Here is a 72,089-nt window from a genome sequence, read left to right as displayed (position 1 = left end):
TTTGGCTCTCTCATTCTACCCACAACACCGTAAAAGCCAAAATGAATGGCTCTTTTTTTTTTTTTGACAAATCCAAGAAAAGAAGGCAAAACATTATGCCAGAAAATATGGGTTTCCCACATAGTGGGACCCACACCTAACAAATCTCCCCTCCAACTATGTGGGAATGCCTCCATGCCGGAGGTCAAACAACATGCTTCAAACTTTCCTCTTGGTAAGGCCTTCACAACATATCAGCACCATTATCATTAGTGTGTATCTTTTCAAGCTCTAATAGCTTAGCTTCAAGAACATCTCGTATCCAATGGTACCTCACATCAATATGCTTAGATCTAGCATGAAAAGTTGAGTTCTTACCAAGATGAATAGCACTGCTATCACAAAGACAGACATACTTCTCCGAGTAAAACCAAGCTCATGCACAAACTTCTTCATCCAAAGCATCTCCTTACACGCTTCGGTTCTTTGCAATGAACTCGATTCGATGGTGGACAATGCAACACACTTTTGCGCCTCGATTGCCATGCCACAGCTCCTCCTCGCATAAATGATTAAGTAACTCAAGTAGATCTCCTCGAGTCAATGTCTCCGGCCATGTCCGAATCAGATACCCAACAAGAACAGGTTTCTCATTGTCAAACAAAGTTTCATGTTGGAAGTGCCACGAAGATATCTCATAATCCACTTCACTGCATTCCAATGCTCTCTGCCTGGATTAGAAAGAAACCGACTAACTGTACCAACGGCATAAGCCAAGTCTGGTCTCATGCAGACCATTGCGTACATCAAACTACCTACGGCTGAAGAGTAAGGAATTTTCTGCATCTCTTCCTTCTCCTTTTCTGTGGAAGGACTATGCTTAACACTCAATCTAAAGTGCATAGCAAAGGGAGTATTCACCGCTTTAGCTTTGTCCATACTAAACCTTTGAAGTACTTTCTCAATGTACCTCTCTTGTGATAACCATAATTTCTTGGCCTTTCTATCACGTGTCAGTCTTATTCCAAGAATTTGCTTTGCTGGCCCCAAATCCTTCATTGCAAAGGATTTACTCAACTCTTGTTTCAACTTATCAATTCTAGAAGTATTTTGACCAACAATAAGCATATCATCAACATAGAGCAAAAGAATAATAAAATCATCACCAGAGAATCTCTTAACAAACACACAATGATCAGAAGTAGTCTTCTTGTATCCTTGCTCCCCCATAACAGACTCAAACTTCTTGTACCATTGCCTTGGAGCTTGCTTCAAACCATACAAGCTCTTCTTCAATCTGCACACATAGTCCTCTTTCCTTTGTGCAACAAAACCCTCTGGCTGCTCCATGTAAAGCTCTTCTTCCAAGTCACCATGAAGAAAAGCAGTTTTCACATCCATTTGTTCAACCTCTAGGTCATAACAAGTCGCCAAACTCAAGATAGTTCGATAGAGGACATCTTCACAACCGGAGAAAATATTTCTTCAAAATCAACCCCCTTTTTCTGAGTATAACCCTTAACGACCAATCTAGCTTTGTATCGTGGAGATGAAGACTTCTCTTCTTGCTTCAACCTGTAAACCCACCGATTCTTTAAAGCTCTTTTGCCCTTAGGCAGTTTCACCAATTCAAAAGTATGGTTCTCATGCAAGGATTGAAGTTCGTCTTTCATCGCTTCAACCCACTGATCTTTGCATTCACTCTCCATAGCCTCTTTATAACATTCAGGTTCTCCCCCGTCAGTCAAAAGAACATATTCATCAGGAGAATACCTGACAGAAGATCGTCGATCTCTGGAAGACCTTCGAAGTGGAACTGCTGGTGGAGCTATAGGTGCTTGTTGTTGATCATTCACAACATCATCCATGGAAGTATCAAAGTCACCTATAGTCTGATGGTCACCACTAACATCACCATGCACATCATCCTAGATAGGATCTGGTGAAGAGTCTAGGGGAACCGGATTCACATCGATCAAGTCACCATTACCTTGTGAATCCACTTTCTCCGTCTTATCAATGTCATCAATGGTCTGATCCTCAATGAAGACAACATCTCTACTTCTTACGAGTTTCTTCTGAACTGGATCATAGAGTCTATAACCAAACTCACCATCTAGACCATAACCAATAAAAATGCATTGTCGAGCCTTGGCATCCAACTTGGATCTTTCATCCTTTGGAACATGAACAAATGCTTTACAACCGAACATACGTAGGTGATCATATGACACGTCTTTACCAAACCAAACTCTATCTGGCACATCACCTTTCAAAGGAACACTAGGAGACAGATTTATCACATGTGTCACTGTATTCAAAGCTTCAGCCCAAAACGATCTTAGTAACTTTGCATTTGACAACAAACATCTGACTCTCTCAATCAATGTTCGGTTCATTCTTTCAGCTAACCCATTTAACTGTGGAGTCTTTGGTGGTGTTCTCTGATGGAGACAATACTTATGAAACGACCCTGTGTACTCGCCACCATTATCAGTACGAATGCACTTCAACTTCTTCCCAGTTTCCCTTTCAACTGATGCTTGAAACTGTTTAAACACCTCAAAGACTTGATTTTTAGACTTCAAAGTGTAAACCCATAGCTTTCTTGAACAATCATCAATGAAAGTCACAAAGTAAAGTGCACCACCATGTGATCTTACTTTTATCGGACCACAAACATCTGAATGGACCAACTCTAGCAACTCTAATTTCCTATGAGGAGGATGGCTTCTAAATGAAACTCTTCTCTGCTTTCCTGCTAGACAATAAGCACAATTCTTCAGTGTAGCATTCTTTAAACCCGAAAGTTGATTCTTCTTCGCTAAACAGCTAAGCCCCTTCTCACTCATGTGACTGAGTCGTTTATGCCACAACTCAATTGAGTTGTCATTCAGTGTCACATTCACCGTCTCTCGAGAAGTCAAAGCTTGCATCAAGTACAAATTTGAACTCTTCTTTCCTCGAGCCACAACCAAGGAGCCTTTAGTCAGCTTCCACTGCCCTTCACTGAAGGTGTTACAGAATCCCTCATCATCAAGCTTTCCTGCAGAAATCAAATTCAAACGGACATCCGGTGCATGTCTGACATCCTTGAGAGTTAACTTTGTTCCATTGTTACTCACCAAGCTAACATCTCCCATACCAATAACCGAAACCAAACCATCATTACCCATCTTCAATACCCCAAAATCACCAGGAGTATAAGATGTGAAGAATTCCTTCATCGACGTGACATGAAGTGATGCACCAAGATCAATCACCCAACTAGTCTCGTCGCATGCTAGGTTGACCAAATTCTCATCACAAATAACTAACAGATCTTCACGAGTATAATGAGCAACACGCCGGATTTTTCATCGTCATTCCGATCGTGTTTATCACCACCACCTTTGTTCTCTTTCTTCCACTTGAAGCAATATTTCTTGATATGACCTTTCTTACCACAATGATGACACTCAAGATTCTTGTATCTCGATCTTGACTTGCTTCGCTTTTATCTCTACCCTTTCCATCTTTGTCTCTGCTTTCTCCCCCCTTCTCGATAACCAACACCTCGGACCGTGATGTAGAACCCCGAGATCTTCTTCTAACCTCTTCATTCAACACACCACTCTTAGCCAAATCCAAAGTAATAATACTGTAGGCGAATTAATGAGTGAGACTCGAAAGGTCTCCCAAGAGTCCGTAGAGTAGCAAGCAACCAAAGTCCTAAAATCTCGTCATCAAATTTGACACCCATACCAAGCAACCGATTCATCACACTCTGAAATTCACTAACATGGTCAGCTATAGACATTCCTTCTTTATATTTCAGCGCCATCATTTTCTTCAGCAAAAACAACTTGTTATTGCCCGACCTCGAACCATACAAGCTTTCAAGCTTCTCCCACAATGTTCGAGCATGTGTCTCCTGATCAATGTGGTTGTAAACATTTTCTTCAACAAATTGCGAATAAAGCCACACGCTTGTTGATGCTCAAATTCCCATTCTTCATCACTTTTGAATCGGGTTTTGAGTAGTAAAGACCGGAAGATGCAAAGCCTTCACAAACAACAAGTCCTTCATTTTATTCCGCCAAAGTTGATAATTTGTGCTACCAACATAATCATCTTGCTCGATTAATTTCCATAATTATCGACACAATAACCAAGCTCGATACCAGTTTGTTGGGAAGAAACCGAACAATCAAACAAAGCGAAAGCACAACCGGTGTTCTTTCTCTCCTTATAACTTCTATCAAAAAATTATGGCAAGCACAATAGCACAAGATATGTTCTCTAGCAACCTTAATCAACCACAAATCAACTAATACAACCACAACAAAATAAATAGAAACACCGATATTTTTACGTGGAAAACCCTCTAAATCAAAGGTAAAACCACGGGACTTTAGAGTCCGATAAAGAGCTCCACTATCATCAAATGTTCGACTACAAGATCACAATATCAAGCCTACAACAAGCATTCAACTCCGACAAGGCTAACAATATGCAATCTTTAGCAAAGAGAGAAAATGAGAGAACATCACCAAAAACGTAGCTGCTGAAAAATGGGTATTTCGACGCTACAAGACTCGGATGAAAAATCCGACCGTAAAAGTCAAGAACACCTTATCGCCTAGTCTGCTGTCCAAAATCAGCTCAATCGAACCACGGATGGACCTTCGATCGAAGAGTTGATCATCCGCACTAAACTTAAAACGAAATTTTCTTCTCTCTTTCTCTCTGCTTTTAATTTGAGAATTTGGCTCTCTCTCATTCTACCCACAACACCCGTAAAAGCCAAAATGAATGGCTCTTTTTTTTTTTTTGACAAATCCAAGAAAAGAAGGCAAAACATTATGCCAGAAAATATGGGTTTCCCACATAGTGGGACCCACACCTAACAAAAGGCGTTAAAGTAAACAAACTTGTCAATGGCGCAGCATTGTTGCCAAGAACCGCGTTTATTATGTTGCAATTAGCATAATATACATTTTACATGATAAGAAATTGAATACATCCAACAGATTCAAAACTAAAAAGCTTAGAATTAGATGTGAACGGCGAAAGCCGACTTGACCACTGGCACTTGATGCAGCATATTTATCATACTCAGCTTTCAAAATTTGCAACTCAACAATTTAAGGCTTTGCACCAATACTTGACCTGTAAAAAATGTGGCTGGTGAACTGGCCTGACCACATAGAGCTAAATGGAGTTGCTTTTGATATAGTATTAATATGTATTACGGGTCGGGTGCTGATGCAGAGCCTTAAATAGCAGAATTGGAAATTTTGAAAGCCGAGTATAAACGTCATAAATGAATAAATTCATAAATAAATTTAGGATATCTTCTATTTGGGTCCTAGATGATGTATTGTCAGTTTAATCAATCATATATATGTGTCTATCTTTTAGGAGTCATTTGCTTTGATACCCAAGAAAATGTATCTCCGCAATTAGACTTAATAGATGTCATATTAGTCTTTCAATCGATTTGCTCATTTTTAACTAGACTAAGGGTTGATGAATGTCGAATCCACAAAAAATAAATTCCTACGCTTAAACTGAAATTAAATTAAATTTATAGTAACAGTAAATAAGGTCAATCTCACAAAAATTAGACTGATTAATTTTACGATTTGTTCTTACTGATATTAGATGAATCTACAAAATTAAAGAAAAGAGGATTAAATCTAATATAAATTAAATAATAGAAATTAAATAAAAACAAAATAAAAACAAGTAAAACAAAATTAAATTTAAATAAAGCAAATATGATTCTCAATTCTCCAAAATATGGGCCCAACTAATTTTATTTTTCTCTAGTTGGGGTTAATTTCATTCTCAATTTTCCAAAATAATAGCAAGAATTGAACCACGGCCTTTGGTATTGTCAGTTAAAACCCATAAGATTAATTTCTCTCGATATTAATATTATTATATATAAGTATTTTTTTATTTATAAGAATATAATTATTCTACTGTTAACTAATAATATAATAACAATAAATATTTTTATGGGTTCTATTTTTGGGGAGCAAAGTCCTGAAATTCTCCATAGCATATCATCTCAGAAGAAGTAGGGATTGACTTTTGGGAAAGCCAAAAGAAAAGATGAATAAGTGGATTCACTAGAAAACGTGGCCACATAATAGTTTGTTTTTGATAATAATTTGTTGTTGTTCTTTTAATATGGAGGTTTTATGTTGCAAATAGACCATAATATTGGTGTTGGAACGGTTGTATACAACCATTATAAAGAATCCATAGTATATATTAAAGGTTAAATAAGTAATTAAATAATACGATAATATAAGTTATAATATAACATAATTAAAAAGCCATGGTTCATAATTTTCTCTTTGAGCAAATATGGAAATAGAAAGGAAAATAAAACGAAGCTAGGTTTCAGTTGTATTCAAGTTTGATTCAGGTATGAGTTTAGCTTAGTTTTTGATAACTTTTACGTTTTTGATATCGTTGCTTCGAATACTATCCGACCCATGCTAGAATTTTTTATTTTGATGAATGTTTTGAGTTATGCCATTGATGAATATTTGTATTTTATGATGTTTGATAATAAATTATGAAAGATATGTTTTGGATTAATATGTTTTGTATTGGAATTTTTGATGAATTTGAGTAATTAGGGCTAAATTGCAAAAATAATAAATTGAAGGACTAAAATGTAAAATAAAAAAAGTGAGGACTTGTTTGGGTATGAGGAGTATTCGGCCTAAGCATAGTTTGAGCAAATTTTGCTTATTTTGTGTTTTATGCAATTAGGACTAATTTGTAAAAATACAAAATATCAGGGGTAAAATGGTAATATTCCAATTTATATGTTGTTGGATTAAATTGAATGAAATTGTATTTGAATGAGATTAATTTGAAAATTGTATAGATCAAGAACAAAAGAAATCGGACTTGGATCGAGGAAAAGCAAAAATAGTCGAATAGTTGATTTACATCGTTCGTCGATATCCAAGGTAAGTCTTTAAGCAATTAAACATCGTTAATTTTGAATGTAACTTAATTTAATATGTTGGTTTGGAATTTATAGGTATATGGTAGATGTCGAAATCGTCCCTTGATTTAAAAATAATTATAATTTAAAAAAAGGAGGGAAATCGACTTTTGAAAAAAAAATGCATGGAGTCGCCACCAATTCTTTTGTTTTGGTGTGATCGGATCACCTAAGAATTTGGTTATTTTAATAAAACATTTGTGATTTACTACAACAACGATTCTGGTCTACGAAAATTTTAGAAAACGGGCTCGGGAGTCTGTTACGTATGAGGAAGGGTTAGCACCCTCACTACGCCCAAAAATTGGTACCAAATCGATTAAATATCGTCCTTATGTCTAAAATTAAAAATATTTTTGAAATGTGGTTCTTTTTTAATAATATTTGAATAACCCGAGTTGGTTTCCAAAAATCTTCCTGTTTCGACGTCCGAAAACTTATAATTCGAGAATTACAAAAGGATGCTCAACTATTTAGTCCAACGAAAAATCGAAGCCCAGCACGATAGGGCTCAATTCTCAAATCGCCAAACATTGAACATCGTCTTCATTTTTAAATATTTTTTTTCTTATAAACATGAGTGAGAATATAAAGGAATGTTCTATCGTTTTGAGCAAACGAGAAATCACAACCCAGCACGATAGGGCATGATTCTCGAATTGTCAAATGTCGAATATTGCCTTCATTTTTTTTAAAAAGTTTTTGGAAGATATGAATGAAATTTTGAAGGGATACTTGATTATTTTGAGCAAACGCGAAATTGCAACCCAACACGTTAGGTCACGATTCTGCGAATTGCTAATTATCAAACCTCGTCTTCATTTTGAAGAATTTTAGAAGACGTGAGTAAAATTTCGAAGCGATATTCGATTATTTTGAGCAAACGCGAAATTGCAACCCAACACGTTAGGGCACGATTCCGTGAATCGCCAAACATCGAATCTCGTCTTCATTTTAAAGAATTTTAGAAGACGTGAGTGAAATTTCGAAGCGATATTCGATTATTTTGAGCAAACACAAAATTGCAACCCAACATGTTGGGGCACGCTTCCGCGAATCGCCAAACATCGAATCTCGTTTTCGTTTTAAAGAATTTTTGAATAAATGATTATAAAGCTAGCTTAAGACATATTAATTCGATTTGAAATAAGACAAAATTAATCATAAGATTCGGGTTTTATAGAAAAACCACATTTCAAAAACAAGATGGAAAACGATGATATGAGATAATAGGCGTGTACGAGATGTGATCAACTAGCGTACAAATAATTAAATCGCTAACCTAAAAGTGTGATCCAATTGCAATAATACATGGAGGATAATTACTACGAAACAATGAATAAATGAATAATACAACGATAACATGCATGGGAAATAAAATGATTAATATTAGACACAAACAAGATGCAAATCAAAGACATGATACAGTATAAAACTATTTTAAAATGAAGACGAATAAATGGACACATAAAATGTAGATTAACTAATTCATATATATGTATAAGGAAAGACTAGAGATGGATATATAATTTTTGAAATAGATATTATAATATGGAAATTTAAGTCAAATTGCATGTAAAATGTTTTAAACACAAATATATTTAAGAGTTAACAAAATATATGATAGTACAACAAAATATATAATACAAAAAAATACATGACAAAACATAAGGCCCAAAATAGATTTATAAAAAATGTACATATAAATTTATAAAAGAATGAGATTAATAATAATACATATATAATTTTAAATTGGTTTAAAAAATATACATATCCTCATATCAAAATATTTAAATAATAGGATATATAGAACACATAAGTAATATGATATATAAAAAGGTATTCAAAATGATAATTTTAAAATTACAAGAGGAAGTTTCTAAAACAATTTTATATATATAAAGAGAACAAAAGAAACATAAAGCAACGAGTATTTTAAATAAAAATCTATTGAGGTAACAAATATGTTAATACATATACATATATATACATATAAATTTAAAAGCAAGTGCATGTAAAATAACGTGGAGATGATAACATGTATAGGACTAAATGACGTATGTTAATCCAACATATTTACTAATATAAGCAAGTATGAAAATAATTTAAGTAGAACACATATGCAAAACATATAAAAAGGCTAAAATATATGGTTAGAATAATACCAAAACATCATATGTATGAAGATAACTTAACTTTATTATAGTATATATGTATATAGAAAATAAAATAAAAATATTAACATAATAAAAGAAACTTTAAAATAATCATGAATAAGCAGTCAAGAATAACAGTTATAAACTAAAAGGGTTTAATCAAAATCAATCCAAAATCAAAAGGATAATTTGAAGACAAAACTAAAAAAAGACTGAAGTGTGAAGTGCACAAAGCGTAGGGACTCGAACTGGAATTAATCCAGGCCTCAAGACGCTGCGCACGAGCGCGGACCTGATTGCAAAATAGCATAAATTAAAGGAAACAATTAAAAAAAGAAAAAAATGGCAGACGGGCTGATTTAAACATGGCGCGAAAGGGGAGGGATTTAAAGCGCAATTAACCCTTTACCGCAGCAAACACGCTGATCCTGAGGGTTAGGAGCCTGGTCAGGTCGGCCTCATTCGCACGGCACTGTTTTGGGCCATTGAAACGGGCTCAAACGGCACCGTTTTGGGTTCTTTATAAAGACCTCTTTTGGCATGTTCAACCGAAACCCTAGCCTCTATTCTTCTTCTCAGCCGAACTCTACCCCTTTTATGCCAACGCCGATCTGCCTTCACATGCAGCAATCGACTGGTTCGAACCTTGAAAGGTCACCTAGCGGCCTCGAAGCCCCCTCAAAACTCCGATTTCGACGGAGCAAAGGAAGGCCGAGGACCCAAAGAACAAGGTAAGTTCACTTCATCTCTTTCCTTTTATTTTCGTAATACGATGATGAGAGATTCGAGTAGAATACCGGAGAAAAAGAAAAAAGAAGACAAAATATAGAAATCAGAAGCAGAAATCACCTTCTCTATTTTTTTAAACGTTCTCTATTATCTTTGTATGCGTATTTTCGTGTAAAAAATTACAGAGATTCGGAGCTTGGCTTTATAGCCGGCCAAAAGAAAAGAAAATAAAAGGAAATAAAAATAAGAAATACAATTTTGTTTGTTTCTGTCTTTGTTGTCTTTTTCAGATTTGCAGTGCACGGGTGGTGTTTGCGTGTGTACGAGGCGTGGGCGTGGCGCCAGGAGGCTGGGGCACGGAGGCATGGAGCTACTGTCCGGTTGTTGTTGCAGCGCAGGAGAAAGGGTGTGATTTAGGGTTTGTCTTGGTTTAATATTCTGGGCCTATTGGGCCTTGTAAATTTGGGTTAAGTTAAAATTAGGTCTTGGGTCATGGTTTAGTTATTGGGTCTTTAATAGGACACTAACTAAATGGACATTTATTTAATTATTGGGCTTTTTACTATTTAGTTTGAGACTAATGGGCCGAGCGAATTTGGCCCACTACAGCTGCCCCTCTTTGCTTATTGTCGTGTAACGAGAATAGAGCAAAGACTATAAAAAGGACTAAATTTGCTGGGTCTGGCTAAGTCTCAAAATCTTGATCCTTATCTTCCCCAAAGGTATTCTGATGTCTTCAGGAGTGTCAAATTGGCTATTCTCAACTTGCTTCTTGAAAACTCGGGAACATCAATTTGTTATTTTTGATCTTCTCTCTGCTAATATAGAGATGTCAAATCTGTCATCTTCGATCTGCTCTCTGTCGACACAGAGATGCCAAATCTGCTATCTTCGATCTGCGCTCTGATAACACAGAGGCGCCAAATCTGCCATCTTTGATCTACTCTCCGCCAATACAGAGATGCCAAATCTGCTATCTTTGATCTGTTCTCCGCCAATACAGAGACGCCAAATCTGCTATCTTTGATCTGCTCTCCGCCAATACAGAGATGGCAAATCTGCTATCTTCGATCTGCTCTCCGCCAATACAGAGATGGCAAATCTGCTATCTTTGATCTGCTCTCCGCCAATATAGAGACGCCAAATCTGCTATCTTTGATCTGCTCTCCGCCAATACAGAGACGCCAAATTTGCTATTTTCGATCTGCTTTCCGCCAATACAGAGACGCCAAATCTGCTACCTTCGATCTGCCCTCTGACAATACAGAGACACTAAATCTGTTATCTTCGATCTGCCCTCTGATAGTACAGAGACGCCAAATCTACTATCTTTGATCTGCTCTCCGCCAATACAGAGATGCCAAATCTGCTATCTTCGATCTGCTCTCCGCCAATATAGAGATGCCAAATCTGCTATCTTTGATCTACTCTCCACCAATACAGAAACGCCAAATCTGCTATCTTCGATCTGCTCCCCACCAATACAGAGACGCCAAATCTGCTATCTTCGATCTGCCCTCTAATAATACAAAGACGCCAAATCTGCTAGATTCGCCAATGTCGCTACATTGTCTTCTAAAGACATGATATGTAGAATGGGTTTCCTGTATCTGTGTATGCCAAATAATTAGGGTGCCATGATCTAAATGAATTCAATGCCCCTAGCTATACGTGGTGTTTATGTCAAGTAACTAGAATGCTATGATCGGAATGAACCAAGTGCTCCTAACTAAATGAATGATTATGAATGTAGAAATGTTATGAGAGTAATTCCTTTTTAAACGCTTAAGGTGTCATTGCTCATAATTCGTCCGGGTTCTATCATTGATGTTCTACCGCGTCTTCTTGCTTAGCCGTTATATCTGACAGAAAATTTGAAGAAATAGTCCTAATTTGGACTACTCTTTTTCTAATGTTTTCCAACTTTGAACCTGGTTAGTCCTGACTAGTGGCCCTGTTTCAGGTCCTTGTACTATTTAGAGACTTTTTATAGTAATATGCATAACATCTTTTGTGTAAATATTATATGTGCAAAAATTGTGATTTCAACAAAAATGCTCGAAAGAGATTATCATAATGGACAAATAGAATTTTATTAAGCAAAATTTGATGTGAATACATAGGATAACGAATCTGATAAGGTGCAAAAAATGAGAAAAAGGTGCCCCAGATATCGCAACACGAGTTTCACTATTCTAATTTCTCAAAGGCTCCTTCGAACCAAATGTGTGTTCAGGGGATCCTGCGCATTTTGTTGATGCTCCAAGGTGTACTGTTCTTCTGTCTTGTTGATTTCGGAAGGAAAAGACTACCATATGCCCCATATTCGAAATTTGAGCTGCCCGTTTTCGGGTTTTCAACTCAAAGCCCCTTTGGTTCCAAAGTGCCCTTTACGGGTTTTCACCTTGGCCTCTCTGTTTATTTTTTTTTCAAGGTTTCAGATCTTAGAGCGCCCTTTGCGGGTTTTCACTCTGGCCTCTCTTTCTTCAAGTAAAATACTTCTTGACCGAATCCGAATTTATAGGATTGGGTAAGTTTCTGCCGTCCATCTCGGCTAGAATTAATGTTCCTCCGGAGAAAGCTTTCTTCACCACGTAAGGCCCTTCCCAATTAGGCATCCATTTCCCCCAAAAATCCTTCTGTATGGGAAGAATCTTTTTCAAAACCAGGTCTCCTTCATGGAATTCTCTAGGGCGAACCTTTTTTTCATAAGCCCGCATCATTCATTTTTGGTACATCTGACCATGATGAATAGTTTTTAACCTCTTTTCCTCAATCAAGTTCAATTGGTCATATCGAGACTGGACCCAATCTGCTTCGTCCAATTTTAGTTCCGACAACACTTGGAGGGATGGAATCTCGACTTTGATCGGCAACACTACTTCCATTCCGTAGACCAAAGAGAAAGGGGTTGCCCCGGTTGAGGTTCTGACTGACGTTCGATAAGCAAATAGGGCAAACGGTAATTTCTCATGCCAATCTTTGTAGGTCTTGGTCATCTTCCCCACAATCTTCTTAATATTTTTATTAGCTACTTCGACTACCCCATTCATCTTTGGGCGATACGGTGACGAGTTGTGATGTCTGATCTTAAATTGACTGCAGACCTCCGCTATCGTACTGTTGTTCAAGTTTAGTGCATTGTCAGATATGATCCTCTCTGACATTCCATATCGACATATGATCTCTTTTTTCAAGAACCTGTTCACTGCTGACTTTGTAACACTAGCATACGAAATGGCTTCTACCCATTTGGTGAAGTAGTCGATAACCACAAAAAAATGAACTGATGCCCATTGGAAGCTTTCGGTGATATTGGTCTAATCACATCCATGCCCTACATAGAGAATGACCATGGGGAAACCATGACATGCAGTGGCGAAGGAGGCACATGAATTTTGTCTCCGTAGATTTGGCATTTATGGCATCTCTTGGCGTAATTGATACAGTCTCCTTCCATGGTGGACCAATAGTACCCGAATCTCATAATTTTTCTGGCCATTGTAAAGCCATTAGCGTGTGTCCCACAAACACCTTCATGGACTTCTTTCAAGATTTACTTAGCCTTTACAGCATCTACACATCTTAGTAGCACTTGATCCTTTCTTCTTTTGTATAGGATATCCCCATCTAAGACATAGTCGATGGCCAATCTTCTTAGCGTTCTTTTGTCATTTTCGCTTGCCTGGTCCGGGTACTTACGATTCTTTACGTATCGCAATATATCGTGATACTAAGGGTGATCATCTTTCTCTTCATCTTCTTCAATATTGTAACAGTGGGCCAAATTTTCATAAATGCTCATCCGGATGGATTTGACATCTTCTTGTTGTTCACCTTGATCATGGAGGCTAAAGTAGCCAAAGCATCAGCCATCTGATTTCCGTCTCGTGGAAGGTAGTGGAAGGTAATGTCATCAAACTCTTTAACCAATTCCAGGACCAGCTTCCAATAATCGATTAACTTGGAGTCTCTGGTCTCCCAATCTCCCTTGAGTTGATAAATCACTAGCGCAGAATCTCCATACACCTTTAGCACTTTCATCTTGCATTCTATGGCTGCACGGACTCCCATGATGCATGCCTCGTATTTCGCCATATTATTCGTACAATCAAAATCCAATTTACTAGTGAATGAATAATGATCTCCATTTGGGGATACTAAGACGGCCCCGATTCCATTGCCCATAGCATTTGACACCCCATCGAAGTTCAATTTCCAAGGAAGTTCTTCCAGAACACCTTCTTCAGTGGTAACAATACACATTAGGTTTTCATTCGAAAAGTCGAAGTTCAGAGGCTCGTAGTCTTCCAAAGCTCTACTGGCCAGAAAATCTGCTATTGCACTTCCTTTTACTACTTTCTGGTTCACATAGACTATGTCGAATTCAGAAAGCAGAATCTTCCATCGGGCCATCCTTCCATTCAAAGCTGTTGACTCCATCATGTACTTTAAAGGGTCCAATTTTGATATGAGCCAAGTGGTGTGATACAACATATACTGCCTCAGCCTTCGGGTCGTCCAAATTAGGGCACAACACAACTTCTCTATCGGTGGGTATCTTGTCTCACATTCTGTGAACTTTTTACTAAGATAGTAAATAGCTTTTTCTTTCCTTCCTGACTCATCATGCTGACCCAGTACGCACCTTATGGAGTTCTCGAATACTGCCAAATACAGTATCAATGGCTTATCAGGGTTAGGTGGCATCAGCACCAGGGCGTTGGATAAGTACTATTTGACCTTGTCGAAAGCCCTTTGCCATTCTTCGTCCCATTCACCTAGGTTATGTTTCTTGAGGAGGCAAAAAATAGGGTCACATTTCTCGGTCAGTTGTGAAATAAACCGAGCAATGTAATTTAATCTTCCTAGAAAACCTCGAACTTCTTTCTAAGTGCGCGGCGGGGATAGCTCTTGTATGGCTTTAACTTTTTCTAGATCGATCTCGATCCCTTTCTCACTAACAACAAATCTGAGCAACTTTTCAAACTTGGCTCCAAAGGTACATTTGGCGGGGTTGAGTTTTAGCTGAAATTTTCTCAATCTCAAGAACAATTTCTTCAGGACTTGTATGTGCTCCTTCTCTGTTCGAGACTTAGCGATCATATCATCGACATAAACCTCGATCTCTTTATGCATCATGTCGTGAAAAAGGGTTACCATGGCTCTTAGATAAGTTGCCCCCGCATTCTTCAGTCCAAATGGCATCACTTTGTAGCAGGATGTGCCCCACATGGTTACAAATGTGGTTTTCTCCACACGGATCCTGAGGGTTAGGAGCCGGGTCGGGTCGGCCTCATTCGCACGGCACCGTTTTGGGCCATTGAAACGGGCTCAAACGGCACCGTTTTGAGTTCTTTATAAAGATCCCTTTTGGCATGTTCAACCGAAACCCTAGCCTCTATTCTTCTTCTCAGCCGAACTCTACCCCTTTAATGCCAGCGCCGATCTGCCTTCGCATGCAGCAATCGACTGGTTCGGACCTTGAAAGGTCACCTAGCGGCCTCGAAGCCCCCTCAAAACTCCGATTTCGACGGAGCAAAGGAAGGCCGAGGACCCAAAGAACAAGGTAAGTTCACTTCATCTCTTTCCTTTTATTTTCGTAATACGATGATGAGAGATTCGAGTAGAATACCGGAGAAAAAGAAAAAAAAAGACAAAATATAGAAATCGGAAGTAGAAATCACCTTCTCTATTTTTTTGAACGTTCTCTATTATCTTTGTATGCGTATTTTCGCATAAAAAAATTACAGAGATTCGGAGCTTGGCTTTATAGCCAGCCAGAAGAAAATAAAATAAAAAGGAAATAAAAATAAGAAATACAATTTTTGTTTGTTTCTGCTGCTGTTGTCTTTTCTATATTTGCAGGTACGGGGTGGTGTTTGCATGTGTACGAGAGCGTGGGTGTGGCGCCAGGAGGCTGGGGCGTACGGAGGCATGGAGCTACTGTCCGGTTGCTATTGCAGTGCAGGAGAAAGGGGGTGATTTAGGGTTTGTCTTGGTTTACTATTCTGGGCCTATTTGGCCTTGTAAATTTGGGTTAAGTTAAAATTGGGTCTTGGGTCATGGTTTAGGACACTAACTAAATGGACATTTATTTAATTATTGGGCTTTTTACTATTTAGTTTGAGACTAATGGGCCGGGCAAATTTGGCCCACTTCAGTAGAGTTAGCCGAAATGTGATTAAGCATAGAAATAACATATTTGAGTTTAATTCGACTGAGTTATAACATTTGAAAGTCCGTATGAATTATATGTAATATCTGGAATTTTTGATATATGAATTGTTTATGAGACAGCTTATCATAATAGTGATATTCGGGCTTTGAGCCTAGCAAGCCTTGTGCCGGTGAATTAAATCGGGCTTAATGCCTAGCAGGCTTATTGCCGGTGTATAAAAATCAGACTTTGAGTCTAGCAGGCCTTGTGCCAGTGTGAGATACAGGCTTAGGCCTAGCAGGCTATACCCTGGTGAACTATTATAAGTCTATTCTTAAAAGACTCTATGCTGATGTGGTAATTGAATACGTTAAGCGAGTTAAATGATCAGGTGTGAGTTAGCTTGTTGTTTACTTGAAATAAGATAAATAAGTAACTTGATATTTGTTATTAATTATGTGGGATACAAATGAATATTATATGTGAATTTGGTATGTGTATTCGGTTTTATGATCAAATGATATGAATATTATGGATTTGGTCTTTGAATATGTGTATACAAGACCATGTATATTCGGCCATATGGATAGTTCGTGTACGTGATGTTATAATACGATTTTTGAGCTTGTGTATATGAGTGTATGTATGTTTGATTATATTAAGACATTTTGGCTTTGAGGGTTAAATAATATTAGGCCAAATTGATTAAGTGAGCATTCGGCCAAGGTAAATTCTGTGTATGAAAATGTGTTATTTATATAGTTTGTAGGTTTGAGGTTAAGCTTGACAATAATAATGAAATTTGGATTAGCTTAAAATGACTTGATTATATCATTAGAACGTTTATTTGCTTATGACTTACTAAGATAGCTTACTTTGTGTTTTCATGTTCATTCTGTTTATAGATTTTGGATTCAAGTTACAAGCTCAGGGATCGTCAGCAAAGTCTATCACACTATCAACCGTCTTCGATATTTTATAAGTTATAATTTGAAATTATGATATGTATAAACTAGTTAATATGTTTGATTTTGAAGTTGTGTATATATATTAAGCCATGCGAAAATGGCTAAGTATAAAGTTTAAGTTTAAGCATATTTCGGTTTTGGTATATATATATATGTGTGTGTGTTAGGTATTTGACATATTTGCTAATGGTTGTGTAATTATGGTTGTGGTTTAAGTCTATTTTGGAAACTTCACGCACGCAATGTTAGATGTATATATGGTATATTTTTGGTATATTGATGATGATATAGTCATGTGAAATGATATTAGTAAATAGGTAATAAGTTTATGTTAAATATGTACGATATGATTTAATATAATAATTTGGGTATGATTCAAATTGATATAATTATATGTGCATAAATTTGTGATGAGTAGAAAGGAATATTTAATTTTAATATATTGCTTGTTAGGTGATATAAATATAAAAGTATGATAAACATGCTGTGCGGATGTTATATATATTTATATATATATCCATGTTATGAAATATTTTGTAGTTAGATGAAACAGACATATGGTACATGTTATTTATCTGAAATGAAAGGACGTATGTTTGCATATTTTAAAGTATGTGCGAATAACTTGTAAAATAATAAGTTATTTTATATTAAAATTATTCTAATGCCTTAAATATATATATATGGTATGTGAAATGACATATATTTGGTTATGAATTTAACATTTGAGTTTCATGATTCTTTGGTTGTATTGACTAAATGTAAAATTTGGAAATAATATGAATTATAGAATTGAAATGTGTTAGTTTGATTTAAAAATTTTTATTTAGATGATTAATACTGAAATGAAGGTTTGTTCTGAGTTGTATTTTATTTTGTAATATTTTATAACCCTAATCCGACGACGGATACAGGTTAGCGGTGTTACATTAAGTTTTTAATATTATACATTCAACAGATTCAGAACAAAAAAGCTTAGAATTAGAGAAGGTGAATGACAAAAGCCGACTCCAAAGCCGACTCCACCACTTGCATTTGATGCAGCATACTTACTCAATTAGCACCTGACTTGTAAAAGATGTGGCCGGTCAACTGGGCTGACCAATTACAGCTAAATGGAGTTGCTTTTGATATACTATTAATATGTATTATGGATCAGGTGCTGATGCAAGCCTTAAATAGCAAAACTGGAAATTTTGACAGCCGAGTATAGTGAGTATGTGCTGCATCAAATGCCAGTGGTGAAGCTGCCTTTAGCCGTTCACCTGCCTTAATTCTAAACTTTTTAGTTTTGAATCCACTGGAGGTATTTAATTTCTTATAATGTTAAACATGTAGTAGAGCTGCCTTTTGAGGTTCATTTATTGTGGAATGATGCTACATAAAAATAATTTTTCTATTACCTATTTTTTTACTGTTCTGTTTCAAGTTTTGAGGGTTTTGTTATATCTTGAAGGCATATAAAAACTTTGAAGAAAGTCTTCTACATCCCTCACAGCTATCACATTTTACTAAATTTTATGGTTGAATTGTTAATGTCATTTATATAGGTATTTTTGTTTAAGATCTATGTTGTTACATTTTATGTAATCATTGAAAAGGGAAGCATACATGTTACAATATGTTCAGTTTAATTTTATACTATTTGGATGCTCGGAATCATAAAGTAGTAATTGAATATTCTAATTGGAATTGCATAAAATAATATACGATTTTCTCATGATAAAATGTCAATTATTAGAGAACAAAAATATTATAGTCTAGCTTTACAAACTTCACAGCAGATAACCCAAACAAACTTCGAATAATAGAAAACCATGAAAACTGAATACATCCAAATATAAACCATCAAAGCACAAGACCACTTGCTTCTTTTCAAGGTGAAAAATCATAGAAGATTGTCCTCAATAAAATATCGACAAGTCTTGATGCAATGTTCAACTAAATAAAATCATGCTCGTCGCTAATATGGATTTATATACAAGATGGTAGCAATAACTAATAACATAATTACATAAGAAACAAAAAATGTCACCTGAAAAATATACGTGTCCATCAAACCACTTTCTTCTTCATCGTATGAGGCATTTGGTGTTGTTGTTGAGGGTGAATTAGGCTCATTGTAATCTTTAGGCAGGGGATGTCCACAGAGAAAAGGATTTGCCATCTAATTGCTTTCATCAAAAGTCATAAATTGAGCTTTTTGAGATGGAATGCTCCCTGACAAATTGTTGTATGACACATTGAAAACTTTCAAGGTATGCAACTCCGTCAATTCGATAGGTATTATTCCACTTAAGTTGTTGTGAGAAAAGTCTAAACTCTCAATTTTATTAAGCCTTGAGAATGTTGATGGTATATGTCCTGTCAAAATGTTTTGCGACAAGTTTAATGAATGAATTTGACTCAAATTTCAAATCTCATGGGGGATTTCACATATTAATCTATTACATGATAAATCAATTCTATGCATATAATTAAGAATGTTTCCCTTGTATATGTAAGAGGCTTTTTTTTTTGTAAAATCCACCTTTTCTTCTATTTGATTCTCATGAGGCAATGGTACAAGGATTTCATCAAGTCCTCTAAAAGTGCTCCATTTAAATATGGTCAGTTCACTATAATCAGCTATCTTCAAGAATAATAAACAAAATACCGAATATGTTGTTGAAGATTTTTCATCATTTGGCTCAAAAGTTAAATTACTCAAACAAAAAGGTACTCGGCCCGAAAGATTTGACCTTGAGGAGTACATGCAAAACTGAAAGAGTACCAATCCAATTCAGAATTTCACCGGTCAACTGATTTTCACTAATGTCTAAAGTCACCAAAAAGGAGTAGTTAAAGAATGCATTTCCCAAGGTGCCACTTAATCTATTTCTATTCAAATGTAGATGTTTAATAGATTGTGCACCGGAGCAAGATGATATTGGGCCAGAAAAATTGTTTTGGAAAGGGTCCAAAATTTTGAGGACATCTAGATTGCATAAATCCATTGCAATGGAACCCTCAAGTTGATTGTTATATACAGCCAATGCCCTCAAATCTAATAGATTCGATATCCAACTTAAGAGCTCGTCAGATAAGATGTTATCATTTGTGATAACCTTTCGTGCCGATTTCAAGAATAAAAAAGAGATATCATCCTTCTCATTGACTTCTACTGTTCATATTTTTTTAGTAGTCCATTCCAAATCTTAATGTTCAAAATGATGGGTGTCAAAATCCCTCGCCGACTGTGTTTAGTTTTCCAAGGCTTTTTAGGTACTAAATTCAATATTTTTAATAACTAGGTAAAACTAAAATTTCATTAAAGCAATTAAACCTAACTCAAGAATATTAACAAGAACGAGTTTAAAACCCTTAACCTCGTTTGTCGGTACTCTTACGATTCCCGAAGACCATTGTTAGTGTTGCGCGGAAGCGTGTGAAAGAGTAAAAATATTGTACTGAAAAATCACACTAAGTTCAATTCCCAGGAAAGAGAGGTAGATCACGAAGATCATTTAAATACCAAGTCTTTCCTAGCCAGAATATCCCTCTATCGTAATTTAATAGCACAATAAATCACTACAATCACATTCACAAAATATGCAAAATAAATAATAAAGAACACCAGAATTTTAACGAGGTTCAGCAAATTTTTCCTACGTCCTCAAGCACTACCAAATATATTTCACTCCAAAAATTACAAGTGAAATTTACAAATAGGGAGAGAGAATAATGCCTTAAGTAGAGAATGGCAATTATGGGATGAAGAAAGTAAGAAATGGTTAAGCCTATTTATAGTTGAGGTTCAAGGATCAACTTGCAATGTCCCTATACAATTAGGGACCAAAATTGCAATTATCCCATGCCAGCTTTTAACCCAACTTGCCAACCAATCTTACTTTCTACTTTCGGTGCCCACCCTTTTTGACTTTTCAAACAATGGGTGGGTTCCAATAATCTCCACCTTGAAGATTTGATTAGGATAATCTTATCTTCACACAATTCTTTCTGCCTTTGACAACAATACTTGATAGTGCCTTCTTCAACTGTTAAACTTGCAGGATATTAATCAAGTTCAAACAATGTTCAAACTTGGTTACTGTTACCACCTTGGTCATCATATCTGCGGGATTATCTGCAGTCTTGATTTTCTGAAGACAAATTTTCCCCTCATCAATAATTTCCCGCACAAAGTGGAAACGTACGTCAATATGCTTTGTACGTGCATGATAAACTTGATTCTTTGCTAAATGAATAGCACTCTGACTATCACAATACACGTTAATATGCTCCTGGACCAATCCCAAGGTTTTAGTCATACCTTGTAACCAAATAGCCTCCTTTACAGCCTCTGTTACAGCCATGTACTCGGCTTCTATGGTTGACAACGCAACTGTAGACTGCAGTGTAGACTTCCAACTTATTGGTCCTCCAGCAAGTGTAAACACATAACCGGTGGTTGATCTTCGCTTGTCCAAATCACCGGCATAGTCAGAATCAACGTACCCAATAACACCTTTACCAAGTGTATTATCCTGCTTGAACAGTAATCCAACATCCACGGTCTTCGAATATACCATAGAATCCATTTCACGACTTGCCAATGTCCTTTTCGAGATTATGCATATACCGCTCACTATACTAACGCTCGTGAAATGTCGGGTCTTGTACATACCATTACATACATCAAGCTACCCATGCATTAGAATACGGAACTTGTAACATGTATTCTCATTCCGTATTCGTCGAAGGAGATAGTTGTGCGGAAAGCTTGAAATGAGAAATAACGGGTACTTACAGTGTTTTGTCCGCTTCGTTCATGCCAAACCGCTGTAGTACCTTCTTCAAATCGCTTCGAGACAAGCTAACTCTATCATGAGCTCTATCTCTCCATATTTCCATACCGAGAATCTTTTAGCTTCTCCTAGATCTTTCATCTCAAACTCGAGATTGAGTTGAGTCTTCAATCTTTCAATCTCAACTCTGCTCTTAGATGCTATTAGCATATCATCAACATATAAGAGCAAGTATATGAAAGTTCCATCTTGTAGCTTCTGAAAATACACACAATGATCAAATTTGCTTCTTGTGTACCTTTGCCCTTTCATGAACTGATCAAATTGCTTGTACCACTGCCTCGGAGATTGCTTCAATCCATAAAGTGACTTTGTCAGTTTGCAAACCCAATTTTCTTTTCCAGCAACCTTGAATCCATCTGGCTGAGTCATATAGATTTCCTCTTCCAAATCACCGTGTAAAAACGCAGTCTTCACATCAAGCTGAACTAGTTCAAGATCATATTGCGCAACCAAGGCTAGCAAAATCCGAATAGACGAATGCTTCACAACTGGAGAAAACACTTTATTATAGTCTATTCCTTCTTTCTGAGCGTAACCCTTTGCTACCAATCTAGCCTTGTATCGAATTTCATTTTTACCAGGAAATCCTTCCTTCTTTGCATATACCCATTTGCATCCAATTGCCTTCTTTCCCTTAGGTAGTGTCACCAACTCCCAGGTCCTATTTTTATGAAGAGACTGCATTTCTTCATTCATTGCTTGCTTCCACTTTACACCATCAGGGTTACTTATTGCTTCTGTATAAGTGGAAGGAATATCATCATCTGCAATCGGAAGTGCATAGGCCACTATATCATCAAAGCGAGCAGGCTTACGAATCTCTCTTCTTGGCCTTCTATATGCAATTGAATCTTGTTGCTGTAGAGGTTCTTGAGTAGGAACCTCTTCATCATTTGTCCCTCTAATATTAGTTGGATCATCGTTAACCTTTTCAAGCTCCACCTGCTGCAAAGTACTACTGGTTTTCTCATCCTTTTGTGAATCCTTGTACTTTAACATGGTTGATTCATCAAAAGTCACATCTCATCGAAAACAATCTTCCTTGTATCGGGACACCGAGACGATATCCTTTTACTCCATCAGTTATACCCAAGAATAATGCTTTCTTTGCTCTTAGGTCTAACTTAGATTCTTTTACATGATAATATGCAGTGGAACCAAATACATATAAAGAATCATAATCAGTAGCAGATTTACCAGTCCACATCTCCATAGGAGTTTTTCCATTTATTGCAGCTGATGGCAAACGGTTAATTAGATGGCACGCATATGTAACTGCCTCAGCCCAAAATTCCTTGCCCAATCCAACATTAGACAACATACATCGAACTTTCTCCAAGATAGTTCGATTCATGCTCTGCCACCCCATTCTCATTGTGGTGTATCCCGAACAGTGAAGTGTCACACAATGCCCTCATCTTGGCATACTTGTAGAAATGGATCGTTTTTGTACTCAGTACCATTATCTGATCGAAGTCGTTTGACCTTTCGACCAGTCTGAGTCTCTACCATCTTCTTCCATTTCAGAAATGCATCTAAAACTTCACTTTTTCTTTTCATTAGATACACCCATACTTTTCTTGAATAATCATCAACAAAAGTAACAAAATAGTGCATACCTCCTAAAGAAGCCACTTTGGTAGGTCCCCACACATCACCGTGAATGTAGTCTAGAATTCCTTTCAGATTGTGAATTGTGGACCAAATTTTACCCTCTTACGCTTGCCCGAACACAATGTTCACAGTAATTCCATTTTGCAAGAATTTGCACCTTTCAACAAGCCTTGCTTCGCCAATGTCCGCAAAGCTTTTTCACCAAGATGTCCCAATCGTGATATGCCATAATCTAGTAGCTTCGAATCTACATCTTTTGTAGAAACTGTTGATGTTGATCCAATAACTGTACTTCCATTTAAAAAGTACAAGTTATTTCTTCTTGTGCCTTTTATCACCGTCAATTGCCCAGCTACTACTTTTAGTAATCCATCTCTCAAAGTGATTGTGAGCCTTTAGATTCTAGGGCCCCTAATGAGATGAGATTTTTCTTCAGGCTAGGTACGTAGCGAACATCTGTCAAGACTTGGATTGAGCCATCGTGATTCTTCAATTGGACTGTACCTACTCCCATTGTCTTACAAGCACTATCATTGCCCATAAGAATAATTCCACCTTCTAGCTCTTTAAGACTAGAAAACCAGTCCTTATTAGGACACATATGGTAAGTACATCCTGAATTCAAAATCCACTCATCCGTTTGACATGCCATTGCCATGCCAACCAAGCTAAAGTCTGACTCCTCATCATGCTCCACTACACATGCATTAGAAATAGCCTTGCCCTTTTGTAGCTTAGGACAATTCTTTTTCCAATGCCCTTTTTCACGGCAAAAGGCACATTCAACTTTGGCGGGTCTCCGTTTGGACTTTCCCCTTCTACCAGATTTGCTGCTGTGTGAACGACCTCTTACTGTTAAGACTTCTGCAGTTGTATCTCTGTGATATCTTTTATCTTTCTTTCGAGTCTCAGATCTATACAACGCACTACAGACTGCATTAAATGTGATCGTGTCCTTCCCATGAAGCAATGTGGTGGTAAGATGATCATATTCATCAGGAAGGGAATTCAACAACAATAATGCCTTTTCTTCATCTTCAAATTTCTCATCCAAATTTAGCAAGTCTGCTAAAATTTTATTGAATGAGTTTACATGGTCATTCATCGACATACCGGGTGCATACATGAATCGATAAAGTTTCTTTTTCATATAAAGCCTATTTTCAAGACTTTTCGTTAGAAACTTTTCTTCCAGTGTATCCCATAGCTTCTTCGCTGATGTCTCCCTCATGACAGAGTACTTCTGCTCTTTGGCCAAACATAGGCAGATTGTACCACACGCCTGTCTATTGATCTTGGCCCACTCCTTGTCATCCATCTTGTCAGGTTTTTCTTCAAGGGCTATATCTAGCTCTTGCTGACATAAGACATTCAGGATCTCACATTGCCACATACCAAAATTATTGGTACCGTCAAATTTCTCTACTTCAAATTTTGCATTTGTCACGAGAGTCCTTGCGATGACGATCTTTCCGCCATTTTCTCCTCAATCCCAACTCATCAGATACGTGAACAAGATCAGATATCGTAAATAGTACCGTATACGTAAATAGTATCGTATACATGAATAGTGCCGTAAATGGTCGTATTCCCTAAGTACGAATCTGGCTCTGATACCAATTGTTGCGATGAAGCGTGTGAAAGAGTAAAAATATTGTACTGAAGAATCACACTAAGTTCAATTCCCAGGAAAGAGAGGTAGATCACGAAGATCATTTAAATACCAAGTCTTTCCTAGCCAGAATATCCCTCTATCGTAATTTAATAGCACAATAAATCACTACAATCACATTCACAAAATATGCAAAATAAATAATAAAGAACACCAGAATTTTAACGAGGTTCAGCAAATTTTGCCTACGTCCTCAAGCACTACCAAATATATTTCACTCTAAAAATTACAAGTGAAATTTACAAATAGGGAGAGAGAATAATGCCTTAAGTAGAGAATGACAATTATGGGATGAAGAAAGTAAGAAATGGTTAGGCCTATTTATAGTTGAGGTTCAAGGATCAACTTGCAATGTCCCTATACAATTAGGGACCAAAATTGCAATTATCCCATGCCAACTTTTAACCCCACTTGCCAACCAATCTTACTTTCTACTTTAGATGCCCACCCTTTTTGACTTTTCAAACAATGGGTGGGTTCCAATAGTTAGGAATGTGGAACACCTTGATCCCTGCAAAACAAACAGAATAAAAAACGAGGAAAAAACGAAGCAAAGAAGAGAAAAGAAAGTGCAGCAACTTGAGAGAAAAATAGGTTAAGGATAGTTTTTGAGAGAGTTTAAGTGGCTAAATAAGATGTTTTAGGGCATCGGTGAGGTTAAATATGTTTTATACTTAATTATTTTTAGGGTTTAAAATAGGTGGATTTTAAGGGTCGCATCACGGGGTTGGGTATTTTGCTACAGAACCTGACTCAATGTCGCGATAACAAATATCAATGTCGCGAGATTCCACTTCGAAGACCAGTGTCGCGACACCACCCCTGAAAATTTATAATTTTGGTTAAAAATCTGGTACGAAATTTTTTTGCGAAATTTAAATTTTTTGGGTTATCAGAACATCATACTCTCGATTTTTACAGGCTCACGTTAATTAATTAAACCTAAATACTCAACATAGTTTAACTCTTATGTTACTATCTTAAAATTTTTTTATTTACTCCAAATTTGATATGAATGATCTACATGAATGAAATATAAAATTTGTGTTAGTAGTTTATAATGTTGGTAGTAATAATATTATAGAAATGTCTAATATTTTATAATTATTGATCAAATAGTTGTGTCGTAAAGACATAACACTTGTACGTAAAATTATCATACAAAGACATAACTTTATATAAAATTACTTATAAAACAACACAATCTTATAAAAAGGTATCTTATTAAAAGATACATCTACATGAAAGGATATCTCATAAAAATAGTTTTCTACTACACATTTTACTATTTTATTTTAAGTTTTGAGGGCTTTGTTATAACTTGAAGGCATGTAAAAACTTTAAGGAAAGTCTTCTACACACCTCAAAGCTATCACATTTTACTAAATTTTTTTCTTGTTTCAATCTTTACTATTTATGTTTCCAACAATTTGACGGTTGAATTGTAAATATCATTTATGTAAGATTTTTCTTTAAAATCTATGATTGTAATGGGCCAAATCCGCCCGGGCCCAACAACCAGAAAACAATAATAAAACCAAATAAAACATAAAGTCCAATTTTAAAACAGTCCCTTAAAAGCTCAGTCCAGTTACAAAACCCAGTGATATCAACCCAATAAGGCCCAAAAAAACCTAAAACCTAGCCCAAAGTTACACGGCCCGACAACCCCAAAAACGTTAGGCACTCAGAACCCTAGGGTTTCTCTTTGGCGCCATGAGAGCCACCAAATGACCCTTCGTCCTCACCGCCAACAAGAAGATCAGACGACCACCGAGCTCCGTACATCCGTACTGTGCACAAATGCGAAAAAGACAGCACAACAAAGAGAAAGACAATAGCAAAGAAAATTGTTGTATTTTTCCTTTTATTTTCGGCTATAAAGCTATAAAGATTTTCAATTGTAAGGGGTGACGAAAAATATACAAAAAAAGAAAGAAATACAAAAACAGAGATTTTAAAAACCGAAGTTTGAAGGTGGTTCCTCGATTCGTATCTTCTTCTTTTGATTTTCAGTTTCATTTTCTTTTTTGTGCTTTGGTAGATAAAAAAACTAGTGATAAAAAAGGGGGGGTTTACCTGTGCGCCTGGAGCCTTAGGCCTTGTGTCACGGCGGAGGTGGAGGCGTCGAACGCCGATGAAGCCCCAAGTCATCAAGACCGAGGCGTGGAGAGCAGCGTCTTTCCCTCTCCCCCCTTCTCCCCTTCTCCCCTTTTCTTTTTTTCTTTCTTTATGCAGTGGGGAAATGATTTTTTTTAAAAAATTTATCTTTTATAGGCCTTGACGAACGGCGTCGTTTAGGGTCTGTTTCAATAGCCTTAAAACAGCATCGTTTAGACGTAGACCCATGTGACCCGACCCGCAAGCATTAGGATCCGCGCGTTTCTGCTAAAAAGGGAATTTGCGCGCTCGGTCCTTCCCATTTACACCGTCATTTGATTAAGTCTCATTTATATTTATATGTTTTTAAATTTGCCCATGTAATTTGCGTTTTGTTTCAAATAAATCCGCGTTTAAACACTACGCTTTAGGATTTGGGACATTTTCATTTTTAATCCTCGTTTATTTGAGCGTGTTTTATTCCAGTTCTAAATTCTATTTTAATAATCCGATTTATTTATAAATTGTCCCTCGATATTTTTTTATTCCAATTAGGTTCCTTAATTCCTATTTTTGTATTTTTATGAATTATTCACCATACATTTTTTGACATATTATCTTAGTATATTACTTAGAATAATTTTGTTGATTTCACGGTTTTAGCTTCATCTCTTTTTGTATATTTTCGTTTTGTTTTGTTATATAATTTATTTATTTTAAAAATTCTCTTTTATGAGCATTCTTTGCTTTGAACATTATATTATTATTTTTGTATGTATTATTTATATTTAGCTATTTGTATTTTATATATATTATTTATTCATATAGATATATATATTGTTTTGTATATTGTTTATATTGTTTTGTTATAAATTTGTTTTTACACTTATATATACATAAATGTTTCCTATTTTATCAGTTTTGAATTGTTGTACATTTTGTTTTTTATATGCATTGTTGATTTTCTATTGTTTTATGTATTTTTCTTTAAATCTATTTATGATTGTATATTTCCTTTTAAACCAATTATATATATATATATATATACATATATATATATATATATATATTTAAAATCTATTATGTATATAATTCATATCTCAAGAACATATCCTATTATATATATATATATATATATATATATTTAGAACCTTTCATATTTTTACATATTATTTAAATTATCTTTTACTATAGGTATATATTTAAGTTCTAGCCATTTTTTCCATATTAATTTAAAATTTGTCGTATCCTTTACTTTTAAATTGTTTTATTATTGACCTAAGGCTTTCATACATTATTTATTTTAAATATATGTTATATCTTATTACACATATGTATATATGTTTTCTGTTAAATCTATTCATGTATATAATGTACTCCTTTTGAGATCCTATTTCATTTTTTTTATCTTTTAAACATTCATCTAGTACTATATATATATATTTGTTTATTTCAAACACTTCCAAATATTTTTTTATATATATAGTAAATTATTCGTATTATTTGTATACTATCTATCTAGATTGACATATTGATATATATATTATTTTGTATATTACTTATTTCTTTATTTATGTAATGTTCATTTTAAAATTAATCTATATATTACTATGTTACATTGATTTTATGTGGTTCCTATTTTGTGATTTATTTTAAGATCAAATTATTTTAAATATTTCGTTTTAGATTCTACTTTTCATTCGTAAGTGTTTTAACATTATTTTCACACTTATATATATATATATATATATATATATATACATCCAAATATCTTACATATCATTCGTTTTAAATTGTTGTATATTGATTGATTCTTAGAACTACTCTCTCACATCAATTGTTTTAAATTTATTCATTACTATTTAGGTTCTATTTATTTACTTTTTTTATACCTTGCCTTATGTTTATTTTCTATTATAGATTATAAACACATTGTTGATATCCCTTAAAATTTGTTAGCATAAATGTTAGAATAGTGTATGACTATTTGTTTTGTTGGTCGCATTGTAAATTCATTACTTTTGTATTGCTCATATCTGATTGTTTATGCCTTGCAACCTCATGATCCGTGAATGCTTTGGCAATATGTTTTGACAAGATAATATGTCGTTATTATCATGCATATTTTTACTATGAGTGGCTATTTAAATGTTTTGTGTAACGCCCCAATTTTCGGGAATTCTGTGAATGTTGACAAAATTTCATGCTTTGATTTTGTCATTTGTGAGTGAAATTATGAAATAGGACCTATGTGAAAATGTTTGAAAATGCTATAGGCTAAATTGAAGTGGCCAAATAAATAGGAGTGCAAAATAGGAGGATTTGCATGATAAACCTCCCATTTTACATGAAGTGGCCAACCATCATGTTGTTGTAGACAAAATGTACACTTGATATCCATAATTTATGGTACAAATTGATACAAATTGATAATAGGTTAGGTAAATGTTCCATGATAATGGGTTAGGTAAATGTTTCATGATAATAGGTTAGGTAAATGTTCCATGATAATGGGTTAGGTAAATGTTTCATGATAATGGGTTAGGTAAATGTTTCATGATAAGAATATCATGTCTTTTGTATTAAAGAATTAAATGGATGAAATATGAAGTTTTATTAAAAGAAAAGGGGTGAAAAGAACAAAGTTTTGTCCATCTTTGTTCATCATAGCTGAAAGTTAGAGAAGAGAAAGGAGAGGAGAAAGCTCTTGAGTATTCGGTCATTAGGAGGAGGAAGATTGAAGGTAAGTTCTTGGTACCTTGCTTCTATTTTGAGGTTCATGAGTTCTTCTTGATTCTACCTTAACTCTTGAAGTATATTTTGATTTTTAGTTGTGTTGTGAGCATTTAGTCATGAATTAAAATGAAGGAAATGGTTGTTGTTTCATGTTCTTTTGATGAAAAATGGAAGATAGGTGAAGTTGAGCCAAACAAATGAACATGCATGTGCCTTAGATGCTAAAGGGAAAAATCGACTAACATGTTGTGCTTTAAAATGATGAAATGGAGATTATACTTAAGTAAAATCATAGATATGTGATGATTGATTGGTGATATACATGTTTAAATAACATGCATGCAAGTTAGGTGCGAAAGAGTGATTTGGTAATAAATCTGCTTGGGACAGCAGCAGTAACGTGACTTTGGAAAATCACCATAAATTGTGGGAGATGAATTAGAAGCTGAATAAATTATGTAATTAAAGCTTATTGAGTCTAGTTCTAATGAAATAAACAAGAACATATTTTTAATTCTGTACAATGAGAAATTTGATTCGTAATGAAGAGTGGTCAGATTAGTCAAATAGTGAAACATGGGAAACTTTGAGAAAAATCTGGTATTGATTGGATAAACTAAAAAATTCTGAAAATTTTATGGATAGAAGATATATGAGTCTATTTTCAGGGAAAATTAACGGAACTTGATTTGGAGTTTCGTAGCTCCAGTTATAAATGATTTAGTGACTGTTGCTCAGGAAGACAGCTTGCAGTGAAATTATGATTATGTGGTAAACATTGACAAAAATTTGTTAATGGGTTGCTTATTGATTTCTTATAAGCTTACTATGATCTGTAGGTGTGGTTGGCCGAATATTGTAAGGGATTAATACGTAGTTCGTATTTGAATAGTTAGATTAACGTGTTAGTAATCCAATTGTAGGCGGTTCGTGTGTGGATCTCGTCAGCATATCGTCGCAAACAGGTGTGTAACTAACACCCTCTTTCTTAGTCTAGATCGGCAAAAGCGAAAAGTCGAAATACCTAAAATCGGTATTTTGTAGATTTGAGTGTGCGAATGCTCGTGAGGTAAATCGATTAATGTTTTTGGTAAGCTGCAATGTTTGGACTGCAAAGTGCATGATTTCTATGCCCTCGATATTTTTGGGCTTAATGGGCCAAAATTGGAATGATGGGCCAACGGGCCCAATTCGGTAAGAACCCTCGGTACGTGATTCTGTTAGTACGTGAAAAGTAGGAATATGCATGAAAAACCCTAAAATAGATAAATTACTGAAATACCTTTAAAAGTGGAAAATTTACGCTTTACCCTAGTAGATAAATTACCAAATACCCCTAGGGTTAAATTGACCTAAATGCATGTTTGATCGTTGTTATTTATGCATGCCATGTTGTTATTATCTCGATGCATGGACTGGGATATTGACGGAGGAAGTACTGAAAGTGGCTTGTCCACGATCTTTGGAGGCTTTGCCTCAATTTATCGATAATCGAGCAAAGAAGGTCAGAATCGTGGAGTGTTAATTTGGGTGGGTTGAGCTATTCCCACATGGAGTGTATGGCTGGTACGGGTGGAGTGTAGTGGTTGGTGGGTTGAGTAGTCTCCCCAAATGGGCTTGCATATGTTTCTTGATGTTGCATGTATTTTGAAATGGGCCTATGGGCCATATCATTATCTAAATAAAGGGCTAAGGCCCGCTTTATTGTAATCTGAAAAGGGCTTTGGCCCAAGATCACCGTTACCCAAATGGGCTTGCATATGTTATTGATGTTGCATGTATTTTGAAATGGGCCTATGGGCCATCTTGTTATCTGAATAAGGGCTAAGGCCCGGTTTATTGTAATCTGAAAAGGGCTCGCCCAAGACCACTCATTACTGAATGGGCTTAGGCCCAATGGGCTTGAGTGACTTGGACTTTGAATGGGTTTTCCTTACACACCGAGTTTCCCTAAACTCACCCCTTTTATTTTCATCCACGCAGAAATCCCCAACCATAGTGGGCTTGAGTCGTGAGGGAATCGGAGTGGCCACCCGCTCGAAAGTTTGATTTTCTTCGTGAACTGGACATCCTTTTAATTACGTTTGAGGTTTTGGGCTTTTAAATGTAATAAGGCCGCTTATTTATTTTTGATGGTTTTAATATGTATTACTAAGATAGGTATTACTTATTTTAACTGTTGAAACTGGATAGCTTTAGGCGCGTTTTCAAAAACAACAGTTGATTTCAAAATAACACGACAACAAGCAAAGCTTCCGCAATGAAAGTATTTTCCAAAATTAATCACTTTTCCTAAAATGACTTAATCAAATCGGTTTCCTAGAAATATCCATGACGTTAAGGTGTGGCAATGGCGATGCATGTCTAGGATTGGATCCGAAGGAGCTTGGTACTTAGCAATCCGATGGACTCACCACCTCTTTTCCGGTTTCCTACCGGTGCACGCCTTCCATTCACTTTAACCCTTAATGAATTAATCTTTTGAACATTAAGTACGATTTTCTGGACTTAGAATGGATTTTTTTTTAACGTTTTTGATGTGGCATGCCGGATCCGGCCATAACTTCTGGGCCGGGTTTAGGGTGCTACATTTTGGCTCAATCAATTACATTTTAATCAACAATTCTTTCTATTTTAAAACTACAATGAAAGGGACTCCCCAAACCAAAGGCAATGCTTGATGTTTGGAAATTCGAGGAATCGTGTCCTATCGTGCCGGGTTTCAATTTCCCGTTTGTTTAAAATAATCAAATATTCCTTTAGAATTTCACTCATGTCTTCAAAATGCTAAGACAAGGCAATATTCAACGCTTGGAAATTTGGGGAATCGTGCCCAATCGTGCTGGGTTTCGATTTCCGGTTTGCTCAAAATAGTTGGATATTCCTTTAGAATTTCATTCATATTTTCTAAATGCTAGAGCGAGGCAATATTCAATGTTTGAAAATTCGATGAAACGTGCCCTACCGTGCTGGGTGTCGGTTTTTTTCGTTGGACTAAATAATTGGGCATCCTTTTGTGATTTTCAACCTATAAACTTTTGGAACTCGAAACTTATCGTGTTTTCGAGGGTATAAAGGACCGTGTCCAATTGTGTTGGATGTGATGCTGTATCCCTCTGAAACAAGAAAATTTTGACGACCAACTCGGGCTATTCAAATGTTTGTAAAAGGGATCACATTTCAAAAACATTTTTAAGTCTTAGACATAAGGACAACATTCAATCGATTTGGTACCAATTTTGGGCGTAATGAGGGTGCTGATCCTTCCTCCTGCGTAACCGACTCTCGAATCTATTTTCTCAAAATTTCATAGGCCAGAATCGTTGTTTTAGTAAACCGAAATGTTTTATTAAAATTCTTGGTGATCCAATCACACCTAAACAAAAAAGATTTGTGGCGACTCCATTTCCTCTTTTAGAGTCAATTCCCTTTTTTTTAAAATTCGAAAAAAAAATTGTTTCGACAATGATGTTCCATTTTATGTAATCATTTAAAAATAAGTAGCATGCCACAATATGTTAAATTTAACTTTATACTATTTAGATGTTGGAAATTATAAAGCAGTAATTGAATATTCTAATTGGAATTGTATAAAATTATATATGATTTTCTCATAATAAAATTAAAGGACAGAAATATTACAGTCTAGCTTTAGAAAGTACAAAGCACATAACCCAAACAAACTTCGAATAACAGAAAAGCATGAAAACTGAATACATACAAATGTAAACCATCAAAGCATAAGGCTACTTGCTTCTTTTGAAGGATGGAAAATCATAGAAGATTGTCCTCAATAAAATATCGACAAGTCTTGATGTAGTGTTCAACAAAATAAAACCATGCTCGTCGCCAATATGGATTTATATACAGGATTGCAACAATAACCAATAACACAATTATATAAGAAACAAAAAAGGTCACCTGGAAAACATACTCGTCCATCAAACCACTTTCTTCTTCATCGTTTGAGGCATTTGGTGCTGTTGTCGAAGGTGAATTAGGCTCATTGCAATCTTTAGGCAGTGGAGGTCCGCAGAGAAAAGGATTTGCCATGTAACTGCTTTCATCAAAGGTCGCAAATTGAGATTTCTGAGATGGAATACTCCCTGACAAGTTGTTGTATGACACATTGAAAACTTCCAAGGTATACAACTCCAACAATTCAATAGGGATTATTCCACTTAGGTTGTTGTGGGAAAGGTCCAAACTCTCAATTTTATTAAGCCTTGAGAACGTTGATGGTATATTTCCAGCCAAATTGTTGTGTGACAAGTTTAATGAACGAATTTCACTCAAATTTCCAATCTCAATGGGGATTTCACCTGTTAACCTGTTACATGATAAATCAATTCCAGACATATACTTAAGAATGTTTCCCTTGTATATGTAAGAAGCTCTCTTTGTCGTATAATCAACCTTTTCATCAATTGGATTCTCAATAAACAAAGGTACAAAGACTTCATCAAGTCCTCCAAAAGTGCTCATTTCAAATTCGGTCTGTTCTCTATAATCACCTCTTATGAATTCAGAAGTAATTGCCAAATACGCTCTTGTTGAAGATTTTTCATCATTTGGCTCAAGAGTTAAATTACTCAAACAAAAAGGTATTGGACCTGAAAGATTGTTTTGAGAAAGAACAATGATGCTTAATGAAGACAATTTGCATAACTCAATAGGAATTTCTCCAGTAAAAAAATTGGCCTTGAGATGGAGGACACGCAAAGCTGAAAGAGAACCAACCCAATTTGGAATTTCACCAGTCAACTGGTTTTCACTAACGTCTAAAGTCACCAAAGAGGAGCAGTTAAAGAATGCATTTCCCAAGGTGCCACTTAATCTATTTCTATTCAAATGGAGATGTTTGATAGATTGTGCACCAGAGCAAAATGGTATTGGGCCAGAAAAATTATTTTGGGAAAGCTCCAAAACTTTGAGGCCATCTATATGGCAAAAATCCCTCGGAATGGAACCCTCAAGTTGATTGTTCGATAAACTCAATGCCACCAATTTTGATAGATTCGACATCCATCTTGGGAGCTCACCAGACAAGCTGTTATTACTTAAATCCATAACCATAAGGGGAGATAGACGAACAATTGTGATATCAATACTAGGTAACCTCCCATCAAAGTTGTTGCCATCTAAATATAAAAAATTTAATTTCTGTAAGCTAAAGATAGTTGGGCTTATCTTCCCACTTAAACGATTATTTGATAGTCCAAGAAACACTAATTCGTCACATTTAGCCAACTTTTCTGGTATTCCTTCAGATAACTGATTATGTGATAGATCTAAATAAAAATCAAAGTCCAAACTGCCCAAACAAGGAGGAATATTACCTTCAAGGATATTGTTAGATAAGTTTAATCCCAATAGTTGTGGGAAAATTGAACAAATGCTTGTCGGAATTTGACCCTGTATTTTATTTTCAGATAAATCAACAACAGACATGTATGAATTTGGACGTGAATGAAACTGGAGATCACGGTTGATAAAAGAATTCCCCTTCATTAAAAATGCTTCCGTTCTTGTATTGTTCTCTAACAACCACAAAGGAGCCTTTCCTCCAAAATTGTTATATGAAAGATCAATAACTCTCAGGTCATATTGGTAATAGAGGAAGTTGGGAACTTCATTGTGGAGTTCTTTTGTTGTACAATTTGACAAATGGAAAACTCGTATTTGGAACTTTGGGACCCAAGTAGGAATGGTAGGCTCTTTGACTAACTTATTTTGATTGCTGGAGAGGATTTTGAGATGTGAGTGGTTGGCAAATGACATGAAAAAATATGGAACTTCAAATAGGTTCCGTGAAAGAGAAACGAATCTAAGCAATGTGAGATTGGCTAGAGCAATTGAGGCACCATTTCCAATGAATTGATTACCAGAAATATCCAAATGGTAAAGAGAAGATAAGTTAGCCAAACATGAAGGAAGTTCTCCCTCGAGTGCATTTTCGCTAATATCCAACGCCTTCCGTAAGTCACACCATCCTGTAAAACAAATTCAATAATAAAAAAAATAGTTACTTTTCAAAATTAGTTAAATAATATGGACTCGTCTCCAAAATCAATGATAAGAAATCATTTAGTCTCACTTAAATAATTAAATCAAAGCTAATTTACCTTGGGTAGGTAGTGTTCTGGTCAGCCCACAGTCATGCAAAGACAAGGCTTTGAGAGAATTCAATACACCAATGCTTTGAAGAATGTTGTTGTTGAGATGGGAACCATCCAACATTAATTCTTCTAAATTGATCAAACCATCTAATTCTATAAAGATTTGCAAATAGAAAGTAGTTAATTAATGCAATAACTAAAGAAAGTAGCTTGATCTGTTTAATAATCATTTAATGTAATTATACCTTCAATAATATTTATTGATCCTTTAATCAAGTTATTCCCTACATTCAAAGACTTCAGATTGGAAAGTCCTCTAAGCCGTGCCAATAAGGTATTATTGAACAAATTGTAACTCAAATCAAGCTTTTCTAAATTGATCAACTTAAGTTGTCTCTCACCATCTAGTAAACATTTAGATAAGTAAATTTGTTATCAAGAGAATATTAAAATTGTATGTATATGTACCAAGTTTGATAGAGTAATATATATCAACACATACCATTAAAATATTGAAGGCTCTCAATTTCATTATAACTCATATCCAACTTCTTCAGATTTGTCAGATTGTTCAACACTGTTCAAATCAGTTCAATACTTGTTTTGTCAGTCCACTTAAATAATCATCACAAAAATATAGTTATTGAATTTCAAGTTGCGACCTGTTAATTTGATATTCATTTTCCCTAAAAAATAATTTAGATATAAATCATCATTGTAAAAAAAAAATTAACCATTTATTTTTATTTAAAAAAACCATGCACATATAGAAGAAATAAATACATAAATATTTTTAATTCATTTCCCAAAATATCAATCCTATATGATATGATCACTATAAATTCTTTTAGCGATAAATACTAAAAAACTTTTTTATTGGTTTATGAAATTTATTGTACATACCTCCAATATCTATTGATCCTTGCAGTAGGTTTCCTCCAATATTCAAGGACTTTATACTTAGCCCCTTGATATATGTCAGATCATTGTTCTTCAATCTATTCCCACCCAAGTCAAGCTCTTCCAAATTCATCTCTGCAGAAAATTTGTTATATTGTTTCATGGAAAATTTGTTTTATATAACTTCAAACAAAAATATATTGGTTTAAATATGGATTTCAATTTATACCTTGTAAATGCTGGAGACTTTCGATTGAATTGTTCCTTAAATCCAATATCTTCAAGTTTGGTAGACTCTTCACTTCTATTCGAGAGCAATGAAATATGTATATAAATAAATAAAAATTTAATTATTCCCCGAAATACAACAACTCCTAATGTTTATTTATTAAATGGTTTTAACTAAAAGGATAATGTTATTTTTTATTAATTAACTATTATTCTATTCATTTTATTATCATCTATTTTTATATTCGGAATAATAAGTAAAATATTTGCAAGACATATTAAAATAAATATATGGCCCAAAATAAGCTACCGAAATAGGTTGACTCAAAACCAATTAAAATATTTGAGAGATGAAAGCTGACTTGATAAAATACCGTCATGGAAATCATTGAAAGATAATTTAAGGATTTCCAAATTGCTGAAGGCAGATGATAAAGGTACTGCAACAAAGATTTGTTTGGTCATTAGTGCCTTAATTTATAAAATCAAAACAAGCAAATTATAAAATATTGAATGAACATAATTCACGACAGAGATTAATTGATCATAGAAATGAGAAGTAACAGACCTTTGTTATCAATAAAATCCTTTATTCCATTAAGGGATAAATCAAGACTCTTCAATTCTTCAAAAGGGAAAAATAAAGAGACATCGAGATACCAAGATGAATCTCCCTGGCGCCATTTGGGAGGAAGAGTGAGTACTTTCACTCGTCCACTGATATTGTGGCATTCAATATAATCCCAATGACAACAATTCGAATCTTTCTCGGTTATCCAATCACTAACATCGAAAACTGAATGGAGTTGTAAGAGAGCAACTCTCTCCTGCTCCTAGCACCCCTGGGTCTGAGGCCACCCTTGTATGAAAAACAGTGATGTAATGAGCAATATCCATAACAATTTAAGATTCATCATCTCAATACGATCTCAGCTGCTACCTTGGAGCATTTGGATAAACCAAAACCTTAAGCTTTATACACAACTATGATTCTCAATTTTCCAAAATATGGGCCCAACTAATTTATTATAAAGACAATTATTTACTTTTGGGGAAACAAAAAGAAAAGATGAACAAGTGGATTGACTATAAACAGAGTCAACAACTTGTGATTTTCTCCGCAAGTTGGAAGAAAATTCACAATGGAAAATTGCCGAACCACAGTAATCATCAATTTCTCAGAAGCAGTAGGGATAATCACTACTGTCTATTTTGATTTTTCTCCAACATTAATGTTTTATTAATTTATAAAGACACTGATTTACTTTTGGAAAAGCGAAAAGAAAAGATGAATAAGTGGATTGACTAAAAACCGTGGCTTCCTAGTTGGTAGCAACACCGTCAAGAAATTAATTCCTCGGCAACTTCGAAGAAAATTCACGATTGAAATATTCAGAATCACGGTAATCATCATTTTCCTTTTGAAAGATTGGATTTTGTTAGTGTTTTGAAAAAGACTTCCACATTGAAATCCATGTAAAACATTCAAAAATGTGATTTCGTCCTAAAAGGATTAATGTGGGGATTATAAATGGAATCTGGATGTTAAAACTGACATCAACCCTTCATCCTGATGGCTTTGTAAAACTTGCGGCCGGCAGGGTTCCCAACCCCATAAAATGGGAAATTTTGATTTTTGGTCCTTTACAATTTATAAAAATTTTAAATTAATATAGGTAAATTTACACTTTGACCCCTTAAAATGATAAATTTTGATTTAGTCTTTTAAAAATATAAACATACAAACTATTAAAATGAAAAATTACATTTTAACTATCATAAAAATACACAAATTTTAGTTTCGCCCCTATTAATGAAGTAAAAAGTATTAGGGAGCTCAACATTCATAAGCCTTGTAATACCGCTTCAAAATAATAAATTTTCAATGCACATATTTTAAGAATTAATTTATAATAAAATTTTCCGAATTGCACATCAGTATCTTCCTTTTCTTTTCCTTTTAATGATATACCAAAGTGAAAGGCTCTTAATTAAGTAGAACAAACTTGTCAATGGAACAGCTTTGTTGCCAAGAACCATGTTTATTATGTTGCAATTAACATGATAAGAAATTGAATACATCCAATAGATTCAAAACTAAAAAGCTTAGAATTTAGAGAAGGTGAACAGCGAAAGTCGGCTCCACCGCTGGCATTTGATGCAGCATACTTATCATACTCACCTTTCAAAATTTGCAATTCAACAATTTAAAGCTTTACATCAGCACCTGACCTGTAAAAAATGTGGCTGGTGAACTGGCCTCACCACTTAGAGCTAAATGGAGTTTCTTTTGATATGCTATTAATATGTATTACATGGCAGGTGCTGATGCAGAGCCTTAAGTAGCAGAACCGGAAATTTTGAAAGCTAAGTGAGTATATGCTGCATCAAATGCCAGCGGTGGAGTTGCCTTTAGCTGTTCAGCTGCTTTAATTTTAAGCTTTTTAGTTTTGAATCTGTTGGGCGCATATAATTTCTTATAATGTTGATCATGTTGTAGAGTTGTCTTTAATGTTCATTTGTAATGGAATGATGCTACACACCCGCAGAAATTGTATATCCAATTTGTAAGTTTTCAGTTTCTTCTTTATTTAAACTCGAAGTTTCTTTATTTAAACTCAAGTTTTCACTTATATCAAAGTATACAAGTCACACATACATAGTTCATCATTCACTCAAGATTAAGGTAAGTCACACTATGAACATTACAAATCACAAAGTGAATAAATCTATAAATGAATTTAATATCTATTCCACTTAAATCTTGTCCGATATATTTTTTTGTCCAGTCAGTCACATATATGTCTCTATTTTCTTGGAGTCATTCACTTCGATACTCGAGAAAGTGTATCTCTCCAATTAGACTTGATAGATGATATATTAGACTTTTAATCGATTTGCTCATTTTCAATTAGACTAAGGGCGGATAGGTGTCGAGTCCATCAAAAATAAATTCCTATACCTAAATCGAAATTAAATTAATTTGCAATATAGTGAGCAGAGTCGATCTCACAAAGATTAGACTCATTAATTTTATGATTTCTTATGACTAAGATTAGACGAATCTACAAAATTAAAGAACCCGATTAAATCTACTATAAAATAAATAATAAAAATAAGTAAAAGAAAATTAAATCTAAATAAAAAAAACAAATGAAAACTCTAGCCTTAAGCGCAATTTTGATTCCGACTTCAAACTGATTTCAAATAATGAATTTTCTCCTCCAATCGATAAGTCAACTATAGAGATAGAAAAACAACCTCAGATTTCCTAATTCTTCTGTAGTTGTAAATTAACTATGAAAACAACCCAACAGCTAACACTTACAAAGTAAAAAAACTTTTCTTAATTTGAAACTAAAACAATGTTGTGAAACAACTGAGTTTATCTCCTAAACCATAGAATTAACTAATACCAAATTGAAAAATATTAAGTGTGAATTCAAAATCTCACAATTTAAACATCAATCCATTATCGACTAAAAATTAAATCAAAACTAACTACTCATAAATTGAAGGATAAAAATTTAAAATAACACAAAAAAATTTATTTAAAAAAAAAAAAGGGGGACAATGGTTTTGGGTGGATCTAAAAACGTCTCCCTTTATTATATAAATAGACTAACAAACACTGAAATAAAATATATGAATTTTTAGTTGCCCTTTAAAATAATTATTAAAATAGTCTTAAAATTTTAGGAATCTTGTGCTTCACTCTAGTTCTCATGCAAAATCTTCCTTGTAGCTCACAACTGTGACTTGTTTTCTGCACAATAAACAATATCATACCTATATAGAAAATTTCCAATAAAATGTCAAAATCAATACAACTCATCCAAAATTAATTAAAATAAATAGAATCAATTAAGCCCATTATTAAGGTGCGATTAGGTTATCTAGGAATATAAGTTGTCTTTTCGTATTACGATTCGATCACGTAATACCGTTTAGTATTAATTAAAAACGTTAGATAATCAATGATCCAATATTTTATTTCATTTTGTTTTGCATGCAAAAAGATCGTAGAGAACAATATAGAAAGATATTAATGAAATTGATGAATATTTTTATTAAACTAATTTGTTTGAAAAATACCAATACATATGGATAAAAATACTACATTAAAGGCACTAGGTCCCAACAATATCCCACTTGCCCTAGTGAAGTAAATGTGTCATATTTCGTATTCTCATGCTCTCTATATGTTTCTCAAAACTCCTAGCCACCACAGTCCTGGTAAAGAATTCGTAAGGTTATCCTCTGATGTGACTTTGACTACATCCAGTATTTCATCTTCTACTACCTCCTTTCTGATGTGATACTTTCTATCTTGTGTGTTGTCCTCTTGTGGTTTTAGCTATTGCAACACTATTGTCACAATACAATATGATAGTTTTTTCCTTACTAAGAACAACTTCGAGATCTATAAGGAACTTCCAAAGCCATATTACTTCTTTTGTTGTCTCAGAAGTAGTTACATATTCAGCCTCCATAGTGGAATTAGTAGTGCAATTGTGTTTGGCACTTCTCCACACTATTGACCCGCTGTCTAGGACAAAGACACAGTCCAACGTTGCTTTTCTTGAATCCTGACACTTTTGAAAGTCAAAATCTGTATAACCGATAGAAGTATGGTCTCTTCTTCGTAAATACTTGAATATATGTTTTGCTGCTTGCTAGTGTCTTGGACCAACTAATTTATTATACAGACAATTATTTACTTTTGGAAAACCAAAAAGAAAAGATGAATAAATGGATTGACTAAAAACAGCGTCAACAACTTGTGATTATTCTCGGCAAGTTGGAAGAAAATTCACAATGGCATGGAAAATTTCCGAAGCACAGTAATCGTCAATTTCTCAAAAGCAGTAGGGATAATCACTATTGTCTATTTTGATTTTTCTCCAACATTAATGTTTTATTAATTTATAAAGACACTGATTTACTTTTGGAAAAACGAAAAGAAAAGATGAATAAGTGGATTGACTAAAAACCGTGGCTTCCTAGTTGGTAGCAACACCGTCAAGATTGAAATATTCAGAGTCACAGTAATCATCATTTTCCTCTTGAAAGATTGGATTTTTTTAGAGTTTTGAAAAAGACATCCACATTGAAATCCATGTAAAAACATTAAAAAAAATGTGATTTCGTCCTAAAAGGACTAATGTGGGGATTTATAAATGGAATCTGGATGTTAAAACAGACATCAACCCTTGATCCTGATGGCTTTGTAAAACTTGCGGCCGGTAGGGTTCCCAACCCCATAAAATGGGAAATTTTGATTTTTGGCCCTTTACAATCTGTAAAATTTTAAATTAATATAGATAAAATTGTACTTGACCCATTTAAAATGAAAATTTTTTATTTAGTCTTTTAAAAATATAAACATACAGACAATTAAAAAGAAAAAATACATTCTAACTATCATAAAAAAAAATACAAATTTTAGTTTCGCCCCTGTATAGCCCAATTTTGGCCCAAGTCAAAACGAAGCCCAACAAACTCAATCTAAACCCAACCCAATTAACCTAAACCCAATTAAGCCCAAACCTAAAACACAAACCCTAGCCCACAACAGACAAAATATTTCAGCAAAAAATAAACCCTAAGCCTTCAGGCGCCACACCTAGGTCAGCATGCCTACCTCCGCGCGCCTCTACCACCGTTGCCCACACGGCACCGCCTGGCACACCTCTGACACCTGCAAAATATATTGTAATATATTAGGCTATAAAAGCCTCGAAAATCAATGTATTCAAGGGGATTTTTGAATACAAAAAGAAACCATTGTATTAAACACAAAAAGGAATAAGAAGAGGAAATCAGTTTCAAAAGGTGATTAAATTTTCTTTTTTATTTTTTTCAAGAGTAAAAGCAAAAAAAAAAGGAGAAAAACTTACCCATTTCTTCGTACATCACCACCATCGGGATCCCTCTCCGTTTGTGAAAGCCACAAAGTCCCATTAGAGTTTCAGATTGGGTTTCGTTTAAGAGAAATACGAGGGGTCAGAGATCGAAAAAGGGGGTGATAACTATGGTTTCCTTTTCTTTTTTCTTTTTTTTTTATAATTTCGTCTCTCAATTCAAAACCTAGAGAGAAAAAGAAGAAAAAAAAGGTTTTTTTTTTCTAGAACTCTGGCCACTGGAGGTGACAGTCACGGTCGCCGATGATCGATGGCCACGGTGGTTGGTTGTCGACTGAGGGAGGGATAGCTTCAAAGAGAATAAAGAGTTTTTTTTAAGTTCTTTTTAAAAAAATTTTGGTATTTATAAAGGGTATGAAACGACGCCATTTTGGGGCAGGTCTCAAAGACCCAAAACGACGTCGTTTTGACGACCCGTGGTGCGACCCAACCCAAACCGCGTGGGATCCTCGCGTTTTAACCTGGGGGGTCTATTTGCGTGGTCAGTCCTTCCACCTTTCACCCATTTTCAATCTAATCCTGTTTTCTTATTTTTAATTCTACCCCACAATTTTACGCGGTCTTATTTCAGGCCTTGTTTAAATGTTGCGCATATGCGCAAAGGGGCCTATTGCCTAATTGGTCCCTGGGTTTGTTCGCGCATCTGATTTTAGTCTCTATTCCAACTTTATTGTTTAATTTATCACGATTTATACTCAAGTTTTGTTTAACCTTCAATTTAATCCCTTTTATGGCACTCACTTACTATTAGTTAAAGACTTTAAACTTCATTTTAATCTCAGTTTACCCTTTTTAACTTTGTTTAAGTTTCAATTAAACCATTTTATTTTAATCCATTTATTTATTTATTTATTTATTTACTTGCTTATATGTTCATTATTCCTTTATTTTATTTGTTTGTTCATTTACTAACTTATATATATTTTTCATTTGTATTTTATTCTAATTCTTGTGTCCATTTATTTATTGCTTTTCCATTTCTTTTTACTTCCTTATTAATTATTTATTTTACTTATACATTTACTATTGCTACTGTTTTATTATTCATCATTATTATCTCATTATTATTTCACTTATTTATTTGTTATCTTTTATATATTCTTTTAAAATTGGATTATTTAGGTTCCACTACATATATTATTCTCATTATTCTCATTATCATTATTATTACTATCATTATAATTTAGTCATCTATTTATTTATACACATTCCTTATATACTTTTAAAAATCAAATTATTTAGGTTTTCACTTATAGTATTATTATTGTCATTTCTACTATCATATGGTTATTATTATTATTATTATTATCATCGTCATATTATTATTTTCTACATATGTTTTATTACAAATTGTGCCTTAAATTTTATTTTAATTTAATTCTTTACTTCCAATATTTTTAAACCGTTTTCATTATATTTATTTATTTATTACTTTGTTATTATGGTCCTCTATTATTTGTTTATTTCATCTTTACTTATTCATATCTATATGTATTATTATCGTAATTTTTTGTTAATACTACTATGACTATTATAGCCTATTAGTACTATCATAACATTCATTTGTTTATCATATACTCGACTCGTATATTTGTTTTATATTATTGCATTATTATTACCCCACGCGCCATGTTTAATTATAATCGATTATCTTTGTATTATATTTCAAATAAGCCCATGTCGTTTAAAACTTAAATTTAATAATTATTTAAAAATGAAAGTTTTTCAAAATAAGGTAATATTTCGTATTTTGAAAAATTCGAGAAATCGTGCCGTAACTTATTGGGTTTTGATTTTTCTCGTTTAATCTAAATAATCGAATATCCTTTTAAATGAAATGCATGAGCTTTGAGAATCAAAATGCAAGCTTATTTTTCGGGAGTTTAAACTATCGTGTCCTAACGTGCTGGATGTGACATTTTATTACTTCAGGATAAAAAGGTCTTTAGCATCCGCTTCGATTTATTCAATTATTTTTGTAAAATTAACGTTAATAAAAAAGGTCGTATTTTAAATCCATTCCCGATTTTCAGCTTTCGACATTAAGACGCTAACTAATCAATTCGGTACCAATTTTGGGCGTATCGAGGGTGATTTTTGTACATAACCGACTTCCGAACTCATTTTTTGATTTTTGTAGACCAAAAATTATCGTTTTAGTAAATTTAAAATTTTATTAAAATGATTAATTTGAGGTGATCCGATCACCACTAATAAAGATTAGTGGCGACTCCTTTCAATTTTCGCTTTCAAACAAAGTCGACCCCGTTGTTGTCAAAAAAATGGTTTCTACAGCTCCTATTAATGGAGTAAAAAGTATAAGGGAGCTCAACATTCATAAGTCTTGTAATACCGCTTCAAAATAATAAATTTTCAATGCACATATTTTAAGAATTAATTTATAATAAAATTTTCTGTTTTGCAGATCAGAATCTTCTTTTTCTTTTCCTTATAATGATACAACAAAGTGAAAGGCTCTTAATTAAGTAGAACAAACTTGTCAATGGAACAGCTTTGTTGCCAAGAACCATGTTTATTATGTTGCAATTAACATGATAACAAATCGAATACATATCCAATAGATTCAAAACTAAAAAGCTTAGAATTAGAGAAGGTGAACAGCGAAAGTCGACTCCACCACTGGCATTTGATGCAGCATACTTATCATACTCATCTTTCAAAATTTGCAATTCAACAATTTAAAGTTTTACATCAGCACCTGATCACCTGTAAAAAATGTGGCTGGTGAACTGGCCTCACCGCTTAGAGCTAAATGGAGTTGCATGGCAGGTGCTGATGTAGAGCCTTAAATGGCAGAACTGGATATTTTGACAGCTAAGTATAATGAGTATATACTGCATCAAATGCCAGCGGTAGAGTTGCCTTTAGCTGTTCATCTGCTTTAATTTTAAGCTTTTTAGTTTTGAATCTGCTGGACGTATTTAACTTCTTATAATGTTGAACATGCTGTAGAGTTGCCTTTAATTTTCATTTGTTATGGAATGATGCTCCATACTGTAGAAATCATATATTTAATTTATCATCTTTAATACCACCTTAATGACACTCAACGAGGTCTCGATATCTTATTTTCTAAAACTACTTGAACTTAATAACTTATTTGTACAACAAAAATCACTATATCAAAAACCTTTTTAAAAACACAACTAACTCGTAAATATTAATTATAATATTTACAAATTTATTTGTCGGATTTGGTAGCCCCAAAACTACTGTTTCTGACACCATTGAAAAACGGACTGTTACAGAGGTCTGTAAAGAAAAGGATTTGTCATGTAACTACTTTCATCATAGGTCGCAAATTGAGCTTTCAAAGATGGAATACTTTCTAACAAGTTGTTGTATGAAACATTGAAAACTTCCAAGGTATACAACTCCGTCAATTCAATAGGGACTATTCCACCTAGGTTGTTGTAAGAAAGGTCCAAACTCTTAATTTTGTTAAGCCTTGAGAATAATTTTGTTAAGCCTTGAGAATGTTGATGTATGTTTCCAGCCAAATTGTTGTGCGACAAGTTTAATGAACGGATTTCACTCAAATTTCCAATCTCATGGGAGATTTCACCTGTTAACATATTACATGATAAATCAATTCCGAGCATATACGTAAGAATGTTTCCCTTATATATGTAAGATACTCTCTTTGTCCTATAATCCACCTTTTCTTCCATTTGATTCTTAATAGGCAAAGATACATTGATTTCATCAAGTCCTCTGAAAGTACTCCTTTCAAATTCGGTTGATTCACTATAATCAGCTATCTCCAAGAACAATATGATAAGTCCCAACTCCCATCTTGTTGAAGATAATTCATCATTTGGCTCAAGAGTTAAATTACTCCAACAAGAAGATATTAGACCCGAATGATTGTTTTGAGAAAGAATAATGATGCTTAATGAATGCAATTTGTATAACTCAATTGGAATTTCTCCAATAAAAAAATTGGCCTTGAGAAGGAGAACAACAAAGCCGAAAGAGTACCAACCCAATTTGGAATTTAACCAGTCAACTGGTTTTCACTAATGTCTAAAGTAACCAAAGAGGACTAACTTATTTTGATCGCCGGAGAGGACTTTGAGATGTGAGTGATTGGCAAATGACATGAAAAAAAGATGGAACTTCAAATAGGTTTCATGAAAGAGAAACGAGTCTAAGCAATGTGAGATTGGCTAAAACACTGGAGGCACCATTTCCAATGAATTGATTACCAGAATGTCCAAATGATAAAGAGATGATAAGTTAGCCAAACATGAAGGAAGTTTTCCCTCAAGTGCATTTTCACTAAGAACCAACACCTCAAGCTTCATGTAAAACAAATTCATGCTAATTATTCCAATTTTCGAGCTCATTTTCTAGGATAATAAAAAACAATTACTTTGCAACATCAGCTAAAAATAAGGACTCATCTCCAAAATCAATGATAAGAAATCATTTAGTTTCATTTAAGTAATTAAATCATAGTTAATTTACTGTGGATAGGTAGAGTTCTGGTCAGCCCACAGTCATTCAAAGACAAAGCTCTTAGAAAATTCAATACCCCAATGCTTTGAAGAGTGTTGGTGCTGAGATGTGAACCATCCAACACTAATTCCTCTAGATTGATCAAAACATCTTGTGCTGTAAAGATTTGCATTGAAAGTAGTTAAATAATGCAGTAACTCAAGAAAGTAGTATGACTTGTTTAAGAATCATTATATATATGAAGTTAATTAATGCAATTATACCTTCAATAATATTTATTGATCCTTTAATTAGGTTATTCCTTACACTCAACTTCAGTTTGAAAAGCCCACCGAGTTGTGCGAATAAGATACTATTGAAGAAATTGTAACTCAAATCAAGCTTTTCTAAATTCATCAACTTAAGTTGTCCCTCATCATCTACAAAGTATTTAGATAAGTAAATTTATTACAAAAAGAATATTAAAATTATTTGTATGTATATGTACCAAGTATGATAGAGTAAAATATACCAACACATATCATGAGAATATTGAAGGCTCTCAATTTTATTGTCTCTCATATTCAACTTCTTCAGATTTGTTACATTATTCAATACCCGTTTTGTTCTAATTAAATAATTACCACAAAAATATAGCTTTTGAATTTCAAGTTAGGGCCCATTAGCCTAATGTTCATTTTCCTAAAAATAATATAAGTTTGAATCATATATTGTAAAAAAATTATCTTTAATTTTTAGAAAGAAAACCAAGAAATAAATACATAAATATTTTTTCATTCGTTTCTCAAAATATCAATGTTATACAGTATGATCATACTATAAATTATTTTGGTAGTTAAAAATTTACATTACGAGTACCACCAATATTGATTGATCCTTGCAGTAGGTTTCTCCAATATTCAAGGACTTTACAGTTAGCCCCTTAATATATGTCAGATCATTGTTCTTCAACTTGTTCCCACTCAAGTCAAGCTCTTCCAAATTCATCCCTGTAAAAATTTGGTGATATTGTTTCACGGAAAATTTGTTTTATATAACTTCTAACAAAAGTATTGGTTAACATATACTATATATAGGTCCCTGTACTCTTCATAAATTTGAAATTTAGTTTTTATATTTTAATTTCAAGAATTTTAGTCCTTTTATTTTTAGATTTTAAAATTTAAGTCCAATTATTAACACAATTTTTTGTTAAATTTATTGGTGTTACATTTAAAAAACACTTGATAATAATGTAACTAAAAAATTGATTATAATAAACTTAAATTTAAAAAATATTTAATCATCTTAACAATTATACCTAAATTCTACAATCTAAAATAGATTAGTTGATTGAAATGTGGATTTCAATTTATACCTTGTAAATACCGGAGACTTTTCGTCCTATTGTTGCTTAAACCCAAGACCTTCAAGTTTGGCAGACTCTTCACTTCCATCAAGAGCGGTGAAATATATATTTAAATAAATAAATATTCAATTATTCCCCTAAAATACAATAACTCCAAATGTTTATTTATTAATGATTTCAAATAAAAGGATAATTTTAATTTTTATTGATTAATTATTGTTTTATTCATTTTTGTTAACATTTTTTTGTACTAATAATTAAAATATCTTCAAGACATATTAAAATAAAATAAAAAAGTCCAAATTTTTGAAACCCAAAATAAGCTACCAGAAATAAATCTACTCAAAACCAATTAAAATATTTGAGGGATGAAACCTCACTTGATAAAATACTATCATGGAAATCATTATAAGATAATTTAAGGATTTCCAAATTGCTGAAGGTAGATGATAGAGGTACTGCAAGAATTTTTTTTTTCTATCCTTAGAGCCTTAATTTATAATATCAATTGATCATAGAGATGAAAAGCAACAAATCCGTTATTCCATTGTAGGATAAATCAAGATTCTTCAATTCTTCAAAAGGAAGAAATAAAGAGACATCCAAATACAATGAATCTCCCCAATACCATGGATGTTTGAAAGAAAAAGAGAGTCCTTTCACTCGTCTAGTGGTATTATGGCATTCAATGTATTTCCAGTGACAACAATTAGAACCTTTCTCGATTATCCAGTCGCTAACATTGGAAAAATAATTGAGTTGTAAGAGAGCAACTCTCCCCTGCTCCCAGCACCCGTAGGTCTGACGCCACCCTTGTATGAAAAACAGTGGTGCAGTTAGCAATATCCATAATAGTTTAAGATCCATCATCTCAATACGATCAAATCCACTCAGCTGCTACCTTCCAGCATTTGGATGAACCAAAACCTGAAGCTTTATACACAAATGTGATTCTCAATCTTCCCAATGTGAAAACCTTTGTATGTGCGAACACCTAAATGTGCGAATCCTATGTGTAAACCCTTAGTGAATATGTGCAACCCTATAACAAGTGGATTAACTAAAAACAGCGTCAAGAACTTTTTCTCTCGGCAAGTTGGAAGCAAATTCACAATGGAAATTTTCCGAAGCACAGTAATCATCAATTTCCTTTTTTAGTAATTATAAAGACACTTATTTACTTTTGGAAAAGAGCAATAAATTCTCAGTGTACATATTTTAAGAATTAATTTATAATAAAATTTTTGTTTTGCACATCAGTATCTTCTTTTTCTTTTCCTTTTAATGATATAGCAAAGTGAAAGGCTCTTACTTAAGTAGAACAAACTTGTCAATGGAACAGCATCAAGTGCAGCATACTTATCATATTCACCTTCCAAAATTTGCAATTCAACAATTTAAGGCTTTGCACCAGCACCTGACCTGTAAAAAATGTGGCCGGTGACCTGTCCTGACCACTTTGAGCTAAATGGAGTTGCTTTTGATATAGTACTAGTATGTATTACATGGCAGGTGCTGATACAGAGCCTTAAATAGCAGAACTGAAATTTTTGAAAGTTGAGTATAGTGAGTATATGCTGCATCAAATGCTAGTGGTGGAGTTGCCTTTAGCCGTTTACCTGCTTTAATTTTAAGCTTTTTAGTTTTAAATCTGCTGGACGTATTTAATTTCTTATAATGTTCAACATGTTGTACATTTTTCATTAGCCATTCAAACTGTTATGGATGATTCTACGTACAGAAGTTATATATTTAATTTACTAACTTTCAATTTTTTATTTATTTAAAATAAGAATTTATACTAAACTATACGAATCACACATACATAATCCATCATCCACTCAGAATTAAGACATGTCACGTTATAAACATCATCACTGAATAAATTCATAAAAAATTTTAGGATCTATTCTACTTAGATCTTGTCCTATATATTTTTAGTCTAGTTAATCACATATATATCTTTTCTTTCTTGGAGTCACCCACTACGATACTCGAGAAAATGAATCCTCCCAATTTTTAGTGTCTTTTTTATGTATATTTTTAGTGTTTTTTTATGTATTTTTTTTAAAATTTATATAAAAAAATTAATATAGGCAGACTAGACTCGAATTTTAACATTTTATCCAAATCAAATTTGGGCATAATTTCAGGCCAATTTTTCTAGCCTAGCGATGGACATCTCTACACACAACCCATATATATTATCAGTACATACAAAACATATTGAATCCGTGTGGATGGCTTCAAAGTTCCCTTCCTTTGTTATAGAATTCCCAAAAACTTCTCATTTGAACTTCTCTCCTCCTTGTAGACAAAACCTACAACCAATCAAAACGGAATATATATATATATATAATATATGTATGTATGTCAAGTTCATTTCAACATTGTAGCATTACCCCCCTCGCACTCAACTTAAACATTAGTAGGATATGATCAAAATGGAGAAACATAAACCTACTGCCGACCAATTCGCATTTTCTTCCGATCACGGTCCTCGTACTGCGATTCCGCTTGTTTCTTACGATCATTGGCATCAGCACTCGGACACTTACAACGTAAGTTGGCAGGACAAGGTCGTTAGCATTAGGTTTCATTCCTAGGCTTGGTTAATGGGTCATTATAGCATTTCATAGCTTCACCATGTCCTAACACTAGGTTTTACCATTTTTAATGAGATGAGCTGAAATGACTTACCACAACATTAACAGGATGTTCAGAAGGGCTTACTAGATCTACAATCAGTAGTTGTTCAATGGCTTTGAACCCGAGCAACGATTTGCTCAGCTTCTTTCCGGTGTGGAAAAGTCAACCTAGAAGAGTAAGTGACTCGACCAACACTAACAGTGGCTTTGAACCTCGAAGCATGCGCAAACCCTTCGTTGAAGCTATGGTAAACAGGGAGACCGACCCCGCATCTCTCAGAATATTCTTGCTAACGATACTTATGCAAATGCTCTGTTAATCCTAAACAAAACAAAGAAAAAATCAAATGATATTAACATCCCGCATCGATTACTAGTAATTAAACACGAACTGTTTACAAACAAATTCTTCTCTTTTTTCTATTATCACATTACAAGTGTTCAGAACATTGGTGGGAATTCCCATGCAAGTAGTGGGAAACTCCTTCGTATCTAAGGGCTGAGAAGATGACACCTGTTTATAGGCAAAATTGTCATTTAAATGATTTCTTTGTTAAGAAGTTCATAGATACTCCGGCCGCAGTCAACGGTGTCGAAATATTAAAAAATACCCTCGTTTTACCTCTCTGAACCTCCTAATAACATGCACCATATTAGATTCTAGAAAATCTTAATAATGATGTGCAGATTTAGGTTTCAAACAGAGATTTTCTATCACTATTCCGATGTTTTTAACGACTTTCAACCACCAAGATCCCGTTCCCTTGCTTGTTCCGGCATGTTGACACCAGTACGAGGGACTTTCCGGTGAGTCTGTGGCTTTAAATACAACAAAGAAGGTATGATAAGACCAAGAGGATTAAACTGATATTTAAGAACAAAATTTTCTGATATAATTATATATTTATTAATTCATTTGTTTTTGCTTCGGTTTCTTTTGAATATTAAGCTACATTCATACTGCATGCAGCAGCGAAACTAGGAGGTCGGGCAGCCTCCTAAAATGAAATTTTTTAATACCACTTCTAAAATTTTTAAAATTTTAAATTACTAAAATCATGAGCTCTTAAAATTTTATATTAAAAATGTGAAATTATATTTTTTATTATAAAACTTTTGAAATCTTACGAGGTTAACATTGTAAATATCATATTATGAAATTTGAATTACGATTTTTATTATTATTATTCTCAAATAATATATATATATATATATAAACAAATTATTTGATACAAAAGAAATTTATATGTGTGAGGTTATCTTTCTAGAAACTACTTGAAATTCCTTTGAAAACCATCTTTCTCTTCGTCGATCACCACCGCCTTAACGAAACCCCGATCATGTCAACTGTTAGACCGAAGCTTGAGATTCCTGTAGGGTTTCGATTTCTTCCCACCAAAGAAGAAATCATTTGTGATTACCTTCAACCATTCATCAAGGGCGATCCCATACCTTCTGGTGTGATGGAGGAGTTGGATATTTATGGCGCAAATCGCGAGCCTTGGAATATTTTCGACCAAGATTCGGCAGAGTCTCTCTGGGTTATCACGAAGTTGAAGAAAAAGAGCAAGTCAAGAATCGAAAGAACCGCGGGAGATGGATGTTGGCTCCAACAATATATCAAAGAAGTGAAGAACTCGGACGGCGGCGAAGTCATAGGTTATGATAAATACTTCAAGTACAGCCGCAAGAAAAGCCAGAAATCAAATGGTCAATGGATCATGCATGAGTTCTCCTTGAAAGACCAAGAAGCTCTTGGTTTGAGTGATTTCGTTATCTGTGAGATTAAGGATGCTGCTGTTGTGAGCCCGGATTACGAAGAATGTGAAGGAGAAATCAACAAGAACAAGAAACGTAAGTTGATGGAGGTGCCGTCGACTTCAACAAATGATTTTGCTTTCGTGCCCATGGGGAATCAGGCATTTGAGTATATGGCTCCAGAAGCAGGAGGCTTGTCACCGTTACCACCCTTCACTGCATGCTTAAACCAACAACCAAACCCTTGGACGTCGGCAGGTGTTGGTGGCAATCTTGGAGTGCCTTATTATAATTCTCACCATCTGGTACCTGCCTAAACCTTGCTCTATTTTCATTTTATGTTTTTACATGTTTATGATTTAGCTTATATATTCATAACCTTGTTCATGCATGCTTATATATATACATTATATATTTGATTCTCAAACCAAACAATTGGCATTGATTTGCATATTTAGGAAGAAGCTCGTGAGGATGTCAACGCCAATCTTTACCTTACATTGCAAGAACTGGACAACTTCTTGAACTCCGATTAGAGTTGATGTAAATGTCTTCAATGTAACTCCACACCACATGAATTTTAGTGATGGCATTTTCCCGTGGTTTTTTTTCCCTTCTATATTCAGAAGGGTTTTCCACGTAAATTTGGTGTCTCCTCTTTGCATGCCTTTATTTACTTTAATATATTAATACACTAATTTAAAATATATTTTAAAACTAAAACTGATTTAAATATTTTATAACAAATAATATTTTATTTTTATCAAACATGATTTTTTTCTAAACTTAAAAACCCAATCTATCTGGTTTTAATTACCACAACTTACCATAAGTAGAAAATTTTAATTATCAATATTATATTAGTTTATATTTCCTTTGTGTATTATTAAATTGTTACTTTTTTAAAATATATACCTAAAAATATGACAGAATAATAATAATAATATATTAACTTAATCAAACAATTATCAAAATAACCCCATTTATCACAAACTTTAAAATTCTCATTAAAATTATTTTAAATTTTTTCTTTAAATTTACATTTTGAGTCATGGTAAAGTGACTACTTCAGTAATAAAATGATAACATAAGTGATTAAAACATAACATTTCAAACATAAGTAACTAAAATGTAATATGAGGCAAACAAAATTAACTATTTTTATAATTTATTTATTTTATTTTATTTTACTTATTTTCCTTCTTATTCGTTAAAAACTCTAATCATTGTACTCAATAGCCACTGACGTTGTCATTTGTGATGACCTTTTTTGCCAATTTCGAGACCAAAAAAAAGATATCATCCATCTAATTGACTTTTGTTGTTCCAAATCTTCTAAAACAATGACCAAATTTTCAAAATACTCTTTCTAGAATTGTTTTTTTTTTAAATATCATTGGTACCACCTGACACAACACCACCACCTAAATATATATATTTAAAAATTTAACGGGTGTAATTAGATTGATGTTAGGACTTAAATTATTGGTTGTACCGTAAGAAAGATAATGATTATAAACTTAAATCGAAGCCAAACTATGTAAACAATCTCGATGTTCATCTTTACAATTTTTACACTTTTATTTTTGTGATTAAAACTATGACCATAGTTCCAATTACTATTTTAACCATAATTTCTGTTAACAAACCAATCATCCCTCATTTCTACAATATTTAATAATAATAATAACAATAACACATTTTGCATAAGAAAGTAAGCAAGTGAATTTTAATTTTGTTGGATGGGGATTAATGCCTTAAACATATGTCCTTAGGCCACATTTTGTTTGGATAATGTAATATTTAGGGTTGTTTGATAAATTAAAATTTATGTCTGTAATATTAAATTTTATTGCTAAATCTTATAAGTAACTAAAATGTAATATGAGGCAAACAAAATTAACTATTTTGTAATTTATTTATTTTATTTTATTTTACTTATTTTCCTTCGTATTCGTTAAAAACTCTAACCATTGTACTCAATATCCACTGACGTTGTAACACCCCTTAACCCCAAACCGTCACCAGAAGAGGGTTATGGAGCATTACCGAAGTTTACAGAATAATTACACACAATTCCATTATTTTCTTATGTTTATGTCAAAGCTGTCTTCTTGAGCAGCAGTCACCAAAATATTTATAACTGGAGCTACGAAACTTCAAATTAAGTTCCATTAATTTTCCTTAAAACTAGACTCATATATCTTTCTACCATAAAATTTTCAGAATTTTTAATATAGCCAATTAGTACAGTTTATTCCTCAAAGTTACCCCTGATCTGCTATTTGACAACTTCGACCCTTTTTTACTAAAATTTAATTATCTCATAGCATAGGACTCGGATGATGTTCCCGTTTATTTCTCTTGAAAATAGACTCATTAAAGATTCTAAGCATATAAATTATAGCTCATAATTATTTTTATACAATTTTTAATGATTTTCCCAATTCAGAATAGGAAATTCCAAAATCAATCTGACATTGTCTCACAAAAATTCAAATTCACACCAAATTAGTCAAATCCTATTTTATACCATAACCAAACCTAAATTTATTTATTTCATCATTACATTTACAATTTCAAAATGACACACACATAAGACATCCTAGGTACATGCCATTACCCATAATTAACACAATTTACCTCATTGAATTCGGGATCGGCCTAGGATGCTGATTCAACGTTCTATCTTTACTTTACCTGCGCACGGAAACAAACCGTACGCTGAGTATGGTATACTCAGTGGTATTTCTATAATCCAAACACTTGATAATATAACAATTAAACTTAAAATCACAATAACAAATATAACTATTCATTTATTTATTTTATAGATAAGTTTCATTTACTTACCATAAAAATTCTATACAAGCCATATAACAAACACAACAACATATTTGCTCAATTCTTTTCATTTGCTTACCGTATAAATTCTTTACAATATATTTACAATTCATTTGTATTCACACTTTACTTCTTAACAATATACCATTTTAATTCATTCTAACATCAATCATCATCCATTTTAACTTCACTCATTTCATGAACCTTTTGGTTCATGTTTTCAATCTCATATCTCAATTTCAATTCTCAATTCAATTTCTCATTTCATTCCAATAGCTCAATCAATCAAATTCACTCGATTTATTTTTTCACTTATTTACCGCTATTAACAAGACTCGGACTCTGATAGATACCAGAATATCCAACCCAAACACACCAGAATATCCAATCCAAACACACCCGGAATATTATAAATCCTCCATAACACACCAGTATATCATATCCTCCCAAACACACCAATAAGGCATTAAATGCCTCTTCGGATAAACCGAAGTATATAATAACAGAAACATCTTCTCGGCCGAACTACAAATCTCCCCATCACATCACAAATCCAATGGCATGCCATTTGTATCCAATCTGGTCCGATACTGTTAATAGGGTATTTGATTCACTTTCTCAATTTAATAAGTCTTTCATCAATATACCATTCTAATAATCACATATATTCATATCAATTCCCTCATATTTCCAATCAATATAATTTTTTTTAATATAACATTCATTCAATATTCAAATTTTTACATAAATCATATATATATATATATATATTATATTTCAATCAATATAAATTCAATCAAAATGATTTCAATCAATATAAATTTGATAAATTCATCACATACCAAAATCAATCCATTTCAATTGTAAAATATCATAATTCTAACACTAAATATAAATATAACAAATAATGACTGAGTTCGGATTATAGAAATACAAACCGTATTTTCTCGAGCTAACTCCCGTTGTCTTTGCCATTTTTCCTTGCTTAGCCGAGATTTCCCGAGACAACATTAGCTATGGGAATTAAAACAATTCATATTCGTTAATTCTCTACTAATTTATATCTAATTAATAAATTTTGATTCAATTTCTACTTTAATTTCAATTTAATCTTAACTAAATTCACTTACTTTTTCTATCTCAATTCATACTTCATTTCTATTCAAATTTTGTCCAAACTCATACTTAACTATTAAATTTTCAGCATATTTTCCTAATTTCGAAAATTTCATCAATTTAGTCCCTTCAACATAAAACTTATGAATTACTTTACAATTCAATCCTTATTTCATTTCTAACTTGAATTCCTATCAATCTAAACCCTAATTCATTTTTTTATTCAACATGAACAATATTTAGAATTCTAATAACTTTCAAAATATTAATTTAATTTCATCAAAACTTTGTTCTAAAGCTTTTAAAACATCAAAATTAAGTAAAAAGGGCTAAATTAACTTACCTATTAAACTTCCAAACCTTCAAACCCCAATTCTCCTTTTTTCTTTTCTTTCTCCTTTCTTTCTTTCCTTCCCCTGCTTTTCGTTTGCCTATTCTGTTTCTTTTTTTGTTTCCTTTCTCTTTTTCTTTATTTATTTACTATATATATATATATAATATAATAAAAAATATCTATATTTAAAAATCTATTTAATAACAAATATTTATTTAACACTTGTATGCATTTTTATTATTACACATGTCACAAATTTTACCATACATTTGTCATAATTTAATATATTTATTACATAAAAATCTCGTAATATAATTATTTAATTAATAAATATCTCATTTAATATTAAATACTAATATTACAATTTTACACACTTATATTTCACATTTGTACCAATAAATTCATTACAATTGTCATTATTTAATTTATTTATCAAACAAAATCTCATTATTTAATTATTTAATTAATAAATATCTTTTATTCTAAAATTAAGTAAATAAACAATTATATTCCAAGTGTTCAAATACATATATTACACTTGTACAATTTTATCATCACACATTTGTCTTTATTTCAATTTATTTCATAATATAATAACTTAATATCAATTAAATAATAATAACCATAATAACAAATTAATTAATTAATATAAGAAAATCCTAGACTCTTCCATCTTTTGCCGCCTAAACTCATACATTAGGCATAATTTTCTATTTGGTCCCTTTTATTTTTTTTAATCTACAATTCAACTTTCATCCTTTATTCAATTTAGTCATTTTTCTTAATTACTCTTAATTAAGCTAAATTCACTTAATTAAAACTCTAATTAACTGTAACGCCCCAATTTTTGGGAATTCTGTGAATGTTGGCATAGGTTTAATTATGTTTGTGGGCCTCTAGAAGGCCCAAGCTTAAGATAGAACCCGGTAATTTTAGTTAATTTTTGTTCCATAAGAAAAGGGAGTGAAATTATGAAATAGGACTTATGTGAAAATGTTTGAAAATGCTATAGGCTAAATTGAGGTGGCCAAATAAATAGGAGTGCAAAATAGGAGGATTTGCATGACAAACCTCCCATTTTACATGAAGTGGCTAGCCATCATGTTGTTGTAGACAATATGAGTACTTGATATCCATAATTTATGGTACAAATTGATACAAATTGATAATAGGTTAGGTAAATGTTTCATAATAATAGGTTAGGTAAATGTTTCATAATAATAGGTTAGGTAAGTGTTCCATGATAATAGGTTAGGTAAATGTTCCATGATAATAGGTTAGGTAAATGTTTCATGATAAGAATTTCATGTCTTTTGTATTAAAGAATTAAATGGATGAAATATGAAGTTTTATTAAAAGAAAAGGGTGAAAAGAACAAAGTTTTGTCCATCTTTGTTCATCATAGCTGAAAGTTAGAGAAGAGAAAGAGAGGAGAAAGCTCTTGAGTATTTGGTCATTAGGAGGAGGAAAATTGAAGGTAAGTTCTTGGTACCTTGCTTCTATCTTGAGGTTCATGAGTTCTTCTTGATTCTACCTTAACTCTTGAAGTATATTTTGATTTTTAGTTGTGTTGTGAGCATTTGGTCATGAATTAAAATGAAGGAAATGGTTGTTGTTTCATGTTCTTTTGATGAAAAATGGAAGATATGTGAAGTTGAGCCAAACAAATAAGCATGCATGTGCCTTAGATGCTAAAGGAAAATCGGCTAACATGTTGTGCTTTAAAATGATGAAATGGAGATTATGCTTAAGTAAAAATCATAGATATGTGATGATTGATTGGTGATATACATGTTTAAATAACATGCATGCAAGATAGGTGTATGAAAGAGTGATTTGGTAATAAATCTGCTTGGGACAGCAGCAGTAACGTGACTTTGGAAAATCACCATAAATTGTGGGAGATGAATTAGAAGCTTAATAAATTATGTAATTAAAGCTTAATGAGTCTAGTTTCAAATGGAATAAACGAGAACATATTTTGAATTCTGTACAATGAGAAATTTGATTCGTAATGAAGTGTGGTCAGATTAGTCAAACAGTGAAACATGGGAAACTTTGAGAAAAATCTGGTATTGATTGGCTAAACCAAAAATTCTGAAAATTTTATGGATAGAAAATATATGAGTCTATTTTCAAGGAAAATTAACGGAACTTGATTTGGAGTTTCGTAGCTCCAGTTATAAATAATTTAGTGACTGTTGCTCAGGAAGACAGCTTGCAGCGAAATTATGATTATATGGTAAACATTGACAAAAATTTGTTAATGAGTTGCTTATTGATTTCTTATAAGCTTACTATGATCTGTAGGTGTGGTTGGCCGAATATTGTAAGGGGTTAATACGTAGTTTGTATTTGAATAGTTAGATTAACGTGTTAGTAATCCAATTGTAGGCGGTTCGTGTGTGGATCTCGTCAGCATATCGTCGCAAACAGGTGTGTAACTAACACCCTCTTTCTTAGTCTAGATCGGCAAAAGTCGAAAATCGAAATGCCGAAAACCGTATTTTGTAGATTTGCGAGTGAAAAGTAATGCTCGTGAGGTAAATCGATTAATGTTTTTGGTAAGCTGCAATGTTTGGACCGCAAAGTGCATGATTTCGTGCCCTCGATATTTTCTCGCTTAATGGGCCAAAATTGGAATGATGGGCCAACGGGCCCAATTCGTAAGAACCCTCGATGACGTGATTCTCGTTAGTACGTGAAAGGTAGGAATATGCATGAAAACCCTAAAATAGATAAATTACTGAAATACCTTTAAAAGTGGAAAATTTATAGTTTTACCCTAGGAGATAAATTACCAAATACCTCTAGGTTAAATTGATCTAAATGCATGTTTGATCGTTGTTATTTATCGCATGCCATGTTGTTATTATCGATGCATGGGATGGGATATTGACGGAGGAAGTACTGAAAGTGGCTTGTCCACGTCTTGGAGGCTTTGCCTCAATTTATTGATAATCGAGCTGACAAAGGCTGCAATCTGTGGAGTGTTAAATGGGTGGGTTGAGCTATTCCCACATGGAGTGTATGGGTGGTACGGGTGGAGTGTAGTGGTTGGTGGGTTGAGTAGTCTCCCAAATGGGTTTGCATATGTTTCTTGATGTTGCATGTATTTTGAAATGGGCCTATGGGCCATATCATTATCTGAATAAGGGCTAAGGCCCGTTTATTATAATTTGAAAAGGGCTCGCCCAAGACCATTATTACCCAAATGGGCTTGCATATGTTATTGATGTTGCATGTATTTTGAAATGGGCCTATGGGCCATCTGTTATTTGAATAAGGGCTAAGGCCCGTTTATTGTAATCGAAAGGGCTCGCCCAGATACCATCATTACTGAATGGGCTTAGGCCCAATGGGCTTGAGTGACTTGGACTTTGAATGGGTTTTCCTTACACCGAGTTTCCCCAAACTCACCCCTTTTATTTTCATCCACGCAGAAATCCCCAACCATAGTGGGCTTGGAGTCGTGAGGGAATTGAGTGGCCACCCGCTCGAAAGTTTGATTTTCTTCCGTGAACTGGACATCCTTTTATTTACGTTTCAAGTTTTGGGCTTTTAATTGTAATAAGGCCGCTTAATTATTTTTATGGTTTTAATATGTATTACTAAGATAAGTAATACTTATATTTAACTATTGAAATTAGATAGCTTTAGGGCGCGTTTTCAAAAACAACAATTGATTTCAAAATAACACGACAACAAGCAAAACTTCCGCAATGAAAGTATTTTCCAAAATTAATCACTTTTCCTAAAAATCGGTTTCCTAGAAATATCCATGACGTTAAGGTGTGGCAATGGCGGTATGCATGTCTAGGATTGGATCCGAATGGAGCTTGGTACTTAAGCGATCGATGGACTCACCACCTCTTTTCCGGTTTCCTACGGTGCATGACTTCCATTCACTTTAACCCATAATGAAATTATCTTTTGAACATCAAGTACGATTTTCTAGACTTAGAATGGAAATTTTTTTACGTTTTGATGTGGCATGCGGATCCGCCATAACTTCTCGGCGGGTTTGAGGTGCTACATTTAGTGGTATCGAGCCTAGGTTGCAACAACTCTACGTGGATCGGTCTAAAAGGGTTTTCAAAACTTTATGCCAAAAAAACTGACTTTTGAAAATAAATTTTCATTTAAAGGAGATAATCTCGAACTTATTTTTTACACAAATATTTGGAAAATGGATTTCAAAAAGTTTAAATCTTTTGAGTTTATCTGAAAACTGATGAGGTGGCACACTGAATCCTCGGCACCAAGGCTGTAAGTACTATTCTGTTTTATATACTGAACTGTACTGTAGTTAGTACTAAACCTTAGAGATAGTACTATAGATAATATAGCATAAAGGCTACGAAACTGAGACTGTAGGGTAAACTAAGCCCTAGGAAACTGAGATAGTAGCTAAACTGTGGTTACGCGAAAACAACTTTGAAACCTTATCTGTTCATAAGATATTCTATAATAAACAGTGGAAACAGTAAACTAACTGCATAAAATTGTAATCAGATAAATCGATATGAGTACGAGAGCTACTCGGGGAAGAGGCCGTGGTCGAGGCCGTGGTCGAGGCCGAGGTAGTACTCAAGCCGGATCTTCGTCTTCGAACACATACCATTGAGTAGCACGACCACCACCGGTGGATGAGAATGGGCCGTATGATCGGGCCGCGGGGATAGCGCTCGTCCCGAGCCATGTTAAGAGTTTTGGAAAGGTGGTGGAGCTAATATCGGCCCATGAATAGGGGTCCATTTTCGAGCGACTCCGCCAACGGAGCGGAAGTTTTAGGGGTGTATCCGAGTAGCCCCAAATGTGGTAATCATTGGTGGAAGCCACGGAGCTAATTATGGATGACTTGGACCGCTCAAGAGAGCAAAAGTTAAAAGGAGCGATATCCTTACTACGGGATGAGGCGTGTCGGTGGTGGATCATCGTGAGAGAGGGTACCCAGTGAGAGGGTAACACAGGAGTTATTTAGCGATCCTTCAAGGCGAAGTATGTCGGAGCTAGCTATGTGGATGCGTGAAGGAAGGAATTCTGAACGACCTGTGGTGGTAAGACCGTTCTTGAATATGAGGCGAGTTTCGCGATTGATCCCAGTATGCTAATGGTATTGTCTCTACCGAATCTGGCGCAGATGTTCGCTTTGAGGATGGCCTCGGGGATGAGCTAAGGGTGCTCATAGCTCCGCAAAGAGAGCGCGATTTTGCTGACCGATAGAAAAGGCTAAGATAGCCAAGAGGTGAAGCAAGTTGAACGAGAGAACCGTGACAGGATCGAAATCGATTCGGAGAGATCTTGGACCAACTGGTGCCGCAAACCGGAATGTTAAGAGAGCTAGGATGGAAGAACCGATTCGGCGGTTCCGGTGAATCTTGTTAGACCACAAGCTTGTGGAGATTGTGGTAGAATGCATTTGGGGAATGTTGGAAACGTTCGGGCTTGTCTTCGTTGTGGATCAAAGGAACATAAGATCGGGATTGTCCTAAGAGGCCACTCGAGCTCAAGTGGTTGAACAAAGGGTCATGCAACCCGTGCAAGCAATGCATGAGGTGGACCGTCGCCGTTGAGAGGTCATGGCCGAGGTCGCGGTGGCAATGGCCATGGACGTGGGGCACCGGCAAGGGTACTATTAACACCGAGGCTCGTCACCGACTTTGGTATATCTTGCTCGTCGCCATGAGGAGGGTGACCTTTGACGTCATAAGCGATACGTTTTTTATTTTTTGCATGCCGTATACTATCTTGGTGGATGTTGGATCTACTCATTCCTATGTTGCATGTGCCATATCTGGGTCATTGGGTGTGCACTCTGAGGAGATTGTGAGTGGGGTATCTGTACTAAGTCCTTTGGGTCACTCGGTTAGGGTAGACAAACTGTATAGGGATGTACCCTTAGAAACTCAAGGTAAGATTTTCCCTGGAGATCTGATGGAGTTACCATTCGGAGAGTTTGATCTCATTTTGGGAATGGACTGGCTTGTTAAGCATAACGCGACTCTGGATTGTGCCGCTAAACGAATGGTGTTAAGGACTACAAAGGATGAGGAGGTTATGGTGATAGGTGAGCGAAGGGATTATTTGTCCAATGTGGTGTCGGCATTAAGAGCCGAAAAGTGGATTCGGAAAGGTTGTGAGGTTTATTTGGCATTTGTAAGTCAGTCAGAAGAGGAGGGACTGACAGTGGATAAGGTTAGGACCGTAAAGGAGTTCCAAGATGTTTTTCCGGAGGAGCTTCCAGGATTACCTCCGAACCGAGAAGTTGAGTTCGGAATAGATTTGTTGCCTGGAACGGCGTCTGTATCCATCGCACCGTATAGAATGGCACCGAAGGAGTTAGTGGAGTTAAAGGCTCAAATTCAAGAGTTGTTGGATAGGGGCTTCATTAGGCCAAGCGTATCTCCATGGGGAGCACCAGTGCTATTTGTGAAGAAAAAGGATGGGACAATGCGCATGTGCATCGATTACCGCCAGTTGAACAAACTGACGATAAAGAACAAATACCCTCTGCCAAGGATTGATGATTTATTTGACCAACTTAGAAGAGCTTCGGTATTTTCCAAGATTGACCTTCGATCTGGATACCATCAGTTAAGGGTAAAGGAAGTGGATATTCATAAGACAGCATTCAGGACTCGATATGGTCATTACGAGTTTCTGGTTATGCCGTTTGGGTTGACGAACGCACCTGCCACTTTCATGGATCTAATGAATCGAGTGTTCCAACCTTACTTGGACCGATTCGTGGTAGTTTTCATCGATGATATTCGGTATACTCGAAACCGAGGAGAAACATGAGGAGCATCTACGATTGTCTTGCAAGTCTTGAGAGAGAAGGAACTGTATGCAAAGTTTAGTAAGTGTGAATTTTGGTTGCAAGAAGTGGCTTTTCTAGGTCATGTGGTTTCTGTTGAAGGAATTAGAGTGGATCCTCGAAAAATTGAGGCGATTCGGGATGGAAGCAACCAAAATCGATGATCGAAAATTCGGAGTTTTCGGGTTTGGCAAAGCTATTACCGAAGGTTTGTAGAAGGATTTTCTCGATTCTTTGCACCATTGATTAAATCTGTTAAGGAAAGGGGTAGCATTTATCTGGACCGAGAGTCGACAAAAAGCTTTTGACCATTTGAAAAGGTATTGATCAAGCACCGGTGTTGATTCAACCGAGTCTGGAAGGACTTCACTGTGTACTGCGATCGTCACATGTGGGGTTAGGATGTGTACTAATGCAAGAGGGTAAGGTGGTCGCTATGCTTCCGACCGCCTTAAGTCTCATGAAGCGAACTACCTACGCACGACTTAGAGCTAGCGGTGATCTTTGCGTTGAAAATCTGGAGACATTACTTATATGGAGAAAAGTGTATCATATACACGGACCATAAGAGCCTAAAGTATCTGTTAACTCGAAGGAGTTAAACCTTAGGCAACGAAGATGGGTAGAGTTGCTTAAGGATTACGATATTCGATTGAGTACCACCAGTAAGGCTAACGTGGTGGTCGATGCGTTGAGTCGAAGGGTTGTTTCGATTTGAGAGCCTTGTTTGCACGTTTGAGTCTGTTTGATGATGGAAGTCTCATTAGCGTAATTGCAAGTGAGGCCTATTTGGACCTGAACAAATTAAAGAAAAACAGTTGAAGGATAACTCGTTGATTCTTGGTTTGACAAGTTGAGAAGGGTAAGAATGAGGATTTTGGACCTAATATCAAGGAGTTTTATGCTTCCGAGGAAGAATTTGTGTTCAAGGACTCGACTTGAGAAAGTCAATATTGAAGGAAGCTCATGGAGGACTTTGTGCCATGCATCCCGGAGGGAATAAGTTGTATCACGACTTGCGAGAACTGTCTTGGTGGCACTGGCTTAAACGAAGTAACGGAGTTCGTGGGGAAATGTCTGACATGCCAGCAAGTGAAAGCTGAACATAAATTTCCTTCTGGATTACTGCAACCGGTGAAAATTCCATTGTGGAAGTGGGAGAGAGTCACTATGGACTTTGTGAGTGGGCTACCTTTGACACCCACCAAGAAAGATTCTGTGTGGGTACTGGTGGATAGGTTAACAAAATCTGCCCATTTCACACTAGTTCGTACTGATTACTCCCTGCAAAAGTTGGCTAGGTTGTATGTGGCAGAGATAGTACGACTACATGGAGTGCCAGTGTCGATTATTTCCGACCGAGACCCTAGGTTTACATCTCGGTTCTGGAAGAAGTTGCAGGAGGCATTGGGTACACGTTTGGATTTCAGTACTGCCTTTCACCCACAAACAGATGGACAGTCGGAGAGGGTTATTCAGATTTTGGAGGATATGTTAAGGGGTTGTATCATCAATTTTCGTGGGAGTTGGGAGGACTACTTGCCATTGGCGGAGTTTGCATACAATAACAGCTACCAAGCAAGTATTCAGATGGCTCCATATGAGGCACTTTATGGGCGGAGATGTCGTACGCCTACGTGTTGGACAGAGTTGGGTGAACGACAAGTGCTTGGATCGGAGTTGGTGGTAGATACTGAAAGTAAGGTTAAGTTGATAAGAGATCGATTAAAAGAGGCATCTGATAGACAGAAGTCGTATGCGGACCTAAAGCGCAAAGAGATAGAGTTCGCGGTTGGGGATATGTTTTTTTTAAAGGTTTCACCTTGGAAAAAGATCTTGAGATTCGGCAAGAAAGGCAAATTGAGTCCGCGGTTTATAGGGCCTTATCGAGTTCTTAAGCGAGTAGGGCCAGTAGCGTATCAGTTAGAGTTCCCACCAGAGTTAGACAGAATCCATGACGTTTTTCATGTGTCTATGTTAAAACAATATCGATCGGATCCCTCACATGTTGTGCCAGTAGAGGAGATTGAAGTAAGGACTGATTTGACCTTTGAGGAAGAACCCATACAAATTTTAGATCGAGAGGTTAAAGTTCTAAGAAGGAAGTCGGTTTCGTTGGTAAAAGTACTGTGGCGTAATCATGGGAGGGAAGAAGCTACTTGGGAATCGAAGAGACTATGAGTCAACAATACCCTCAACTATTTGGATCGAGTAAATTTCGAGGCGAAATTTCTTTAAGGGGTAGAGTTGTAACGCCCAATTTTGGGAATTCTGTGAATGTTGGCATAGGTTTAATTATGTTTGTGGGCCTCTAGAAGGCCCAAGCTTAAGATAGAACCGGTAATTTTAGTTAATTTTTGTTCCATAAGAAAAAGGGAGTGAAATTATGAAATAGGACTTATGTGAAAATGTTTGAAAATGCTATAGGCTAAATTGAGGTGGCCAAATAAATAGGAGTGCAAAATAGGAGGATTTGCATGACAAACCTCCCATTTTACATGAAGTGGCTAGCCTTCATGTTGTTGTAGACAATATGAGTACTTGATATCCATAATTTATGGTACAAATTGATACAAATTGATAATAGGTTAGGTAAATGTTTCATAATAATAGGTTAGGTAAATGTTTCATAATAATAGGTTAGGTAAGTGTTCCATGATAATAGGTTAGGTAAATGTTCCATGATAATAGGTTAGGTAAATGTTTCATGATAAGAATTTCATGTCTTTTGTATTAAAGAATTAAATGGATGAAATATGAAGTTTTATTAAAAGAAAAAGGGGTGAAAAGAACAAAGTTTTGTCCATCTTTGTTCATCATAGCTGAAAGTTAGAGAAGAGAAAAGAGAGGAGAAAGCTCTTGAGTATTTGGTCATTGGAGGAGGAAAATTGAAGGTAAGTTCTTGGTACCTTGCTTCTATCTTGAGGTTCATGAGTTCTTCTTGATTCTACCTTAACTCTTGAAGTATATTTTGATTTTTAGTTGTGTTGTGAGCATTTGGTCATGAATTAAAATGAAGGAAATGGTTGTTGTTTCATGTTCTTTTGATGAAAAATGGAAGATATGTGAAGTTGAGCCAAACAAATAAGCATGCATGTGCCTTAGATGCTAAAGGAAAATCGGCTAACATGTTGTGCTTTAAAATGATGAAATGGAGATTATGCTTAAGTAAAAATCATAGATATGTGATGATTGATTGGTGATATACATGTTTAAATAACATGCATGCAAGATAGGTGTATGAAAGAGTGATTTGGTAATAAATCTGCTTGGGACAGCAGCAGTAACGTGACTTTGGAAAATCACCATAAATTGTGGGAGATGAATTAGAAGCTTAATAAATTATGTAATTAAAGCTTAATGAGTCTAGTTTCAAATGGAATAAACGAGAACATATTTTGAATTCTGTACAATGAGAAATTTGATTCGTAATGAAGTGTGGTCAGATTAGTCAAACAGTGAAACATGGGAAACTTTGAGAAAAATCTGGTATTGATTGGCTAAACCAAAATTCTGAAAATTTTATGGATAGAAAATATATGAGTCTATTTTCAAGGAAAATTAATGGAACTTGATTTGGAGTTTCGTAGCTCCAGTTATAAATAATTTAGTGACTGTTGCTCAGGAAGACAGCTTGCAGCGAAATTATGATTATATGGTAAACATTGACAAAAATTTGTTAATGAGTTGCTTATTGATTTCTTATAAGCTTACTATGATCTGTAGGTGTGGTTGGCGAATATTGTAAGGGGTTAATCGTAGTTTGTATTTGAATAGTTAGATTAACGTGTTAGTAATCCAATTGTAGGCGGTTCGTGTGTGGATCTCGTCAAGATATCGTCGCAAACAGGTGTGTAACTAACACCCTCTTTCTTAGTCTAGATCGGCAAAAGTCGAAAATCGAAATGCCGAAAACCGGTATTTTGTAGATTTGCGAGTGTGCGAATGCTCGTGAGGTAAATCGATTAATGTTTTTGGTAAGCTGCAATGTTTGGACTGCAAAGTGCATGATTTCTGTGCCCTCGATATTTTCTGGCTTAATGGGCCAAAATTGGAATGATGGGCCAACGGGCCCAATTCGGTAAGAACCCTCGGTACGTGATTCTGTTAGTACGTGAAAGGTAGGAATATGCATGAAAAACCCTAAAATAGATAAATTACTGAAATACCTTTAAAAGTGGAAAATTTATAGTTTTACCCCTAGGAGATAAATTACCGAAATACCTCTAGGGTTAAATTGATCTAAATGCATGTTTGACTGTTGTTATTTACTGCATGCCATGTTGTTATTATCTGATGCATGGGACTGGGATATTGACGGAGGAAGTACTGAAAGTGGCTTGTCCACGATGGAGGCTTTGCCTCAATTCTTTGATAATCGAGCAAAAGGTGCAATGTGGAGTGTTAAATTTGGGTGGGTTGAGCTATTCCCCACATGGAGTGTATGGTGATGCGGGTGGAGTGTAGTGGTTGGTGGGTTGAGTAGTCTCCCCAAATGGGTTTGCATATGTTTCTTGATGTTGCATGTATTTTGAAATGGGCCTATGGGCCATCATCATTATCTGAATAAGGGCTAAGGCCCGTTTATTATAATTTGAAAAGGGCTCGCCCAAGACCACTCATACCCAAATGGGCTTGCATATGTTATTGATGTTGCATGTATTTTGAAATGGGCCTATGGGCCATGTCATTATTTGAATAAGGGCTAAGGCCCGGTTATTGTAATCTGAAAAGGGCTCGCCCAAGACCATCATTACTGAATGGGCTTAGGCCCAATGGGCTTGAGTGACTTGGACTTTGAATGGGTTTTCCTTACACACCGAGTTTCCCAAACTCACCCCTTTTATTTTCATCCACGCAGAAATCCCCAACCATAGTGGGCTTGGAGTGTGAGGGAATTGAGTGGCCACCCGCTCGAAAGTTTGATTTTCTTCCGTGAACTGGACATCCTTTTATTTACGTTTCAAGTTTTGGGCTTTTAATTGTAATAAGGCCGCTTAATTATTTTATGGTTTTAATATGTATTACTAAGATAAGTAATACTTATATTTAACTGTTGAAATTAGATAGCTTTAGGGCGCGTTTTCAAAAACAACAATTGATTTCAAAATAACACGACAACAAGCAAAACTTCCGCAATGAAAGTATTTTCCAAAATTAATCACTTTTCCTAAAAATCGGTTTCCTAGAAATATCCATGACGTTAAGGTGTGGCAATGGCGGTATGCATGTCTAGGATTGGATCCGAATGGAGCTTGGTACTTAAGCAGTCCGATGGACTCACCACCTCTTTTCCGGTTTCCTACCTGGTGCACAGCTTCCATTCACTTTAACCCATAATGAAATTATCTTTTGAACATCAAGTACGATTTTCTAGACTTAGAATGGAAATTTTTTTTTTACGTTTTTGATGTGGCATGCCGGATCCGGCCATAACTTCTCGGCCGGGTTTGAGGTGCTACATTAACGACTCGATTAACTTCATAAATATTTTTAATAAATATTTTCTAATCCATTTTTCAGAAACAGTGATCCGAAAATACACCTTTCTAATAACCTTAAAGTTCGGGTCGTTATAGACGTTGTCGTTTGTGATGACCTTTTTTGCCGATTTTGAGACCAAAAAAAAGATATCATCCATCTAATTGACTTTTGTTGTTCCAAATCTTCTAAAACAATGACCAAATTTTCAAAATACTCTTTCTAGAACTGTTTTTTTTAAATATCATTGGTACCACCTGACACAACACCACCACCTAAATATATATATGTAAAAATTTAACGGGTGTAATTAGATTGATGTTAGAACTTAAATTATTGGTTGTACCGTGAGAAAGATAACGATTACAAACTTAAATCGAAACCGAGCTGTGTAAACAATCTCGATGTTCATCTTTACAATTTTTACACTTTTGTTTTTGTGGTTAAAACTATGACCATAGTTCCAAGTACTATTTTAACCATAATTTCTGTTAACAAACCAATTATCCCTCATTTCTACAATATTTAATAATAATAATAACAATAACACATTTTGCATAAGAAAGTAAGCAAGTGAATTTTAATTTTGTTGGATGGGGATTAATGCCTTAAACATATGTCCTTAGGCCACATTTTTGTTTGGATAATGTAATATTTAGGGGTTGTTTGCGTCTGTAATATTAAATTTTATTGCTAAATCTTATAAGTGCTAAATTTATATAAATATTAATTTTTAAAAAGACTATTTATTATTTTGTAATCTTATTCATATAATATTTTATATTATTTTGGATAGTTTTGGATAAAAGTTAATATGTTAATTTTAATATCTCACTTTAAAAAATATAATTTATTTTAATATTTTTATAAAATAAAATCAACATAATATTTTTCGATAAATAGTTACCTATCTACTTACATTATTTAACACTTTTTTTGTTGAAAATTTTATATTAAATAAAAATTAAAATGATTATCAAACACATTTAAAATATTAAATGAAAATTTTTAAAAGTTTATCAAACACACCTTAATCTCTGAATGTGATAATTTTCTTTCTAAATTAGTCCCTAAACTAATTTGGGTCCATATTACTCCCTAAATTTGATATTTTTTCCAAGTTTGGTCCATTTGATGACATGATACTTTGAAATTATGTCACATTATCATATTGACTAAAACTAGGAAAAATTGTCAAGGACTAATGTGGTCTAAAAAAATCTAGAGACTAAATTAAAATAATTACCAAATTCAATGGCTAAATGTTACGTTACTCCTTCTGTTTTGTAGTGTTTTGGATTTGCCTATGCCAAGCAAAATTTACGTATGTTACACAATGAAACTTAATGTGTAGCCCTCAAACATACATAAACACCTACAAATATATCACAATGCATAAAACGGGGCAAAGACACAATGACGCCGTCGCCTTGCCCCAAAAATGGTAATTTTGACATTTTACCTTTTAAAATTTATAAAATTATATCTAAGTATAACGATTCATATCTGCCCCTAAAATAATTTCCTAGCTTTTCTATGTGTATGCACATACAAAACCAATTACATCTGAAGTGGGAAGTAATTTCTAGTCCACACTTTCAACATATCCAACACCAAACAAATGAGTTCCAAATAAAAGCACAACGTCACACAACCCATATATATCATCAGACCATACAAAGCATTTTGAATCCATGTGGATGGCTTCAAAGTTCCCTTCCTTTCTTTTAGAATTCCCAAAAACTTTTCATTTGAACTTCTCTCCTCCTGGTAGACAAAACCTACAACCAATCAAAATGGAATATATATGTATGTATGTCAAGTTCATTTTAACATTGTAGCTAGTAGGACATGATCAAAATGGAGAAACACAAACCAATGGCCGACCAATTCGCATTTTCTTCCGATCACGGTCCTCGTACTGCGGATTCCGCTTGTTTAAATACGATCATTGGCATCAACAATCGGACACTTACAATGTAAGTTGGCAAGACAAGGTCATTAGCTTTAGGTGTCATTCCTAGGCTTGGTTAATGGATCATCATAGCATTTCATAGCTTCACCATGTCCTAACACTAGTTTTACTCAAATAAGGTGTACAAAAGTAG

General features: G+C 34.5%; 2 protein-coding genes and 2 long non-coding RNA genes across 4 annotated transcripts; 1 reads left to right on the top strand and 3 right to left on the bottom strand.

Moving 5' to 3' along the window:
* Positions 1 to 33,753: 33,753 nt before the first annotated feature.
* LOC108488224 (receptor-like protein 15) lies at positions 33,754 to 36,640 on the bottom strand. Its single transcript, XM_053020349.1, has 4 exons — positions 36,601 to 36,640; positions 36,344 to 36,502; positions 36,105 to 36,251; positions 33,754 to 35,972 (listed from the first exon to the last, which is right to left on the bottom strand). Exons 1-4 carry the CDS (start codon positions 36,638 to 36,640, stop codon positions 33,754 to 33,756), a joined length of 2,565 nt encoding a protein of 854 aa, XP_052876309.1.
* Positions 36,641 to 37,003: 363 nt separating this feature from the next.
* LOC128282604 (uncharacterized) lies at positions 37,004 to 38,172 on the bottom strand. The gene is made up of 4 exons (XR_008272930.1): positions 37,795 to 38,172; positions 37,589 to 37,666; positions 37,228 to 37,302; positions 37,004 to 37,133 (listed from the first exon to the last, which is right to left on the bottom strand). It is a non-coding gene; the product is annotated as an uncharacterized LOC128282604 (long non-coding RNA).
* Positions 38,173 to 52,968: 14,796 nt separating this feature from the next.
* Positions 52,969 to 53,922, top strand: LOC108488223 (NAC domain-containing protein 83-like). Its single transcript, XM_017792513.1, has 2 exons — positions 52,969 to 53,691; positions 53,845 to 53,922. The coding sequence occupies exons 1-2, from the start codon at positions 52,969 to 52,971 to the stop codon at positions 53,920 to 53,922; spliced, it is 801 nt and encodes a 266-aa protein (XP_017648002.1).
* A 1,892-nt stretch (positions 53,923 to 55,814) lies between these two features.
* On the bottom strand, positions 55,815 to 57,810 carry LOC128281697 (uncharacterized). The gene is made up of 3 exons (XR_008271955.1): positions 57,690 to 57,810; positions 57,169 to 57,244; positions 55,815 to 56,086 (listed from the first exon to the last, which is right to left on the bottom strand). It is a non-coding gene; the product is annotated as an uncharacterized LOC128281697 (long non-coding RNA).
* Positions 57,811 to 72,089: the final 14,279 nt, after the last annotated feature.

The sequence above is a fragment of the Gossypium arboreum genome, chromosome 10 (genome assembly GCF_025698485.1).
Source record: "Gossypium arboreum isolate Shixiya-1 chromosome 10, ASM2569848v2, whole genome shotgun sequence".
Classification (NCBI taxonomy): domain Eukaryota; kingdom Viridiplantae; phylum Streptophyta; class Magnoliopsida; order Malvales; family Malvaceae; genus Gossypium; species Gossypium arboreum.
Note: the sequence above shows the minus strand (reverse complement) of the source record. Positions and strands in the feature narration are given on the sequence as shown.

Excerpts from the sequence above, each read along its gene's own strand:
- LOC108488224 (XM_053020349.1), bottom strand. The coding sequence starts at position 36,640 with ATGAGTTATAATGAAATTGAGAGCCTTCAATATTTTAATG. Across the intron at positions 36,503-36,600 it reads GAGCCTTCAATATTTTAATG|ATGGTGAGAGACAACTTAAG; the intron begins GTATGTGTTGAT and ends AATGTTTACTAG. Across the intron at positions 35,973-36,104 it reads CAGAACACTACCTACCCAAG|GATGGTGTGACTTACGGAAG; the intron begins GTAAATTAGCTT and ends TTTGTTTTACAG.
- LOC108488223 (XM_017792513.1), top strand. The coding sequence starts at position 52,969 with ATGTCAACTGTTAGACCGAAGCTTGAGATTCCTGTAGGGTTTCGATTT. Across the intron at positions 53,692-53,844 it reads ATTATAATTCTCACCATCTG|GAAGAAGCTCGTGAGGATGT; the intron begins GTACCTGCCTAA and ends TTGCATATTTAG.